The sequence below is a fragment of the Nicotiana tomentosiformis genome, chromosome 3 (genome assembly GCF_000390325.3).
Source record: "Nicotiana tomentosiformis chromosome 3, ASM39032v3, whole genome shotgun sequence".
Classification (NCBI taxonomy): domain Eukaryota; kingdom Viridiplantae; phylum Streptophyta; class Magnoliopsida; order Solanales; family Solanaceae; genus Nicotiana; species Nicotiana tomentosiformis.
In genome coordinates this window covers 15,361,772-15,433,860 of record NC_090814.1, presented here as the reverse complement: position 1 = coordinate 15,433,860, position 72,089 = coordinate 15,361,772, and the positions used below count along the sequence as shown (strand labels likewise).

At 37.8% G+C, this 72,089-nt stretch overlaps 3 protein-coding genes across 4 annotated transcripts; 1 reads left to right on the top strand and 2 right to left on the bottom strand.

Annotated features, from left to right (window-relative positions):
• Nucleotides 1-22,418: 22,418 nt before the first annotated feature.
• On the bottom strand, nucleotides 22,419-27,209 carry LOC104093760 (uncharacterized). 2 transcript variants are annotated; one of them, XM_009599571.4, is made up of 3 exons: nucleotides 27,008-27,209; nucleotides 23,734-24,343; nucleotides 22,419-23,630 (listed from the first exon to the last, which is right to left on the bottom strand). In XM_009599571.4, exons 2-3 carry the CDS (start codon nucleotides 24,338-24,340, stop codon nucleotides 22,753-22,755), a joined length of 1,485 nt encoding a protein of 494 aa, XP_009597866.1. In that variant the 5' UTR covers nucleotides 24,341-24,343; nucleotides 27,008-27,209; the 3' UTR covers nucleotides 22,419-22,752. The 2 variants fall into 2 exon arrangements, with proteins under 2 accessions (XP_009597866.1, XP_070052840.1); XM_070196739.1 differs by lacking the exon at nucleotides 27,008-27,209 and adding an exon at nucleotides 26,111-26,238.
• An 8,456-nt stretch (nucleotides 27,210-35,665) lies between these two features.
• LOC138907403 (serine/threonine-protein phosphatase 7 long form homolog) lies at nucleotides 35,666-36,187 on the top strand. Its single transcript, XM_070198000.1, has 2 exons — nucleotides 35,666-36,028; nucleotides 36,140-36,187. Exons 1-2 carry the CDS (start codon nucleotides 35,666-35,668, stop codon nucleotides 36,185-36,187), a joined length of 411 nt encoding a protein of 136 aa, XP_070054101.1.
• Nucleotides 36,188-37,538: 1,351 nt separating this feature from the next.
• On the bottom strand, nucleotides 37,539-39,366 carry LOC138907402 (uncharacterized). The gene is made up of 4 exons (XM_070197999.1): nucleotides 39,256-39,366; nucleotides 38,620-38,767; nucleotides 38,170-38,509; nucleotides 37,539-38,028 (listed from the first exon to the last, which is right to left on the bottom strand). The coding sequence occupies exons 1-4, from the start codon at nucleotides 39,364-39,366 to the stop codon at nucleotides 37,539-37,541; spliced, it is 1,089 nt and encodes a 362-aa protein (XP_070054100.1).
• Between the last annotated feature and the right edge of the window lie 32,723 nt (nucleotides 39,367-72,089).

The window sequence follows — 72,089 nt, the reverse complement described above, 5'->3', positions numbered from 1 at the left end:
TATGGGGAGACATTTACTTCATGTTCATTAGAATGAGGAATCTTGTACTTTTGGAGTTTAGAAATTGGATTTCTAGAGGTGAAATTATATTTTTGGTTCTGATAAGTGAAAGTATGTAAATAATTAGATAGTTGATTGTAGGCTCTTTGTTGGATGACTTGAGAAGATTTGTTCTTGTTCGAGCTTGTGGATTATAGTATTTGAGTGTTATGATATGTTTAGGTGTAATAATGTATCATTATCGGAGATCTTAGTTCGGGGAGTATGGCTTAAGAAGTTGTTGGCATTATTTTTTGTGTGTTGGGGGTAATGGACAAGTTAAGTAAGGACTTTGGAGGCTCAAGAATTATTATATTAGATGCATTGGGTTCTACGAGGGTGTAGCTGATCACGAGTGGTGTAGTGGTAATTAGATTGATGACGGTTTGCATGTGTATATTCGCAATTGAGGCCGATGAGTTAGAGGTTTTTTGTGTCCACGAGTGGAAGCTAGAATGGGTTCTTATTGGCTGGTGGAAGGCTTATTACTATTTCAGAAGACTGTAAAATTAGTTTGAGTGTCCACTGGTAGGACGGTTGATGAGGTGTATTCTATGACAGGTCAGATTTGTCTATACAATGCAAGGTGTCATATGGGTGTCATCCGGAAGAGTTAGGGGTTATTTGGTAGTGTGTGTAAGAATAGTGTTGAATAAGGTGTATTAGTAATGCAGAGATTAGTAAAGCACAGGTTAGTAATACAAGAATTAGTTATGTAGAGATTATTTCTTATCCACTATTTGGTATGGTGTATTAAAAATTAAAATGCACTGCATAATTTTTAAGAAAATTAGTTATTTACAAAAATGCACTCCATATTCTTTAGCTTTAAGAGACTTTAAGGGCAATATTATCTTTAACCATGCTAATGCATGCATTAATAGCCTTGGTATTGCTAATACCATGGTTTGCTATGTATTAGTTATATATAGGATAATACTAAATAAGTTGTATAACTAATACTTGTATTAGTAATACATAGGTTGAAAAAGTGTACCACACACACACAAGGGATTAGTAATACCAAAAGCTAATACATGCATTATTTTCTTTATTGCATCCTACCAAATGACCCCTTATTTATATGGGATCTTTTCTACCATCGGATTTGTAGATTGACAGCTCATTATGTGATTGTGGCAGTTATGACAGGTGTTTTAGTTTGAACATAGTGGGCTGTGATAAATAATAAAAAGTGTATGTTATGAGTGTGTTTGTGTGTTAATTCTTGTGTGAGTTGCGGGAGCTCACACCGTTATTGAAGTGAAAATATGCTCATTACGTGTTTCTTATATATAGGAACAAACTTATGCGAAAAAAGGATCAAATTGATGAAAAAAGAGCTGAAGAGAAAAGTCCCGGACAGCGAAGTGAGGTTTACTTTGCCAGACCACAATCGGAGCAGAAGACAACAGAAATGTACTGGAGAGCGAAGCGAGGTTCACTTAGCCATACCGGGACAGGAGCAGAAAAAATCAGCTTTTCCAATCCGAATTAGGAGAAGACAAATTCGACCCATACAAACCCTAGTCGCTATAAATACATCATAAAATGTGCTTTTAAGAGAGAGACATCACTTTGGAGAGAGAGAAGACTTTAGGGAGGCAAGAACATGTTTGGAGCAAGGAGAAGGATTCAACTTCACGTTTTTCCTCCTTCTTCCTGTTTTTTCATTGTTATGAATTCTAGTGTTGTTGTCACGACCTAAAAACCAACCATCGTGATGGCGCCTATCATAGTACTAGGCAAGCCACTACTCAACTATCTTAACATATTAAAAGCTTTGAAATTATAGACGGAAGCAATTAATATTTAAGAAAAACCTTTTGGAATAGAAATAAACTCGCAACACAATACAATCTATCTTAAAACTGGGGTGTCATCGAGTACATGAGCAACTATACAAAGAACAGTCTAATACAATGTCTAAGGAATAAGAACTGAAATACGATAAAGATAATGAAGGAGAGGCATGGCCTGCGAATGCCATGCAACTATCTCTATAGTCTCCGGGATCAGCTGCTCAAATATCAACAGCTGCAATGACCGGGAATACATGGATCTGCACATGAAGTGCAGGGTGTAGCGTGAGTACAACCAACTCAATAAGTAACAATAATAAATAAGGAACTGAAAGATAGTGACGAGCTACACAGTTATACTTCATTTTTAGTAATCTCAACAAGAAAGTAGATGTGATTTTAAATTCGGCAGTTTAAGTCAAATCAATTTATAAATGCCAAGTTCAAGTAAAATCCTGATATAACATCCCTCAGAAGTTTCAAAACAATGACATAATAATTATGTGCAACAACAATAGAAGAAAATACCGCCTCTCAGGGCAACAGTCACTCAGTCTTTCTCAATAGCTCATCACTCGGCTCTCAGCCTTCAACACTCGGACTCAATTTTGTACCTGCGCTCACTTGGGGTGTACAGACTCCGGGGGAGCTCCTTCAGCCCAAGCGCTATATCGCTGCGGCGTGTAGCCCGATCCCATATAAATAGTCATAAGGCTCGTTGCGGCGTACAACCCGATCCATATATATATATATATATATATATATATATATATATATATGCAGCCCTAAGGCTCGTTGCAGCGTGCAACCCGATCCATAAACATACATCTCTCGGGCCCGTTGCGGCGTGCAACCCGATCCATATATATATACATATAGCTCACAGCTCGGTACTCCGGCCCTAACTCAGTCACCAACCTCTCCAGTCTCTCGGGCTCTCAGAAATCATAAAAATCAGCCCAAACAAAGATAATATAATATATCAACAAGAAACAAGAAGAGACTAAGATATGATGTGCAAGTAAACTGTGACTGAGTACAAAACAACAATTAGCAAATAATTCAACAAGTACAAAACCTCTGCGGGTCCCAACAGTGTAATCATATAGTCTAAGCATGACTCCTAACATAATTTGCAGTCAAATTTCTATAACACAGGGAGAGCATATAGCTAACAACAAGTTATTCGACTTTACAGTTCCACGGAATGGACCAAGTCACAATTCCTACTGTGCACGCCCACACGCCCGTCACCTAGCATGTGCGTCACCTCCAAAACAATTATATAACAACAAAATCCGGGGTTCCATACCCTCAGGACCAAATTTTAAACTATTTCTTAGCTCAATCCGAGCCAAAACTCTACTCCAAAATGCCTTTGCCTCGCAAATCGGCCTTCAAACATCCCGAATCTAGCCACAAGTAATACAATACAATCAATACGGCTAAAGGAATTAATTCCATAAGAAAAATACGAATTATAAGCCAAAAATCCAAAATTGGCTCAAACCCGCCCCCCGAGCCCACGTCTCTAAATCCGACAAAAGTCACAAAATCTGAAAGTCCATTCACTCACGAGTCTAACCATATCAAAGTTGCGAAAATCCGACACAAAATGGTCATCCAAATCCCCAAAATTCACTCTCCAAATCCCTAGCCTCAAACCCCCCAAATTATCACCTAAAAAATACACCAACTAGTGGGGAAACATCATTATTGAAGAAAAATGAACACAAGGAGCTTACCTTAGTAATCTCTTCAAAGACCCTCTCAAATTCCTCCAAAGTCCGAGCTCAAAATGATAAAAATGGTGAAAAACCTCGAAGTCTCGTATTTATAGTTTCTGCCCAGGGTTTTCGCACTTGCAGAAACTTAGCCGCTCATGCAGTCTCACAGGTGCGCCCCTAAGCCCGCTTCTGCGGCTAACTCCACACCTGCGTCCCTTTTTCCCCTCCAGCAGACTCGCTTCTGAGAGACAAATCTCCGTTTCCACGGAGTCAAGCTTCAAGGCCAAATCCGCTTCTGCGGCCCTTCTGCCGCATCTGCGGTCACGGAGGTGCGGGAAAACCATCGCACCTGCGACCTTCTGCTGCATCACTCCCTTGGCCGCTTCTACGGCTTACCTCCCGCTTCTGCGGGCACGCACGTTCCAACTCCGCAGGTGCGATTACACTAGCAGTGGAAAACCTTCAGCAAGCTTACAACTTCAAAACTTGATCCGTTTTATTAACCAAAATCAACCCGAGGCCCCCGGGACCTCAACCAAACATACCAACAAGTCTTATATCCCAATACAAACTTAGTTGAACCCTCAAATCACCTCAAACAACGTCAAAACTATGAATTACACACGGATTCAAGCCTAATAAACTTCAAAATTCCCAAATTCTACAAACGACGCCGAAACCTATCAGATCGCGTTCGATTGACCTCAAATTTTGCACACAAGTCACAAATGATCCCACAAACTTACTGCAACTTCCGGATTCGGAATCCGACCCCGTTATCAAAAATTTCACTCCCGGCCAAACTTTCCAAAATTCCAACTTTCGCAATTTCAAGCCTAATTCTACTACGGACCTCCAAATCACAATGCGGACATGCTCCCAAATCCAGAATTACCCAACGGAGCTAACGGAACCATCAAAATTCAAATCCGAGGTAGTTTGCACATAAGTCGATATCCGGTCGACTTTTCCAACTTAAGCATTCAATTAATAAACTAAGTGTCTCAACTCACTCTAAATTCTCACCGAACCCGAACCAACTAACCCGATAAGTGATAAAGCAACAGTGAAGTAAAAAATGAGTAGAAAAGGGGGAACAAGGCTACAACTCTCGAAACGATCGGCCGGGTCGTTATATCCTCCCTTCTTAAATAAACGTTCGTCCTCGAATGGGTCTAGAAACATACCTGGAGTCTCAAAGAGGTGTGGATATCTGCTCTGCATCTCCCGCTCAGTCTCCCAAGTAGCCTCCTCAACCGGTTGACCTCTTCACTACACCTTTACTGAAGCTATATCCTTTGACCTCAACTTTCAAACTTGCCGACCCAGAATAGCCACCGGCTCTACATCATAAGTCAAATCACCATCCAACTGAATCGTGCTGAAATCCAAAACATGAGACGTATCGCCAACATACTTCCGGAGTAGAGAAACATGAAATACTAGATGCACACTCGACAAGTTAGGTGGCATGGAAAGCTTGTAAGCCACCTCCCCAGTCCTTTGAAGTACCTCAAACAACCCAATGAACCGATGGCTCAACTTGCCCTTCTTCCCGAACTACATAACACCCTTCATGGGTGAAACCTTCAGTAGAACCTTCTCCCAACCATGGAAGACACATCACGGACTTTCCTGTCGGCATAGCTCTTCTGTCTAGATTGCGCCGTGTGAAGCCGCTCCTGAATCAATTTAACCTTGTTCAATGCATCCTGAGCCAAGTCTGTACCCAAAAGCCTAGCCTCACCGGGCTCAAACTAACCCACTGGAGATCTACACCGCCTCCCATACAAAGCCTCGTACGGGGCCATATGGATGCTCGACTGATAACTGTTGTTGTAGGCAAACTCCGCGAGTGGAAAAAACTGGTCCCATGAACCCCAAAATCATTGACACACGCACATAGCATATCCTCCAATATCTGAATAGTGTGCTCGGATTGCCCGTCCGTTTGAGGGTGAAAAGTTGTACTCAGCCCCACCTGAGTAACCAACTCTCGCTGCACGGCTCTCCAAAACTGCAATGTAAACTGCGTGCCTCTATCTGAAATGATGGAAACTAGCACACCGTGAAGGTGCACAATCTCTCGAATGTAAATCTCAGCCAACCGCTCTGAAGAATAAGTAGTACCTACTAGGATGAAGTACGCGGACTTGGTCAGCCGATCCACAATAACCCAAATAGCATCGAACTTCCTCAAAGTCCGTGGGAGCCCAAATACGAAATCCATGGTGATCCGCTCCCACTTCCACTCTAGAATCTCTAACCACTGAAGCGAGCCACCCGGTCTCTGATTCTCATATTTTACCTGCTGACAATTAAGGCACTGAGCTACAAATCCCACTATGTCCTTCTTCATCCTGCTCCACCAATAGTGCTGCCTCAAGTCCCGATACATCTTTGTGACACCCGGATGAATGGAATACCGCGAACTGTGGGCCTCCTCAAGAATCGATTCATGTAGCCCATCCACATTGGGCACACAAATCTGACCGTGCATCATCATTACCCCATCATCCCCAATAATCACATCCTTGGCATCACCGTGCTAAACCCTGTCCTTAAGGACAAGCAAATGAGGATCGTCATACTGGCACTCTCTGATGCGATCGAATAAGGAAGACCAAGAAACCACACTAGCAAGAACCCGACTGGGCTTCGAAATATCCAATCTCAAGAATCGGTTGGCAAAAGTCTGAACATCAACTGCAAGAGGTCTCTCTCTAACAGGAAGAAAAGCAAGACTACCCATACTCACCGGCTTCCTACTTAAGGCATCAGCCACCACATTGGCCTTCCCTGGATGATACAGAATAGTGATGTCATAGTCCTTTAGCAGCTCGAACCATCTCCGCTGCCTCAGATTGAGATCCTTTTATTTGAACAAGTGCTTGAGGCTCCGATGATCCGTAATCACCTCACAAGACACACCGTAGAGATAATGCCTCCAAATCTTCAGTGCATGAATGATGACAGCTAGCTCCAAATCATGAACATGGTAGTTCTTCTCATGAGGCTTCAACTAACGTGAAGCATAAGCAATTACTCTACCCTCCTACATCAAAACACACCCAATACCGATCCGAGAAGCATCACAATACATTGTATAAGAGCCTGAAGCTGATGACAAAACTAGAACTGGAGTTGTGGTCAAGGCAGTCTTGAGCTTCTGAAAGCTCTCCTCACACTCATCCGACCACCTGAAAGGAGCACCATTTTCAGTCAATTTGGTCAAGGGCAACGCAATAGACGATAAACCCTCCATAAAGCGATGATAATAACCGGCCAAGCTAAGAAAACTCCGAATCTCCGTAGTTGAGGACGGTATGGGCCAACTCTGAACCACCTCTATCTTCTTCAGATCCACCTGAATACTCTCACTAGGCACCACGTGCCCCAAGAATGCCACTAAACTGAGCCAAAACTCACACTTGGAGAGCTTGGCATAAAGCTTCTCTTCCCTCAATCGCTTCAACACAACCCTCAAATGTTGGGCGTGCTCTTCCTAGATACGAGAGTATACCAGGATATCGTCAATGAACACAATAACAGCAAAGGATACTTGTTCTTGATTGTAACCTTGTTCAACTACCTATAATCAATGCACATTCGCATAGTACCATCCTTCTTCTTCACAAATAAAACAGGTGCACCCCAAGGTGACACACTTGGCCTAATAAACCCCTTATTAAGGAGTTCCTGAAGTTGCTCCTTCAACTCCTTCAACTCAATCAGTTCCATACGATATAGAGGAATGTAAATGGGTTGAGTGCCTGGTACCAAGTCAATACTGAAATCAATATCCATGTAGGGAGGCATGCCCGACAGGTCTGTAGGAAACATATCCGGAAACTCCCGCACCACCGGAACAGAATCAATAGTAGGAGCATCAACACTAACATCCCTCACAAAGGCCAAATAAGATAAACAACCCTTCCCAACCATCCGCTGGGCCTTCAAATATGAAATCACTCTGCTGGGAACATAGTCTAAAGAAACTCTCCACTCAATCCTTAGCAGCCCCGGCATCGCCAACATCACAGTCTTAGCGTGACAATCTAGAACAGGATGATATGGAGACAACCAATCCATATCCAAAATCACATCAAAGTCCACCATAATATGCAGCAAAAGATCAACTCTGGTCTCCAATCCCTCCATAGTCACCACACACGACCGACATACACGATCCACAATGATAGTATTGCCCACCAGTAAAGACACATGAATAGATGAAACTAGAGACTTACGGGGCATATCTAGATAATGAGCAAAATACGATGGCACATATGAATAAGTGGAACCAGGGTCAAATAATACATAGGCATCCCTGTGGCAAACCGAGAAAATACCTGGATCACTACATCTAAAGTAATATCATCTGGTCTGGCGGGAAGAGCATAGAATCAAGCCTGACTGCCACCTGATCGACCTTCCCTTCTAAGGCGACCTCTAGTTGACTGGGCCCCACCCCGAGCTGGCTGAGCGGGTGGTGAAGTAACTGGTGCTGAAGCCGTAGTCTGACTCCTCTACTGAGCCGGACCTCTCATAAGGCGGGGACAATATCTCCTGATATGGCCAAACTCTCCACACTCATAGAAACCCCCTTGTACTGGTGGTGGGGACTGGAGGGAGCCCCGAGCACTGGGATAACTGGTAGAAGGACCTGGCACAGATGTGCCCTGGCCCGATGGAGCACAGGACGAACTCTGAACTGGAAGGGCACTGAGAGATGAGTGACCCTGCTAATAACTGTGTGAACTATGGCCATATGATGCACCACGGTGAACTGGGCGAGCCATCTTAGCATGCCTGTAAGGACGACCCCTACCATGGTTGAACTGACCCCCAGAAGGAACACCGCCGAATCCACCCTGTCAACGAGGCCTCTTGGCCTTCCTCTCAACCCGCTCCTGATTGTGGACCATCTCTATCTAACGGGCAATGTCGACAACCTCATCAAAAGTAGCACCATACACTCTCTCTCTAGTCATAAGCAACCGCAGCTGAAATGTGAGACTATCAATGAACCTCCTGATCCTCTCCCTATCTGTGGGAACCAACTATACTACATGACAGGCCAACTCAGAAAACCTCATCTCGTACTGCGTCACAGACATATCACCCTGACGAAGCTGTTCGAACTCCCTGCGCAGCCCCTCTCTGCGGTACTGAGGCACAAACTTCTACAGGAAGAGAACGGAGAACTCATGCCATGTAAGGGGTGCTGCACCGACCGGCCTACGCCTCTCATAAACTCCCACCAACTGAAGGCAGTCCTAGAGAACTGAAAAGTAGTGAACGAGACCCCACTGTTCTCCAGAATACCTGTTGTACGGAGATTTCTCTGACACTTTTCCAAGAAACCCTAGGCATCCTCCGCCTCTGTACCACTGAAAGATGGAGGCTGGAGTCTCCTAAACCTCTCCAATATCTGTTGCTCATCATCAGACATAACAGGAACCACATGGGCCTGAGTAGCTACAACCGGCTGGGCTGGTAGTGCCCCCGATATCTGAAGTCCCTGCATTGCCTGATCTGGAGTACGGGCAACAGGGGTATGAGTACCTCTCCCAGCTTGAGAAGTGTAAGGTGAGGCCTGAGACGAAATCACCTGAGCAAGGCTGATGCAAACTATCAGAATGTGAGCTAAGGCCTCCTGAAGGCCCGGAATCACAACGGGCACAGATGGTGCCTGAGTTGGTCCCACGGTCTCATCCATAACTGGAACCTGCTCCTAAATTGGGGCAACTGGTGTATCTGCAGGTGCTGCCCTAGCTGTTGTGCGAGCTGCACCTCTGCCCCTACCGCGGCCTCTACCGCGACCTTGGCCTCTCGCGGCCCTGACTGATGGTACTGGTGGATGTCCACCCTGCCCAGCAGTACGTATCCTTACCATCTGTGAGAGAATAGAACAAAAGAAGTTTAGTTACCAGAATCAACAGATCCACACGACAAGAATGTGAAGTTTCCTAAGGGCCCGGCAGCCTCTCGAAGATAAGTAAAGATGTCTCCATATCGATCCGCAAGACTCTACTAAACCTGCTCATGAGTCATGAGACCTATGTAACCTAGGCTCTGATACCAACTTATCACGACCCAAACACCAACCGTCATGATGGCACATATCGTGGTACTAGGCAAGCCACTACTCAACTATCTTAACACAGTAAAAGCCTTGAAATTATAGACTGAAGCAATTAATATTTAAGAAATACCTTTTGGAACAAAAATAAACTCGCAACACAATACAATCTATCCTAAAACCGGGGTGTCATCGAGTACATGAGTAACTATGCCAGGAACAGTCTAATACAATGTCCTAAGGAATAAGAACTGAAAAACGATAAAGATAATGATGGAGAGCCAAGGCATGCGAACGCCATGCAGCTACCTCGATAGTCTCCGGGATCAACTACTCAAATATCAACAACCGCTATGACCGGAAACAACTGGATCTGCACGCAAAGTGCAGGGTTTAGCGTGAGTACAACCAACTCAGTAAGTAACAATAATAAATAAGGAACTGAAAGATAGTGATGAGCTATGCAGTTATAGTTCATTTTCAGTAATCTCAACAAGAAAGTAGACCTGCTTTCAAATTCGGCAGTTTAAGTCAAATCAATTTATAAATGCCAAGTTCAAGTAAAATCCTGATATAATATCCCTCAGAAGTTTCAAAACAATGACATATAACAACTATGTGCAACAACAATGGAAGCAAATACCGCCTCTCAGGGAAACAATCACTCAGTCTTACTCAATAGCTCATCACTCGGCTCTCAGCCCTCAACACTCGCACTCAATAGGTACTTGTGCTCACTGGGGATATACAGACTCCGGAGGGGCTCCTTCAGCCCAAGCACTATATCAATGCGACGTGCAGCCCGATCCCATATAAATAGACATAAGGCTCGTTGCGGCGTGCAACTTGATCCATATATATATATATATATATATATATATATATATATATATATATATATATATATATATATATATATATATATGCACTCCTAAGGCTCGTTGCAGCGTGCAACGCGATCCATAAACATACAGCCCTCAGAACCGTTGCGGCGTGCAACTCGATCCATATATATACATATAGCTCGCAGCTCGACACTCCGTCCCTAACTCAGTCACCAACCTCTCCAGTCTCTCGGGCTCTCAGAAATCATAAAAATCAGCGCAAACAAAGATAATATAATGTATCAACAAGAAACAAGAAGAGACTGAGATATGATACGCAAGTAAACCGTGACTGAGTACAAAACAACAATTAGCAAATAATTCAACAAGTACACGACTTCTACAGGTCCCAACATTGTAATCACATAGCCTAAGCATGACTCCTAACATGATTTGCAGTCAAATTTCTATAACACAAGGAGAGCATATAGCTAAAAATAAGTTATTCGACTTTACAGTTCCACAGAATGGACCAAGTCACAATTCCTACGGTGCACGCCTACACGTCCGTCACCTAGCATGTGCGTCACCTCCAAAACAATTATATAACAACAAAATTCGGGGTTCCATACCTTCAGGACCAGATTTTAAATTGTTACTTACTTCAATCCGAGCCAAAACTCTACTCCAAAATGCCCTTGCCTCGCGAATCAGCCTCCAAATATTCCGAATCTAGCCACAAGCAATACAATACAATCAATACGGCTAAAGAAATTAATTCCATAAGCAAAATACGAATTATAAGCCAAAAATCTGAAATTGGCTCAAACCCGGCCCCTGGGCCCACTTCTCGAAATCTGACAAAAGTCATAAAACCCAAAATTCCATTCACTTACGAGTCTAACCATATAAAAGTTACCAAAATTCGACACCAAATGGTCATCCAAATCCCCAAAATTCACTCTCCAAATCCCTAGCCTCAAACCCCCCAAATTTTCACCTAAAAAACACACCAACCAGGTGGGAAATCAGTGGGGAAACATTATTATTGAAGAAAAATGAACACAAGGAGCTTACCTCAGTAATATCTTCAAAAACCCTCTCAAAAACCTCCAAAGTTCGAGCTCAAAATAATAAAAAAGGTGAAAAACCTCGAAGTCTTGTATTTATAGTTTCTGCCAAGGCTTTCCGCACCTGCGACAACTTAGCTGCTTCTGCGGTCTCGCAGGTGTGCCCCAGAGCCCGCTTCTGCTGCTAACTCCGCACCTGTGTCCCTTTTTCCGCTCCAGCGGACTCTCTTCTGCGAGACAAATCTCTGCTTCTGCGGAGTCAAGCTTCAAGGCCAAATCTTCTTCTGCGGTCCTCCTGCCGCATCTGCGGTCATGCAGGTGCGGGAAAACCATCGTACCTGCGACCTTCTGCTACATCACTCCCTTGGCTGCTTCTGCGGATTACCTCCCACTTCTGCGGGCACGCACCTGAGGTTCCCACTCCGCAAGTGTGATTACACCAGCAGTGGAAAACCTTCAGCAAGCTTACAACTTCAAAACTTGATCCGTTAATCCCCTGAAATCAACCCGAGGCCCCCGGGACCTCAACCAAACATACCAACAAGTCTTATTTTTCAATACGAACTTAGTTAAACCCTCAAATCACCTCAAACAACGTCAAAAGCACGAATTACACACGGATTCAAGCCTAATGAACTTCGAAATTCCCAAATTCTACAAACGACGCTGAAACCTATCAAATCGCGTCCGATTGACCTCAAATTTTGCACACAAGTCACAAATGACCCCACAAACCTACTGCAACTTCAGGAATCGGAATCCGACTCCAATATCAAAAAGTCCACTCCCGGCCAAACTTTCCAAAATTCTAACTTTCGCCATTTCAAGCCTAATTCTACTACGGACCTCCAAATCACAATCCAGACACGCTCCTACGTCTAGAATTACCCAACAGCGCTAACGGAACCATCAAAATTTAAATCCGAGGTCGTTTACACATAAGTCGACATCCGGTCGACTTTTCCAACTTAAGCTTTCAATTAAGAGACTAAGTGTCTCAACTCACTCTGAATTTTCTCCGGACCCAAATCAACTAATCCGATAAGTCATAAAGCAACAATGAAGTACAAATATGAGCAAAAAAGTGGGGAACGGGAGTACAACTCTCGAAACGGCCGTCCAAGTTGTTACAGTTATATTTTTACATGCTAGCATGAATATATAATTTCTTATCTAGGGTTTTGATGGAACCTTTTGGAAGATGAATTCTTGTTACGATTTTATATAATTGAGCCTTTGAATGTCTTTGCTTGTTTAACTACGTGCTTATTTCAGTTGATTGAAGAGCTCTCAATTGATTGTGCCTATTTATTATGTATTGCTTAGAAAAGGGTATATATTTAGGTAGTTGTTGAACAACATCACTCCTAACGTATACAATGAATCAATACAGAGAGTTTAAAGGTGGGATTAGGAATAACGAAGCCCTGGTGTGATCTTAGTGAGCGGCGAATTAGTGTCAGCTAGTGTAGTTCGGAAGAATATGTCTAGTAAATTGTGGTAATTGCTCGGAAGAGAATTACGACACCTGAAGTACTCATGATCAGTAGAGAATATTTAGACAAAAATTATAGGAGATGTAGTGGGAAGGATTCCGACGATTGGAAAATCGTAACCCTAGACCTTTCCAATCTTGTCTCCAACGCTTAGTCTTGTTAGTTGATAATTTTACTGCTTTCTGGTATAATTTTTATAATTAGAAAATTATTTGGACTTGTGTTTCTTAGCGATATTGAACAACTGTAGCTAAGCCTTAGTTATCTATGGGATTCGACTCCGAATTTTTAGACCGGATTATATTTATAGCGACCGCTTATCCTTTTTAGGACTAGAGTTGGGTGTGATCAAATTTTGGCGTCGTTGCTGGAGAACTTACGGTGTATCTATATATGTACATATTGCTAGTTTTCAAGTTTGAACTTTTATTATTGTTTTCTTGTATTTGATTTTTTAATTTTGTTTTACTTGTTGATTTTAGAAACATGGCATCTTGGAATTATGAGAGTTTTGATGTTGGTAATTCTACTTTTGATCCTCCTTATACATATTGTGGAGGAAATCACCCATGAAAAAATTGTCAAAATATTTCCGAGAGCGAGTTATGTGCACCAACTCAATCTTATGTGTGGAATGTGTGTGATATGTGTGGTGGTCAAGATGGTAACTTTCATAGTTGTGCTTATATTTCTTATCCTCCCCCAACCCCTTACTATGATGGTTCTACTTTTTCTGGTGAAGTTAATAGGAACAAAGAACCCAGGAAAGCTGACCTGAATGGGATTAAAGATATGTTAAATTGTTTCATGGAACAAAGTAATGAGAAACAACTGCAAATACAAAGGCTATGGGATACTATCCAAAGGCAAGGGGGAATTATTCATAACGTGGAGGCCCAAGTGAGTTAATTGGTTGAAGCATTTAATGCTCAACAAGCTAATATTGTGGATAGTCGCCAAAAAGAGCATACATTAGATGCAGAAATTGAGGTGATAATGGAAGAGGTCAGAGTAGAACACCAACAATCTATCAAACTAGAATTTGAGGATGTCAATGTTGTAAAAGAGATACTAGAGTCAACCAAGGACATTAAGGATACATATTTAGTTGACTCTAGTGTCATTGGTGTTGAGGATGTAGATAGTCCCAATGTTTATGTAGTTGAGTGCATTGGTCCACACTCCAAGCATATTTCCACATTGTGTTTGGATGATGATAGTCATCCGAGCTAATTGAGGAGTCAAGAAATGAAGAACAAGGTGACTACATTCTGAAATTCTTCTTGCCAGAAAGTCAGGATTGCACACCTCATCTAAAGGTCAAGAAGTGCAGAATACAACATTATTTCCTTAGGCCAGTTATATTCGTTCTACCACACCAGGAGCATAATCATAAGCTTGAAGTAAAACTTGAGGCTCAATTCATAAGCTCTAGGTAGAGGAAAAAAGTGATTCGCGTCTTGCCGCGACGTTAAATTAAGCGCTTGTTGGGAGGCAACCCAGCTTCACTGCTTTCTTTTTTTTTCTTTTTTTTTTCTTTTTTTGATTGTTGTATTATTATTGTAGTGTTATTTTTTATTTCTCTAGGAGCATGGGAATCAAGGCTATTGGAAGAAAGCAAAAGCAAGTGAGATGGTTAGAACAAAGTGTGGGGTGTCCGCACAAAGAACCAAGTATGGGAGAAGTCTTAGTACCCCATGAGCTGCTAATGCTTCGAACTTTGGCCTATCAGGGAGTTTCTTTTACCCTCTTATATTTATGGGTGTGCATTAGGGACACTGCATAATTTTAAGTGTGGGGTGAAGAGACTGTTTGGGGGTTCCAATGCTATTTTAGTTGTATTATTTTATGTGTGTTGAAAAAATTAGGTAGAAATATTCCCTCTTGATTTTTCTTATGGCCACGGTTCTTTTCCAAGGAATGACTTTTTGAACTAGGTAGTAATTTTTTCCTTGTAGGTAGAATTTTTAAAAAGTTTTGGACTTTTCCCGACGATGGACTTCCTAGACAGTTTTTTGAGGGTTTAAAGTCCAAAGGAAAACAAAGAAAAAAAAATTATTTTTTTTTTCATTTTGAACTGATAATGAAATGGTGAGAACTTGAGTATCTATGCTTTTTGACATATTTTATATCGGGGCTTAGAGGGGAAGCTTTTGAACTAAATACTTTCTTCATAATTTTTGTAATTACATCCCTTAAAAATATGTGTGGCTTTGTTTTGACACCGAGGCTCATCTTTTGACTCTTGTGATTAATTCTCATGTACTTCAATTTTATGATGACTGTGCTAGTTGCTTTAACTTGAGAGCCGGGCCTGAGCCGTCCTAAGTGAGTCATGTGCATTGTGTGAAGTGAGATTGTTGTATTCTGTGCCATCCTTGCTAGTCTAGAACTTGCCCCGTATGTGAGTCAAAGAGAAATGATTAAGTGTTGTAAGTTTGGAAAGTGATATAGGCTTTCTTTGATTTACCATTTAGCCTATTTGCCTACCGGTGCTAATACTATCCGTAGTTACCCCTTTTGAGCTTGTAGACATGTTCTTTGACAACCACATTACAAGACGAATCCCCTTTGTTCTTAATCAAATCTTGTTAAACCTTTACCTCCGAAAATACTTAAGTAGCTACAAGAGTAAAGAAAGAGATTGGGTAGGTTTTGGGTGGAACCATAGAAAGGCCGACAATGTACACTTATGTATAAACAAAAAAAGTTACTAGCCAAAATACCAAATTAAGAAGAGTGTCAAAAAAGGAGAAGAAGAAAACACAAAACAAAAGAGAAAAAAAAATGAATAACACCTATCATATCTTTGTCCAGGCTAGTAAATATCGATATATTTATGTGCTTAATGAAAAAGGGCTTAAATGTGCATGGTTTTATGGCAAGACATCGAATTGGTCATGACAAGAAGGTGCTTAAAAGTAAAGTGTATTGTATTAAAGTGCTTAGGAGGGTGAGTCACTATTTTCTCAAATATATTCTACCCATCCATTAGCCTACATTACAACCTATAAAGTCCTACTTGATCCTAGACTTTGCGAGCTTAAATTAGTAGATACTTACACTACAGGCAGGCCTATGGTACAAACTTGGGTGGCATAAGAGTTTCTTTGTGAGAGTGAGCAAATTCATCTGATTTGAGAGTCCTTAAAATATACTTGAACTTATATTGAGTATGTGGACTACTTTCTTTGAGGTTTGTTGGTGAGAGCACGTGATTTGTAAAGGATTGGTAGAGAACTTGATTTTTGAGTTGGCACAAGGAGCGAGTCATAGTGTGTAATGTATTGGAGTCAAGTTTTGAGGCAAGGATGTAGTCACATGAATATTTTAAATAATCTTGGCATGAGTTTAAAATTTGAGAAAATGTATGAAGAGTCCATATGTTGGGTTCTAAGCATTAATATAAACCATTATTATTGGTATGATGCTTGAGTATGTTTTAAAAGGTATTTCTTGCCTTTGAGCTTAATATTAAGTTGCTCAAGTACGAGCAAGATTTTAAGTATGGGGCGGTGGTAAATAATAAAAAGTGCATATTTTGAGTGTATTTGTGTGTTAATTCTTATGTGAGTTGCGGGAGTTCACACCATTTTTTAAGTGAAAATATGCTCATTACGTGTTTCTTATGTATAGGAATAAACTTATGCGGAAAATGATCAAATATGAGAAACATTGGTGAAAAAAGAGTTGAAGAGAAAAGTCTCGGACAGCGAAGCGAGTTTCACTTCGCCAGACCGGGATCGGAGCAGAAGAAACCAGAAATGTCCCTGACAGCGAAGCAAGGTTCACTTCGCCAGACCAGGACCGGAACAGAAAAAAAATTAGCTTTTCTAATCCGAATTAGGAGAAGAAAAATTCGCCCCATACAAATCTTAGTCGCTATAAATACATCTTAAAACGTGCTTTTAAGAGAGACACACCACTTTGGAGAGAGAGAAGACTTTAGGAGTCAAGAACACGCTTGGAGCAAAGAAGGATTCAACTTCAAGTTTTTTCCTCTTTCTTCCTATTTTTTCATTATTATGAATTCTAGTGTTGTATTTTTACATACTAGCATGAATAGATAATTTCCTTATCTAGAATTTTGATGGAACCTTTTGGAGGATGAATTCTTATCACGGTTTTATATAATTGAGCCTTTAAATTTCTTTACTTGTTTAACTACGTGCTTATTTCAGTTAATTAAAGAGTTCTCAATTGATTGTGCCTATTTATTATGTATTATTTAGAAAATGGTATATATTTAGGTAGTTATTGAATGACATCACTCCTAACGTATATCGGGAATAAATATAGAGGGTTTAAAGGTGATATTAGGAATAACGAAGCGATATTAGTGAGCGGTGAATTAGTGTCAGCTAGTGTAGTTCTGAAGAACATGTCTAGCAAATTATGATAATTTTCGGAAGAGAATTATGACACCCGAAGTACTCACGATCGGTAGAGAATACTTAGAAAAACTTATAGGAGATGTAGTGGGAATGATTCCGACGATTGGAAAAATCGTAACCCTAGACCTTTCCAATCGTGTCTCCAACCCTTAGTCTTATTAGTTGATAATTTTACTGCTTTCTAGTATTTGTTAGTTAATTAATTAGAAATAAATATTATAATATTTATAATTAGAAAATTATTTGGACTTGTGTTTCTTGGCGATATTGAACAACTATAGCTAAGCATTAGTTCTCTGTGGGATTCGACTCTAAATTTTCAGACCGGATTATATTTACAGTGAACGCTTATCCTTTTTAGAACTCGAGTTGGGCGTGATCAGACTGCCTCTCAAAACTGTTCAAATTGTACTTGTTTATGCGATGCTAGTAGATTTCGCAAGGTTTAGTTCTTTGATACGTCAAAGATTGATTATCCAACCCTTATTCTTCAATCTTAAGCAAGTTGAAGCCCTTATATGGGTCTTCACAATTTTTATTGCAGCGTTTAAGCTAATTTTAATTTACGGATAATTTCAGAGACCTCCCTCCAGGTTTTGCCCTATCATACTAACATCCCTTGTGGTTTATAATATTATGCCTACCTCCCTTATTTTAATTTTTTTATAATCATTCTTTAAACTCATTTAAAATAAATATAAATAAATATAAATAAAATACAATTTGACAGATTTTACCCTTTTAATGTTAATTTCTTTTAATTATTAATAAACATTATCAACATAACTTACTTAACAAATTCTTTAAAAATAAACCTACACCAATAAGTTAATTTAAATATAGATACATGTGTAAAGCTAACTATTTTGGATGCACGTGTCTTTCCCATTAAACCAAGTAAACTAGTTACTTGTGAAAGGTCTCAGGTAGCTTCTCTGTACCTTTATCAGTTCATCGACGACTTCATTTTTCGCGGCAACCTAACATTTTCCGGCGACCGACATCAAATTTTATAAGAACAACTCCCCAAAAGAGGAAGCTGATGGGAACGACCAGAAAAGATTTTAGTAAGGATATCCACGAACTGAGAAGAAAAAGGATTCAATAAATAGAGAAAAATCATCCAAAATTGTTGGTTAACGACGTCAAATTTGAGTAATATATGCTTCTCATTCATGAAAGACGGGTATGTACAAGGAAAATGAGCTTTTCAACTATTGGACAACGAAATCTAGTGGAATGTGGAAGAGAAATTAGATCTAAGTTTGAATGAATGGTCAATAGGGGAGATGGCTGATGAATTTGCATTTATGAATTGAGAGGAACAAGAATAAGAACGTGGAGGACTTCCCGCTCAAGGAAATGCGTTTTTATTTTTAAGGAAATTAATTGAAAGAAATTAACATTAAAAGGGGCAAATCTGTCAAATTATATTTTATTTATATTTATTTTAAATGAGTTCAACGAATGGTTACAAGAAAATCAAAATAAGGAAGTTAGGCGTAATATTGTAAACCACAAGGTGTGATAGGGCGAAACGTGAAGGGAGATCTCGAAATTATCCGTTTAATTTAATATTATGCAATTAAAAATGAAAAAGTAAAAAAGCAATAGAAGATCTCTATAAACTTGTCATGTTATTTTTTTCTATTGGGTTAGTGGTGGAAGTTTCGTTGAAGATCGGATCCTATGCATCGGTCAGATCCGAGAATCAGACATGAAATATAGTTCAGATTTGTTAAATCGAAAAAATCACAGATGCTGTCGGTGTACTAATAAAGACAAGCAAGCAAATGGCTTTATTGAAATTTTGGATTAGTGTATTAATTATTCGTTAATCATGGAATTGGAATGCTCAAGAGTTAGCCAAAGCAATGATTAATGTGGCACTATTTTGAGACAGCCAAAATCCTACTTTAAGAGAGCTTTTTACTACATTAGGTATTTATTTGGATATAAATATAAATTTGACTCCACGGCATTGGTCTATTGAGGCCCAACTAATTTTTAAGTATTTTGTAGCATGTGATAAAGGATTCGATGTTCAATAATTTATGAAATGTCAAAATTTGAATCATACTATTACGAGTTTAATAAGATTATTGATACATAAAATGTTTCTCTTTCATGGATATTATTTATTATTAATTCTTTTAATATTCTTTCAGAATTATCTTTTATTTCTCTTCAAAAGTTTCACTTAAATAAATTTACATTATCTCTAAATATAAGCTTGTTCCTTTCAATGACAGATATACATCCCAAAACTGATCATATTATATTTCCATATCAACTTTCATTCGAAAACTCTTTTTATATATACATATAGGGTGTGTTTAAAGAAGTAGTCAGCGTAATGATACTTCAAACTGATAGCTTCAAATTCTGCATCCACATAATATGGTTCATTTTTTTCATTTTTTATTTCATCAGTCACTACTATATGCTCAATTAAAAGGTAAAAAATATTTTCTTAAACTAACTGCTTCAAATTCTCAGTGTTTGGATCAGAAGCGGATCTGTGATTTGATGGTTGCGGGTGTCACTGTATTTAATGTAAACTTACTAGTAGTCAAAGAGGTTGAATTTGGGTATACCTGCATTTGGCTGGTTCTCTATATTTTAAATTAATTCAGTTCGGTTTGATTCGATCCATTTTGAGTTAATTTGGTTTGCTTTTACAAGATCTTTTGGTGCATAAATAAACACATGATAACGAAACTGAATATATTTGGTCCTTTCAAGGAAAAAATAATATTAACTAGATAAAAAAAGAAAATTGATTAAAAATTCAAATAAAAAAAATTTGAGATATAGAACAAGAAAACATAGGCAAGTATACTTTTATAATCTAAAGAACTAATTAAAATGAGATTGTATATAGAGAGAAAATATAAAAATGAAGGTAAAAGAAATTAAGAAAAAGAGGAGAAAAGAAATCAATCTAGATAGAAGGAACACAGAAAAGTAAAATTGGATCAATATGAGTGAATGGAGGGAATCGATCTTGAGTATTGGGCTTGGGAAGGTGCCACTAATTATTTATATACGTTTTCTATGTAAAATACTAGTGAAACACCGGTGCATACATGAAATTCTGCCGGACGACCGGGTGGCGTACCACCCTGTCACCTCTACATAGATCCGTCCCTGGTTTGGATGGAGGGTGAATAATATTTTTTGGAAAATAAATATTCATAAAAATTGAAAATATGAGTATTAGTTAGAGTAGTTATATGAAGTTAAAAGCAAAAATATTTCTGAAGAAGACCGGGAATTAAGTTATTTTCTCTCACTCGGTGAAAATTTTTCTAACAATGAAGTATACTAATTGTTACATAATTCATTTCTTTTTGGAGGTGATTATTTAACTGACTACTATTAAATTTCATAAGAGAGACGAGCAACTCTTGGTGCAGTACCACTTGTGATATTAAACAGGTGATTAAAATAAGAGCTTTGGAAATGCTCATGTGACGGCCAATTCTCGGGGACAATGATGAAATGATATAATAAATGTAAAATACTACTCTCAGATATTTAATTTGTACACTGTAAATTTTCAAGGAAAATTTGGATTTGGAGACAAAATACTTTCCAAAAAAACTGGCTTCTTTTCTTTAGAATAATTTTTTAAGTAAATCTTTTCGATATTTATTTGGAGAATAAAATTAGATTTAAATTCACTTTACCCCTTAACCTGTAAGGGTTGGGAAACAGTACCTCCTTCACGTTTTGAATAAGAAAGAGAACCCCCTTGTGTAATAGCTTTTCAGTGAAACAATGTTTTTTAATAAAATCTTTTTTTTTTCAATAGATAATTTTTAGAATAACCAAGTTCTTTTATTATAGCCAAAAGCTCAAGATATGACAAACAATTAGTATCTATATAATTTATGGAGTTTCCCTTTAGCCTTCTTCCCGCATAGTTTAAGATATGATGTAATGCAAAAACGCCTCCATAATAAATTTTTAAATGTGACATTATCAACTATAATTACTGTTTAATAAAGATATTTTATTTTTGATCGAAATAAGTAAAGTTTAATAATAAAGATATTTTTAAAATAGGTAAAGTTTAATAATGGTTTTAGTATAGTAATTTTAATATACAAAGAAAATACATAAATAAATTAACACTCATAGCAACAATTTTTCGTATTATATATATGTCAGAGAATTAACTATTTCAGTGTATCTTTTTCTCTTCAAATTGAAATGCTAAAGCATCCACGGTGAATGTGCGTTCAACATATTTCTTGAATTTTGTATGCAAGATTTTTTCTTTATTGCAAAATTTTTAACAATAGCCTCAATATAATAGAAAATATCTTAAATTTTAGAAGCAAGAAAGACGAAATTCAAGTATTGGTTTGGATGAAAAATATTATACTTCACCTTTGAAAGGATAGAGAAAAAAAAAATCTTTACCTTAAAAAAGAAACTCTCACCAAAACAATATTGCATAAGAGGGTTCCCTTTCCCATTCAAAATGTGAGGGGGTATTGTTTTCCAACCCTTAAAGGTTAAGGGGTAAAATATTATTTTCAAAGACTTTTAAATACTAAAGATTGATAACAATGAGTATTGATTAGTTATACGAAGTTAATAATTGAAATACATGTTATTTGGTTGAACATATCTTCTTTGAAGTGTATTGTGCTTCATTTGGTTACTATTATGTTTATTTGTAGTCTAAGCTTGTAACTTATGCAGAGTTCTTTTAAGAAGAATCACGATTCTTTCCAAAGGTTCTTTTACTAAATACATCAATATGCACAATTACAGTCTTCTTTTAAAACTTTGAAGCTTTTTAATCTGAGCTGTTTTAAACCTGGTTCCTGAATGTCCTCATAACATGTGCGAGCCTTATGGGCACGACTTGATATTCTTTTCGAAAGAAAGAACTGATTACATAAAAAATATACACAAGTAATTGAGAGAGTAGGGATAAAACTCGAGCTATAGCCTACAAAAGAGGTATCAAAGTTACTTTTTCACCAGAAACATGATCTTAGCAGGCAAAATTTATTTGCAGTGATAGGAAAGATCTGTAAACCTATAGAGACAACATAAATACTAACACCTAAACTCTAGGCATACGATCTTTTGGTTGTACATTGGCTAGTAATACACAGAAATAAATTAAGAATCCTCCAGTAAGACATTTTGAATTGATTTTTCTTTCTTCTTTAAGTAGGTAACATAACATAAGATGAAGTCATGCATTGTACCTCTTATGGCACGTTCCTGAACATGTGAATCAGTTTGCCAACTCCCGTGTTTAACTATTCTCACTTTCATCTCTTAACATATCACGCGACATTTACTAGCTTTGCACGTCTAGTTTTGGGGTCAACTTCTACTTGAAGTCCAAGTCGAGCAAGTTCCGGAACATCTGCAGTTCCTTGAAGCTCTAAATCAGCAACAACTCCTTGGTTTTCTGCATTTCCTTCCAATAGGTTCCGCACACACCAGATTCCCCACTCCCTTAAGAAAGGATTATCATCATCTGTAACACACTGTTGTAGCAGTAAAAGGATCCCATTTTTATCTCTAATCTCATCTTGGATGTGCCTTCTCCTATAAGCACAGTTTCCAAGGATGGCAACAATATCTCTCCGGAAACCTTTGTATGGACAACACCTCAATGACGAAGATGCTGCCGCCTCCTTGATCTGATCCTGTGTCATTGCTTTCCTAATTGTCGTTGGAGGTTCAAGACTTCGAAGCAAGTCCAAAAGAAGTTCAATAAGCCCAGAGGAAACTAATATATCCACAACATCCTTTGGACCTTCCTCCTTAGAACTTGTCAGGTGACCACAAGCGCAAATATCTCTCAAGATCACGAGTGAGTATCCTAGAACATCATTAGGAGCAGACCCCGTCGGAAGATCATCTTTCCCTCTGGTTGAAAAGTCAACAACCACTGCAGCACTCTTCAATATCCCAAAGATACTTAAAGCAAAAACATGTGAAACAACAATATGCTCTAATTGCTCATTCAAGATTTCTGAAAGGATACTCAACAGATGAGCTTGCTCACTAACAAACTGGTAAGCTAAATGTGTAATAATATCATTGTTCTCAACATAAGGATGTGAATGTAACTTGAAGAAAATTGATGAAAAGTAGGAGCCTTCGATGCAAATTTTTGAAAGAAGCAACTTCAACCAATCTTCTCTGAGACCAACTGCAAAATGGTATGAAACCATAAGCTAACCATGATTACCAAATAAATAAAAAATGAAAAATACTTTGGATACATTAGAACGACAATATTCACTGGCATTTACCGACTGATGAAGTACATATGATTTCATTAAGAATCGGCAACCCTTGCTCCGAACTTAACTCTGTTAGCAGTCCATCAGTACCTTCACAGCAAGTATAAATGACCATACACAGAGGATCACATATTTCTCTGCTTCTAACTCCAGCAATCTTCAAGAACCTATGAGGAAACAATTGGTACCACACATCACACTGATGTTCTCTCCCAGCTACTGAGTAGTTTCCCAGAAGTTGCAGCCCAATTCGGATAATCTCGCAATCAGGATCAATAGTAAGTCCTACAGAGGTAATAACATCCATGACTGTTTCAACTGCTCTTTGTTCAAGAAAGGCATTTTGATTTCTCATCTCCCCAGCACACATGTTTCTAAGTACCTTAAGAGACAATAAAAGGAGGTGACGCCAAGAGGGGGATAACAGAGACCGACAGAGTTGGAGGACAACAGTGACAACATTCTTAGTGGACAGATCAAACCTTCTATCAGGAACTTTGGCAATTTCTAACAGCTTCTCTAGTGCCTTTTCTAAAGAAGCTGAGTTTGACACCAGTAATAATGTTTTGGTAACATTTTCCGGGACAGAAAGCTCCGGTACAAATTTATCATCCATAACCTAACAAGGAGAGTAGAAAAATAATCAAATGAATGAAGAGTCAGTAAGTTCAAACAACTTTCTCAATTGCCTTCTCGAGGACTTTGGCAAAAAAAAAAGGACCATATTTAAGTCTTTATCCCAACAAAATACATATCATTTCATATCTGCCATAGGGGAAAAAACAAGACTACAAAATTAGTATAAACAGAATCAAATGAATAAGACCACAAAACCCACACAATGCATAAATAGAATTAGCTAAATGCCTGCGAGAAAAAAAAAAGAAAAAAAAAAGGATTTTATCATTGAAAAGGTAAGCCATTGGAATATGAAATGAAAAATGATGAAGGTTTAGCTGCATTTCTTCTTCTAGATATGAAGAAAGTCATATCTAGAAGCAATGCTATTTCTAAGGGTATTCCGGAATGTATTGTGCAAGTACAATCAAAATAAGAATGTTTTACAAGATTGAACTTTGGAAAATTCAGTTCTTCAGGACGAACCATTACTTTATGTAAAAAGTAAAACATCTTCTCCAGAATTGGATAAAAGCATGAAGAAAATCACTTTACCTCATTCTGAGGAAAGAAAAAAAACATACTAAGTAACTTCTTCTCTTTTGTTTCTGAGCTAAAAATCTCAAGAGCTGATCAAGACAATCAAGCCTTATGGAGATCTTCACAATTTGTTTTCCGAATAAAACTTTTTTGCTTATGCCTGCAAGTTCTTTGTTTAAGGAGCTTATGTAATTAAAGAAAAGGAGGCATCTTTCTTGCTCATCCTTAATGCACCAACATATGTCACCTTTAATTGGTGAACTAACAAGACCCTTGCACTGAACACTTACAAAAAGCTCATAGATATGCTGAAGGAAAGATTTTCTATCTTAATGCTCATTTATTCTATTTGACATATTCAGAATTATACCTTAATTTCGAATGACATCTTTTCTTTAATTATTTTAATTATCTCAACTCATAATGCGGAGAAAATGTTTTTGACCAAGTCCAGTTTTACTTCAAAAGCCTAAGAGTTGCAAGAAAGGAATAACCCTTTTATTCATTCTCAAACTTGAGAAATTCTATCGAATGGAAGAAATGATTAGTTGGTTACAAAAGCTATACTTAGAATCTTAATGCAGCGAAAAACAGGCACCTAACATGGAAAAAAAAGAAGAGAAGATAAGATAAGTAGCAATGTAGAACCTTAAGTTTCAAGAACATATCAATTCGATGTAACAGAATACTCAACCACAACGAAGTGGTAGCAGTTATTGCGATAAATAAAAGTGAACCAGAAAGTTATGAAAAAAGAGAAAGTCATATTTCTGCAACAAAAGAACACATTCAAAGGTATTAGCAGTTTGCAATTTAAAGAGGGACAAATGATAAGGGCCCAGAAAGAAATCAAAATTCAAAACCATCCTTTAGATGTTCCAATTTCAAAAAAACAATCATATACCAAATAAAGATATCAGAAAAATCGAGCAGGAGATATTTTTCAGACCCTCTGCAGTTCATATGAATCTTATCACAACTCCTAACAGCTAAAACCCTAAAAGGGACTAGTACATTACCTCAATCAGTAGATAATAAAATAAACGATAGATGAATCTTGGCTTAAATAAATAAGTGTTAGAAATAATTCATAACACTTTCACTGAATGATATATCGTACTTAGGTTGATTTTGATTCTGATATTTTATGTTTGTTCAAGTTGAGTTGAGTTCCGCTCTACAATTAAGGTATTGAATATTCATAAATCCAGGTATTGCATGTTCATACCTCTCTTTACTTTGATTCACATGTCATCTACCTTATTCTGCAACTTCATATTTTATGCCAGGTTGAGAGGGCTGAACTTGAAACTTTTGAGAAGGTGACCATGAAATTGGGATAACTTGAAGTTCTTTCTGCCAAACAAGTAAGCCATGTAAAAAAGCCATCGATGTACATTCTTTTGAATTCATGCTTTATGTGTTATTTAAAATTCAACTGGAATATGTGGTTAGATATTTTGCCTCAGTTAACAACCCTTTCTTTTTTCTTGTTCAAGTTGTAAGAACTTCGTAGTGAGCTTCATTGAATTATATTTTTTTCTAATTATTTAACCTTCCACCCGGCATGACGATTTAGCAACCATATTGCTCTTTAAATTCAGGTCACCTGTTTGTATATTTTTCATTAATCATATTTTATGGCATACGTTCTGTTACTGAGATTTTTCATTAATCATATTTTGTAGCATACAGTCAAGGGACGCTTGAAAGAGAATATAGCCCCACTACACATATATCATAGGAAACCACTGTATGCTGCACTTGGTTTACTGAAGCTAAATGTTTTAGGTTTAAAGTCTAACCAAAAAAATACACCAGTCAGAACTTAAGTTCACACAACCCCAGCTTAATTGAACTCGGCCAAGCATTTTCTCAAACATAATATGTGCGCACTTCAAAAATCCTAGCTCTCACAAATTCCCCTAGAAGTAGCATTCAACAGCTCATCTCAGAAAAAAAACAATCATAAGCACCAACAACAAGGCAAAATATCGGGAAGAAATTCAAACATTGAGCAGAACGGGAAAAGAGAGTTCGGGAAATAGCAAGAGGAGAAGAAAGTTGCAATGAGTGAATAAAATTACAGAGCAAGGGCCAAGAAGAGAGAGTAGTTGTTGCATACCTGAGAATGTTAGGAACGCCAGAGAAGTTGCCGCTTTCTTGAAGAATCCACAGTCATAGAGAGACGGAGAGAGCAGAGTGAGAAAGTTTCGGGAGAACCCTAGCGAGCAGCGGCTAGCGTTAGAAAGTTTCCAACTGGGGAAGCCGGGAAGGGAGGAGAAGTGGAGAACCTTAGCACGCGGCTGCTAGAAACAATGGGAAGTGGCGAACTGCCGAACTTGGAAAGGGATGATATGGAAATATTGAAAAAATCAGGGCGTTTGGACATAAGAATTGTAAAATTCCAAAAAAAAATGAAATTTTTTTCGAGTGAAAATGTTATTTAAAAATTAGAGTTATCTTTGGACATAAATATAATTTTTGAATTTTTTTTTTGGAATTTTTATGAGTGAATTGAACGAAAATTTTGAAAAATAACTTTTTAGATTTTTTAAATATTTGAAAATTTTCAAAATTTATTTTCAAGTAAAAATTAAAAATTTTATAACCAAACACTTATTTCGGAAAAAAGTGAAAAAATTATTATGTCCAATCGGGGTCTTAGTATTAACACCAAAATACGGAATTAATTTCGATCCGGTCCGTTTTTTCATATTTCGGATTTAATGCTCAACTAAATTTTATGTTTATAGAGATTTGGTTCGTCAAAATTATAGCTTATCTCAGTTCCCACACTTAACTTATCAATATTATCATATTTAGCCTATGATGTTGCTTCAAGTCCTAAGGAGAATTTAGTAATTCTCGTTAAGGTTGATGAAAATGCATGTGATTTATTTCGATTTGTTTTAACATTATTTCTGTAGCGACCCGACCGATCGTTTTGCTTTCTAGATCACCATTCTCCTAACTAAGACTCCCCGTATGTTCTTTTACTATTTTATGACTTGCGGGGATGGTTAATTCGGATTTGGATGGGTTCGGGTTGAAATCGGAACATTTAGTTCCTTAATAGTGGCTTAAAATGGTTAAGTTTGACTTAAGTCAATAATTTTAGTAAACGACCTCGGAATCAGGATTTGACGGTCCCAATAGGTTTGTATGATGATTTTGGACTTGGGCGTATGTTTGGATCGGGTTTCGAATGACCCGGGAGCGTTTCGGCGCTTAATATTGAAAGTTGGCGCATTGAAGGTTTGCAAGTTCTTTATGTTTGGTTTGGAATAGGTTTTGGTGTTATCGAGGTCCGTTTGAGATTCCGAGCTTGGGAATAATTCCGTATGGTGATTTAAGGCTTGCACGCAAAGTTTGGTGTCATTCCGAGTAGTCTAAGTATGATTCGGCGCGTTTGGGGGTGCGATTCTTAGTTTTGATGTTGTTTTACGCGTTTCGAGAGTTCAAGCAGGTCCGTATTATGATTATGGACTTGTTAGTGTATTTGGACGGGGTCTTGGGTGGCTCGGGTGAGTTTCGGACCGCCCAGAGCTAAGTCCCAAAAATCTGGTGTGCTGGTTCTAGTTTCCTTCTTCGCGATCGCGAGGACTGTGTCGCGTTCGCGGAGAAGAAAATTTAAGGGGCTTAGATTTGCTCTATGCGTTCGCTACCCCTTGCCCGCATTCGCGAAGGTATGGGACCTTTGGCCTTCGCGTTCGCGTGAAGGGGGCCGCGTTTGGGGAAAGGCAGTACAGCAGGTTCATCCGCCTATGATTACAACACGAGTTGCCGCACCAGCTGTCCGTCTGCCAGAGGTTGAGGGCAGGTGGGTAGGGGCCGTCCAAGAGATGGAGGCCAGTCAGGTGGCGCTCCAGCTAGGTTTTATGCCTTTCTAGCTAGACTAGATGTAGTAGCCTCAGATGCAGTGATCACAAATATTATTTTGTCTACAGTATGGATGCTTCGGTACTATTTGATCCAGGGTCTATGTATTCATATATTTCATCTTTGTTTGCTCATTTTTCGGGTGTTCCTCGCGAGTCCTTGTGTACTCCTATATATGTGTCCACTCCAGTGGGCGATTCTGTTATTGTGGATCAGATCTACCGGTCATTTATCGTGACTTTCTGTGGTTATGAACTAGAACAGATCTTCTGCTTCTCGATATGACCGACTTTGAGGTCATCTTGGGCATGGATTGGTTATCTCCATATCATGTCGTCAAGACTGTTACATTGGCGATACTAGAGTTGCCTAGATTGGAATGAAAGGGTTCATCTGCCAGTGCATCTAGCCGGGTTATCTCTTTCCTGAAGGCTCGACATATGGTCGAGAAGGGTTGTTTGTCTTATCTAGCTTATGTTCGGGATACTGCTGCAGAGACTCAGGTGATTGATTCAGTACCTGTAGTTCGGGAGTTCTCCGTTGTGTTTCCTTCTGATCTACTATGCATGCCACCAGATCGTGATATCAATTTCTGTATTGATTTGGCTCCAGGTACCCAGCCTATCTCTATTCCACCGTACCGCATGGCTCCGAAAGAGTTGAAGGAGTTGAAAGAGCAGCTTGAGGAGTTCCTAGCAAGGGGGTTCGTCAGACCCAATATGTCGCCTTGGGGTGCACCGGTGTTGTTCGTGAAGAAGAAGGATGGGACTGTGCGGATATACATTGATTACCACCAGTTGAACAAAGTTACCATTAAGAACAAGTACCCGTTGCTGTGTATTGATGATTTGTTTGACCAGTTGCAGGGGGCAGGGTGTTCTCTAAGACCGAATTGAGATCGGGGGAATCATCCGTTGAAGATTCGTGATTCGGATGTTCCGAAGACGGCTTTCCGTACTAGATATAGCCACTATGAGTTTTTAGTGATGTCCTTCAACTTGACCAACGCCCCGGCGGCGTTTATGGATTTAATGAATCGGGTGTTCAGGCTATATATTGACTCGTTTGTCATTGTCTTCATTGATGACACATTGATCTACTCGTGTAGCATGGAGGAGCACGAGCAGCCTTTGAGAGTGGTGCTTCAGACCTTACGGGAACATAAGTTATATGCTAAGTTCTCCAAATGCGAGTTCTAGTTAGATTCTGTGGCATTCATGGGCATATTGTATCAGGCGAGGGTATTAAGGTAGATCCCAGGAAGATCGATGCAGTTCAGGGTTGGCCTCGTCCTACCACAACGACCGAGATCAGGAGCTTCTTGGGGTTAGCAAGTTATTATCGCCGATTTTTGTGGAGGGTTTCTCATCTATTACAACACCTTTAACTAGATTAACCCAGAAAGATGCTCTGTTCCGATGGTCCGATGATTGCAAGGCGAGCTTTCAGAAGCTCAAGACCGCATTGACTATATCACCGGTATTAGTGTTGCCTTACAGTTCAAGGATGTATACTGTGTATTGCGACGCTTCACGCGTTGGCGTGGGTTGTGTATTGATGCAGGAGGAGCGAGTTATTGCATATGCTTCACATCAGCTGAAGCCCCACGAGAAAAATTATCCCGTACATGATTTGGAGTTGGCTACGATAGTTCATGCTCTCAAGATCTGGAGGCATTATCTTTATGGGGAGTCCTGTGAGGTTTACACCGATCATCGCAGCTTGAAGCATTTGTTCAAGCAGAGGGATCTCAATTTGAGGCAACGTAGGTGGCTCGAGTTACTAAAGGACTATGATATTACCATCCTTTATCATCCGGGCAAGGCGAATGTTGACGGTTCCAATAGGTTCGTATGATGATTTTGGACTTGGGCGTTTGTTCAGATCAGTTTCAGATGACCCGGGAGCATTTTGGCGCTTAATATTGAAAGTTGGCGCATTAAAGGTTTTCAAGTTCTTTAAGTTTGGTTTGGAGTAAGTTTTGGTATTATCGAGGTCCGTTTGGGATTTCGAGCTTGGGAACAGTTTCGTATGGTGATTTAAGACTTGCACGCAAAGTTTGGTGTCATTCCGAGTAGTCTAAGTATGATTCGGTACATTCGGAGCAAGTTGAAAACTTAAAGTTCAAAATTTGATTCAATTTGATTTTAGGGTGTGATTCTTAGTTTTGATGTTATTTTACGTGTTTCGAGAGTTCAAGCAGGTCTGTATTACGGTTATGGACTTGTTGGTGCATTTGGACGGGGTCCCAAATGGCTCTGGTGAGTTTCGGACCGCCCGGAGGTAACTCCCAAAAATCTGGTGTGCTGGTTTTGGTTTCCTTCTTCACGATCGCGAGGGCTGTATCACGTTAGCGGAGAAGAAAATATGAGGGGCTGAGATTTTCTCTATGCGTTCGCGACCCCTTGTCCGCGTTCGCGAAGGTCTGGGACCTGTGGCCTTCGCGTTAGCGTTAAGGGCCCCGTGTTCGCGTAGGGAGAAAGGCCTAGGGGTGTGAGCTCGTTCCTCTTCGTGTTCGCGAGCTGGACCACGCGTTCGAGAAGCTCAGGCTTGTTAGCCTCCGCGTTCGCCTATGGGTCCTCGCGTTCGCGATGACCTTTTTCCTGGGCCGGGGCATCTTGCCTTCGCGATCGCGATGGCTTTTCCACGACCGCGAAAAATAAATGTTTGGGCCGTGTGTTTTAAAAATCGGGGCTTAGGCTCATTTTCTTCATTTCTCTCACGTGTTGGTCGAATTTAGAGCTCTTTGAAGAGGGGTCTTCAACTATCACTTTGAGATAAGTAATTTCTATACAATATGAGTTTAAATCACGCATTATGGAAAGATTTTAACATAGAAATTGTGAAAAATTTAGGAGATTATTGAAAAATCTATATTTTGATAAAAATGGGATTAAACCACGAAAATAATTATGGAATTGGGTAAAAATTATATATTTGAGTTCGTGAAGTTATGGGTAACATTTATCTTCAAAAATTTCTGGAATCCGGGTACGTGGGCCTGGGGTGAATTTTAGGAATCTTCCAATTTGGGCTGGGTAATTACTCTAATAGCTAAATTATGAACTTTTTAGTGTATATTGATTAATTTATATAATATTTGGCTAGCTTCGGATTGTTCGGCACCAAGTTGAGGCTTTAGAGTGAATTTGTGGGCCGGAAAGTGAGTTTTGGGACGAGGTAAGTCTCTTGCCTAACCTTATAAGAGGGAATTTATCCCGTAGGTGTTTTAAATTACTATTTGCTCCTAATTGTGGGTGCTACGTAAGCACGAAGTGACGAGAGTCTGTGCATAGCTACAAATCATGCTTATGTCCGGGTAGTTTTAGGACCCTATCATGAAATTACTTGTATTGTTTGCACTCATTAATTTAAGTGCTTAAATTATATTGAGACTTGATAAAGGATTCGTAAGACAGAACTTCACTTACTTTAAGTTTTGGCGAGTTACTTGACCGTTGATAGAAATTGTGCCTCTTGTGTGTATTAGTCTTGTGATAACCGTTAAATCGAATATTCATAGAGTATTCTCTCTTCTTGTGGAGCGGGTCGAACACTTCGACAGTAGAATAGATGCATCTATGATTCACGTCGATCTACCCTCAGCAGTGTACACATTATTATGGATCGGGCCGTACTACCTCGGCATAAATCGTGCGTGATAATGCTCGGAGTCCGATTACACTTGATATTATTTTTATGACTTGAGAAATTATAATTTATTTGATGGCCCGTAATTGTTGAAGTTAGTATGTGTCAGTGGAGATTTTAGATTGACTGTTAGTTAAAGAATCACTTATTTGTTGTTTGTTATTGTGTTATTATTATTATTGATGTATTCCATGCCTATTTAGAATTTCTGTAATTAATTTATTGGCCCATAGTAAGTGTCGATGTCGACCCCTCGTTACTACTTCTTCGAGGTTAGACTGGATACTTACTGGGTACATATTGTTTATGTACTCATGCTACACTTCTGCACTAATCGTGGAGGATCTGAGGCAAGTGCATCTGGCAATCATTCAGGCGTGCACCCCCATTACCTCGAGGCCTAGTAGTGAGCTGCTCTCTGAGTCCGTTCTGCAGCACCCCTAGTCTCTCTTTTGTATTTACTTTCTGTCTATCTTATTTCAGACAATAGCATATGTGTTTTGTATATTCTACTAGTTGTTCATACACTTGTGACACCGAATTTTGGGAACATGCTAGTAGACACTTTATGGTTTTGAGTATTTATTTCACTATATTTACTCTCTCATTTGTTTATGTTTTACCTTACTATAATTTCTCACTATTCATTTACTTAATAAATAAAAATTAACTACTTTTAAATTATTAAAAAGGAACAAGTACATGAATAGTTCACTGTTGGCTTGCCTAGCAGCGACGTTGGACGCCATCACGGCCTATAGGAGAAATTGAGTCATGAAAATTTGGTACTACTCCTCCCTAAAATCTTAAATGTTGGACATTTAGTGGAAAATAATTTTTGAAAATATAACTTATGCTATACTCCCAAAAGAATTCTTAACAAGAGTTTAGACACGTGACAACTTAGGTTTATGTCAACTTATCACTGTTTTTTACGTATATTTTTAACATCTTTAAGTAAAATTGATAACGAATTCTTACTTAATTTACTAGATTTAAGGTTTATGAGCTTGAAAGAATAAGGAGAATGCAAAATGATAGAGAAAAAGTCAAGAAAAAGACATATTGCTGAGTAAAATAAAGCCAAGTAGATTGATGAAGAAACAAGGAAGAAGTACAGGAATGTGGATGGCACACATACATGAAATGAGTCTAGAACTAAATGTGGTTGTTTTGGACAAGTAGGACCAAAATAAGTGTAAAAAAGAAAGAGTGACATATCTATATATATCGCTCTTTTAAAGAGCGCTATACTTTAACGTCTGTTTTGGACATTAAGGTATAGCGCTCTTTCAAAGAGCGTTATATGTAAAAACGCCTTTAATAAAGGCAATATACCTGGAAGCTGATAAGACAGGTATGCATAACGCGATATATAAAAGCGCTATATGTATAACGCTTTTATATACCGCGCTATACATACATAAAAAATATTCCCCTTCCATTTCCCCCACGTTTTGAACCAGAAGCTCCCTCTCCCATTTTTAAAAAATGTTCCAGCGCCCCCCCCCCCCCTCCCCCATTAACTAGATAAAAAAATCGAGTGGACCCCACCCGTCCCACAAAAAGTAAAGAGTATTGATCCCACATCCTAGTTAAGTCTTCTCTTGTTGTGGGTTGCTTGTTCCGGACTCAAATCTTCAATTCTTCAACTTTTCGAAAAACATAAATCGAGGTATTCCGATTTAGTTTATGTCGAAACTCGTATAAATAATACATATTAGTTATTTTGAATGTGTTCCATATTGTTTTGTATTTTTTTGCGATTAAACTGCTATATTATTTTTATCCGGACTAAGATATTAGTGTTCTAAAACAACATGTAAAAATTGAGAAATTATTATTATTTATTAATAAAAATGTTAATAAATTACTTTTACTGTTTTATATGTATTTTCGTGAATATTTTGTGATTAAAATGTATTTGTTGTTTTTATCTAGTTTAGATTATTTATTTGCTTAAAGACTAGTAATATAGTGCCCTTTTAGCGTAGTAAAATGTAGAGCCTTTTAGTATCCCTGTTGTTTAAGTATCTCTTATACTGATATATCAAAGACAAACTCTGTCCAATTTACAAAAGTTAATTATTTAATTTACAAACAAACATATATAATTATAAAACTAACATGTAAAAATAATAAAACTAACACATACAAGAATTCAAGATAGTTTGGTACTACTGGGCCTCAAATATCGAGCCTGGAACCCATATGTGAATATTATATCCAATTAAATATTGTATAATTATAAAAATTAATTATTTAATTTACAATACAAACATATAAAATTATGAAACTAACATGTAAAATAATAAACACTAACACATACAAGAATTCAGGATAGCTTGGTGCTACTGGGTCTCAAATATCGAGCCTGGAACCCATAAGTGAATACTCTATCCAATTAAATATTGTATAATTATAAAAATTAATTATTTAATTTACAAAATAAACATATAAAATTATGAAACTAACATGTAAAATAATAAAACTAACACATACATAAATTCAGGATAGCTTGGTGCTACGGGGCCTCAAATATCGAGCCTGAAACCCATATGTGAATACTTTATCCAATAAATATTATATAATTATAAAAAAATAATTATTTAATTTACAAAACAAACATACAAAATTATGAAACTAACATGTAAAATAATAAAATTTGACACATAAAAGAATTTAGGATACCTTGGTGCTATTGGGCCTCAAAAATCGAGCCTGGAACCCATATGTTAATACTTTGTCCAATTAAATATTGTATAATTAAAAAAATTAATTATTTAATTTACAGAACAAACATACAAAATTATGAAACTAACATGTAAAATAATAAAATTGACCCATACAAGAATTTATGATAGTTTGGTGCTACTGGGCCTCAAATATTGAGTCTAGAACCCATAGATATATACTCTGTCCAATTAAATATTGTATAACTATAAAAATTAATTATTTAATTTATAGAACAAACATACAATTAATGTTGTTTAATTTACAGTAGACGACATGGACGTGCCGCCTATGCATCCCGAACTTTTCTGCGATGAGCTATTAGTGTTACAGGGCGATCATAGGTCCGTCCACACATGGGAGGGAGAGTTACTGGCCCAGATTCTCCGCGCCAGGAGAGTGGACGACATTCAACCTGCCCATTGGCGAGGCCACCATCACACTGCAGGATGTGGACGTTTTATATGGGCTGCCCATTAATGGACTGCCTGTTGCACTGCCTCAGGCCATAAGAGAGATGACGCGTGGGCAATATTTGGACATGCTGCAGCAGCTCACTGGTTTCAGGCCACAGGATGAGACTGCACACTCAGGGGCCAGTCGCATGAGTTTGACAGCTATTCGACAACATATGGAGATATTGCACCCCAACATCACTGGCGAGACAGATGATCTGTATATTCGCTGGTATACGAGGTTGCTGCTGCTCCTTATGTTTGGAGGGGTCTTGTTCCCTAACACTTCGGGGAACCTAGTCAGCTTGAGATTTCTTCATCATCTTCAGCGGCTAGATGATTTATCCCAGTACAGCTGGGGTGCTGCTGTTCTTGCCTACTTGTACGGGCAGATGTGTCGGGCGAGCATGGGCACCCAACATGACGTATGTGGATTTTTGTCGCTGCTATAGGTGATAACATATTCGAATACTCTATTCATTATAACATATCTAGTAAAAATTTATCTTAAATTTTACGTCAACTTTGTATGTTAGGTTTGGGCCTGGGAGCGGTTCCTGCAGTTGCAACCACCTCTACCATAATTACCTCCGGATGTACCACCTCTGTTTCTCCCTCTAGCTAGGAGGTGGGTTCTCCGGCGGGGATATATACATATCTATGAGGCTCAGCATAATCTCCCCATTTGCAGCGATTTGTTGGATATGTTGGAGAAGACAACACACATAACATAGTATTTAACCGCGCTATGCTAACACATAACGTAGTATTTAACCGCGCTATATATATTCACATATTTATCAAAAATCTTCCTCCTCTGACAGTATAGTTTTCTAATAATAATTTTAGCGTGAAATTCGAAGGTCTACTAAAAAAAATTTTATTTTTTAATCCAATACTATTTTTGATTACATGAACGGGAGGGAGAAATTCATTAATTTACTCAACTGAAAAAAGACCATTATCAATAAGATTTAACAATAATGGAAACATAATTTTATTTGATACATCTTGCAACATAAACAAGTACATACACTTATTACAACTACATTACGAAACCCAGTTACTACGTGTATCCTTGATATTTGGGTACATTAGAAGAACTCCCACCAGGAGATGGATTACCACCGCCACCCAAACCAGCCGAAGGACATTTTCGACGGTCATGTCCTGTTTGCGAGCATATACCACATTTGCGCGCATAAATGGTATCGCTAACATCCATTTGGTTCTGAATACGCGTTCTCTTCTGCACCTGTATTCGACACAAAAACTCCTTGTTACACACCATTTTAAATGGTTCCGACGGTCAATAATGCTCAGCACCCACTGGCCACTATAGGTGTTTAAGTATGCAGCAACACTATATTGTTTATCAACGTAGCTGGTTGGCCCTAAACCAACATGTTGAAAGTACCTATTGGCATGTGAGAATGTCATGTGGTAGATGGACCATTTCCCACAAGAGCATAACCTTGTAGATTCATTTATGGTATGTACATTATTCCCCCGGTTTTGATGGATAGCGGTGCAAACTTCAAAAATATTTCTGTCCTGATCATACTGTAAAAATAAATGCCAATGTGCACGCCGCTTGTATTTCTCAAATCTCTTCATCGGCAGTGGTATAAATTTAACACCTCTTTCCATCAATGATGTTGCAGCTGCAGCCCTTTCAACAAACCTCTCTGCCATATGCTTGAACGACATGTGCACCATGGTAGTGACAGGCAATCCTCTTGCCGACTTCAATAACCCGTTGAAAGACTCTGACACATTTGTAGTCAGAATTCCCCATCTTCTTCCACCATCCACATGCAAAGTCCACATGTCAAGCTCATATCGCATCAACCAACGATAGGCTCTCTCGTCTTCCTGCCTGATAGATTCCATGTGCCTCCGGAATTTATGCTCTTGGTGGTATGTTGCTGCCATTCACATCAAATCATGCAGATTCTTGTTGGGATGTGCCTTATGAAAATTGGCCTTCAGGTGCCTCACACAGTAACAGTGGTAGGCATAAGGTTCTTGCCATGCAGGCCAATTCTCTACAGAACTTAAGATACCACCATGCCGATCAGATATTAGACAAATACTGGAACGCTGTTTGACAACATGCTCTTTCAAATGATTCAAAAACAGCGTCCACGTCTCTTGGCTTTCATTGGCATAAATAGCAAAAGCTAGAGGAAATATTTGTCCATTAGCATCTACTGCAACGACGATCAACAACTTGATATCATACTTTCCATAGACATGAGTGTTGTTTATGGATATTACCGGTCGGCAATGCAAAAAACCATCAATTGCTGGTTTAAATGCCCAGAACACGTAATTGAATATATATTCTGGTCTTCTCGGACTCCGCTCAAGCTTCCATTCAACAACCATCCCGGGGTTAAAGTGTTGCAGTGCGGCTATGTACCTGGGTAGAGCTGCAAATGACTTATCCCAGTTACCATAAATAATTTCAAACGCACGTTTGCGCCCGAGAAATGCCTTTCTTTTGGTAATGATATGGCCATATTCCTAGTGGACTGATGTAATGCACTCTTTGATTTTATACCTTATGGACGCTTCAAGGTGTGGAATAAGGACAAAAGAAATCAAGTCAATATCCAAGTTGTAGTGATTCCCATTGAATGTGTCCATTTCACATCTGTGGGTGGGAATATATTTACCCACTTTCCATAGACCTGTGTTCTTCTTGCTCACACGCAGAATCCAATGACTACCCGTAAACCATCTGCAGGAAACAGCCTTGTATACATCCGGAATTGACTCCCATACCGTCATCTCACGACACTCTTTTATGCTGTATATTTTTGCCTCCCTGCTTAGGCGCGCTTTATCAGGAAAAAACATGCCCTTTGCCAGCACCGTTGGTCTAGAATCATCCCACATTGCTGTCCGAATTTCATCAAAATCCCTTGTGAGAGCATCCACATCCGGCATACTTGGCAAATGATCAAGGTAGGGAATCTTCCTTGAATGAAACGGCACTTGGGACTCGTACACTCTTGGTCTAACGGGGGTGGAGCATACTCCTTCATCAAATCAAGTCCTTCATTCTCTTCCTCCTCATCACCATCCTCACGAGGGAAGGGTGTGTCATCTCCGGAATCATCGGCATTATTATCATAATCACTGTTCTCTTCCTCACTCTGTGCATCTGCCAGATCCCGATTTAATATGTCGTCTTCGGGCAATTAAGTCAGGACAGGTGGTTCAACTTGCTCGTTTTCACTGCACAAACAACAAAATAATAACCTACTCAAATTAATAAATACTTTCCATATAGTTGTATCACTTCACTTGCAAGTCGTAATGTGTTGACATTCCTTGATGGACATTATCCTATTGGTGATGACTCCCGAATGGACCGCCATGATCCAACACACCAAAATTACGCATATTCTAACTAGGCGTGGGTTCATAACTTGTAAAAGTCATATCTGGCCGGTACCCCCTGTGGAATATATGAGTGGTAATACAAATTCAATACAACAAAAATATACATCGTAACACTAAGGAAAATTAAAGTTTACCACTCGTCTTGTGGATTATGTAAAGCAGGAGAGAAATTATTTCCTCGCTCCTCATTCGCCTGTGTTGATAAGTTTAAATCAGGCTAAACTCTTTCAGCCGAAACCTGTCCGGCAAAAACTGCTCCAGAATAACCACCCGACGACTGAGGGTTATCCCTACTATGTTCAACCTCATTATTGCGAATGTCTTCGACCTTGACGTACATTTCCAACATTTTTATCACAAGAAATTCCCGGTATTCATCCGAAGTCCTCAAAAAATCCCTCAAAGTTTCATCATCGTCGATGTTAAACTCAGCATAACAAGTAACCCCTTGCGGAGTGATGAAATACGGATATCTTCCGGTTACTTAAGGTTCACCGAACGTTTCCTCACACTCATTTTTTTTACATAACAACGATATCAATGTATCGTACTCCATTGTAAGTGACAACTTAACATGACACTGTGGAGATAAACTATAGTTCACAGTGTTATTCGCTACCACAACCTCACCCCCCCTCTCCCCCAATATAATGAAACCCTTACTTTTCGCTCTTCAGACATTATGAAAAAATGCTTGAGAATTTAACAAGGAAAAAAATTTTAACAGGAGTTACGAATATTTCTGAATGGATTTTTGTAAAATCCTAACGCCTTTAAATAAGGCAATGCCTAGCTCGGGGGGGCTGAAAAATAGGTATAGCGCTCTTTATAACTGCGTTATACATATATAGCGCTGTTTCGAAAGGCGTTATATGTATAACGCTCTTTTAAAGAGCACTATACTTTAACGTCCAAAACGTCCGTTAAAGTATAACTCTCTTTAAAAGAGCGTTATATATAGTTAGGTAACTCTTTTTTACACACATTTTCGTTTTTTTTTGTCAAAAAGAACCACAAATGGGTTCTGGACTCTACATGAAATACGGATCAAGCCAAGCATAAAGGAGAAAATTAGACCGGGAAACTGTATATGGTAAAATATGATATGACACGTGGTCATCTAAAGGAATGACACAGGGAACCCAAAATGGGGATGGCCGAAGACCGAACGCAGCTATTCCGCTTGTCACCGGAAGAGATAACGTTCACAAAGGTTTATTAAATGTTCTGCGCCCGGTAGAATTTAATAAAGAATATTCTGCAGTATTAAGGACGACGACCCGTTACAGAGAATTTGGTATTTATGTTCACCGTTACATCTTCATCAATGACCCTCATAATTGACATTAAAGGAGGACACGATCCTAGGACCTCCTTCCCTAGATACAACTATAAATAGTGAACCCAGTTATCATTGTAAAGGACACAAATTTTTTGGCTAACTTATACTACATTCTATACAAAGCTTAATATAATTTTACTTTCTCGCTTTTTGATCTCATCATTGTTCTGCCCAAAAATCTTGTTCCCGAAAATATCATTTCTGCCATTTCATCTACATTCTGAGGCTAAGTATTGTATAATTCTTCAATTATTTTATTATTTCAGGATCAAATTAGTTCACTTGTCTAGAAATTACGTATAAATTCAAATATACTGTATTACGGGTAAACAGTTTGGCGCCCACTGTGGGGCCTAGACAGTCGTGTAATTAAGTTGATCCTTGCCTTTTTTTTACTAACGTTCTTAGATTATTTTGTCTTAGAAAAAATCATAAGAAATGGCAGATATTACCGTTAACAACGCACATAACCCTGAGATTCGAGGAGATCAGTCTCACTTCGAGGACTCAATCAGTGACATCCATAATAGGGGGAATGACGCCACACCGATGCATGACAGGCAGTATCCTCGACAGGGTCAGGAGGCAACTCCCGATGATGCTGATGAGGAATACGTCGTTGACACGGTAGGGGTCTTGCAAGAGCAACAGGCGATCCTCCTAGGCCATCTCACGCGGCAGGACAATGTTATTATGGAGTTGAAGCAGGCACTGTCGAGGGCTTCGAATAATGAAAACAAACGAGATCCAATTCCTCCCAGTGTCCCCGCAAATCAAACCACGCAGAAGGTCGACAACAACACTCCCAGGGGTGAAGTTGGCTCCGACGGAGCTGGGGGAGAGCGGATCCGGTCTCAATAACGGGAATGATCCTTTCAAAAAAGGATCCATGTACACTGCCTGAATAGCAGTTTCTAATCAATTCATTCTATGAGATTTTATCCAACTTTTTAGCTTCTTGAATAGCAGTGACTTTCATCTCCCATGAAGCAGGAAAGATCCATAACACTTTGCTAATAAGTTCTTCAAAGATAAACACTTTTCCAAGTGACTTAAATTTGTTTGTGATAATGGTGAACCTTGTAATCATTTCCTGAATAGCCTCGAAATCTTTTACTGAGAACTCATAGTTTCTTATCATCATTTCAATTTGTGACTTCTTCACCTGAGTCTGTTTGAAGAGCATATCAAATTTCTTCAGCATTTGAGCATGCAAATATTCTGTTGTACTCATCATCACCAAGGGCGCATATGAAAAATTTCTTGGCTTTTGTATTCTTTTTTATTATTTGGGAACATCCACTTTCTACTAATTTTGTTTAGTGGGAACAAGTTTAGTGGGAACAAGAGGACCTCAATTGACTATGATCTAAAGTTTATAGTCTTCAGTTTTTAGGAAATCCTCGATCGATGGCTTTCACCAATTGTAGTATTGGCCATTGATCAGTGATAGTCTAGTAGTAGACCATACTACATCAATTTCGGGTAATACACTCATCTTTCATGATCTCTCAAGATATTAGCCTGATATGGGAGAATCTGCTCAGCTACTAATTGTTAATTTGGGTGCTTCCTAGAATTTTCCTGATTCCTTGATCTTATACATAGTTTTTTTTAAGTGCATTGAAAACTAAAGTAAGAATACGTAAAGGACACAAAATTTAACGTGAAAAATTACCTAGCTCAAAAGGTGCAAAAATCACGACGTATCTCGTAGGATTTAACTTTATAATTCCATTAGAATAAATGAGCCAAAAATATTCAAATTACAACTCTTGCAATCTAAACTTAACACAATTCCAGACTCTTAACAGCTTCACGACTGTCTCACATTTGCAAGTCACTCTAACTTGTAATTGTGAAAGTAAAATAACTAAGACAAATATACTTTTTAATAGAAGATAAAATTACAACTGAATAGCCTAATATAGATGAACTAGATTGGTTCAAGTTGCATACATAATTGCAAAGATCAAGTACTATAGTTGTTCTTCACACACTCGAAGAGTGGACTGGGATTAAGCACTTCAAGAGTATTGCTTGAAATCTGCTTGTTCTCAACATTGCACGAGCTTTCGGCGTATGTGAATCACTTTCCTGCAAGACCAAGGAAAAGCATATATAGTCACATGTTAGTCAATCAAATGAATCTGGTAACCAAGAATCTCTAAGTCCTAAATATGGTAGGACTCTAATTCCGCATGAGGATCTTTTCAAGATATATATGCTACAAGCTGTCCCTGAGATAATAAAAAATATTAGCACAATATACTTAAATATCTCAGTTGATCAGAATAGTGACAGTCTATTGTATATAAATTGTGTAGTGGCAGTCTATTTAATATATATTTTGTATAATGACATTTGAAAAATTAGATCAATGGACTAAAATGCGCTGATATGGTATATTTTTTTACAGTTATATATACTGGAGATCTTTTCCTAAAATATCATCAGTCCAAAGGAGTTACCTACTCAACTTGTGAGACCTTGATTCTTAGCACATGTTCATTGCATATTTTATTAATCATCAAAACACATATAACTCAAACAAATACAAAAGATAAGAGGCTCCAATTTTTTAGCAAACTTCATTTGTAACCATCAGGGAAACACCAATTGCAATAGGTAGCCACAAAATAAACCATACAATTAATAGCCCAAAACCAATTACAAGGGCTAGCCCAAAACCATCCTTACTCCGTTTATCTCTTGAGCGTATGATTTTCATGGTAAGAAAATATTTTCTCCAACTAAAAGGAATTTTCTAGTAATTTTTTGGGATGCTTGATTTATCATTGCCAAATTGGTACTGATCCAGAAAGATTTTTTTAGTTAACCATGATTTAAGGGGTGATTTTACTTAAAACAAATATTGAACCCTTAGATCTGGAAATGAACAGGTGTGATAAACATAAACGTGTACTTGGCAAACTGGAGGACGCTGTAATGGAGGGAGCCTAACAAATGGGTTAATTTTCTCATTGATTTAACTTGATTAACATGTTTATTAACATCATATCATCCTACCTATTGGACACCCACAATAGCGGGTTAATTTGCAAGTAAGCTAGCGTTCAACCCAACCTAACATGTAGTTGGGGGGCATAGGGAGGCCTAGAATTTGGAAGAGAACAGTGGTAAATCAGACTTGAGCTTCTGAGTATCTGATTACACATTATTTAACTTATATATACTGTAAAACAATATAGCATATCAGCGCATTTTAGTCCATTGATCTAATTTTTCAAGTATCACTATACAAAATATATACTAAATAGACTGCCACTACACAATTTATATATAATAGACTGTCACTATACAAAATATATACAAAATAGACTGTCACTATACAAAATATATACTAAATAAACTGTCACTATACAAAAAATATATAAACTAGACTGTCACTATACAAAAAATATACAAAATAGACTGTCACTATACAAAAATATATAAAATAGACTATTACTATATAAAAATATACTAAATAGACGGTCACTATACAATTTATATACAATAGACTGTCACTATACAAAATATATACAAAATAGACAATTCGGGCTACTAGATGTAATATGTTTGGGTCGGAGGGCCATTTCGTGTCAATAAAAAAAATATGGGCTATTAAAATTTTGATGGGCTATAGAGGGTAGTTTTCTTAATTTTTCAACTAAGAAAATATCCGGTTGGGTATAAAATAATATAATTCATGTGAAACCCCCATTTTCATTTTTCATGTGATTTTTTAATTAAATTTTCAATTAGAACCAAGAATTATTCGTTGTAACGACCCGGTCGGTCATTTTGAGAATTAACATCCCGTTCTGTGGCATAAGGTCTCGAGCAGTTTCATATTTTGTGTTATAACTTGCATGTATGGCCGAGTTCAGTTTTCGGATGATTTAGGATCAATTTGGGAGGAGGATTCCTATTTTAGAATCTTAAGCGGTAAGAGTTGACTGGAGTTTTGACTTTTGTGTAGACGACTCCGAAATGGCATTTCGATGATTTCAGTGGCTTCGTATGGTGATTTTGGACTTAAGCGTGCATCCAGATTTGGATTTGGAGGTCCGTAGAGTAATTTGAAGCATTTCGGCAAAAATTGGAAAGTTAAAGTTTTGGAAGGTTGAGAGGTTTAACCGAGAGTTGACTTTGGTGATATCAGGGTCGAAATTCGATTCTGAGAGTTGGATTAGATCCGTTATGTTATTTGAGACTTGCATGCAAAATTTGACGTCATTCCGAATTGATTTGGTATGTTTCGACACGGGTTTTGGAAGTTAGAAGATTTGAAAGTTCATAAGTTCGATTCGTGATGTGATTTATGGTTTTGACATTGTTTGATGTGATTTGAGACCTCGAGTAGGTCCGCGTTATGTTATGAAACTTGTTGGTATGCTTGGACGGGGTCCCGGGGGGCCCCGGGTGTGTTTCGGACGAGCTTTGGATCTTTTTCATGTTTTGGGACAAGTCTGGTTCTGGTGCTTCACACCTGCGACATTTTGGAGCGCAGGTTCAGCTCCGCTTTTGCGTGAGCCTGGTCTTTTCTGCGATCATAGTGGCCCGGGAGAGAGCTCACTTCTCCGGAGATTGGCACGCAGGTGCGATGGCCGTTTTTGCGGCCCAACGATCGTATATGCGAAGTTGTTCGCTTCTGCGATTCTTTTGGCGCTTCTGCGATGTCGCTAGTGCGACTTTATTTCCGCAGATGCGGATCCTGTCTTGGTAAGTTGAGTTCACAGATGTGAACTTTTTCTCGCAAATGCGAGGCCGTAGGTGCAGCTTTTCCGTTCGCAAATGCAAAGGGTACTAGGTAGAACACATATATGTTGAGAGTTTGATATTTTAAATATATTTTGAGTTGTAGACCTCGGTTTTGGGAGATATTTCTTGGGTGTTTCAAGCAACTCATTGGGGATAAGTGTTCTTTACTCGAATCTTGTTATATTTCATGGATCCATTGCTATTTTCATCATTTAATTAGTGAATTAAGTTGGAATTTGGAGAAAATTTATAAAAAATTTCAAAAATGTAAAATGAAGATTTGAAGGATGAATTTATGTCGGAATTTAATAATTTTGGTATGGTTGAACTCATATCGGAATGGGATTTCGGGTTTTATAAATTTTATCGGGTTCCGAGGTGCATGCCCAGGGTTGATTTTTGGGTTGACTTTTTAGTTCTTGTTAAAGATTGAAGCTTTATTATCCGGAATTATTTTTTATGAGTTTTATTTATGATTTGAAGTTATTTTGGCTAGATTTGAGCCGTCCGGAGGTTGTTTCACTCGAGAAGGTCATTTTAGAGTATCGGTCTAAATTCTTTGAGGTAAGTATCTTGCCTAACTTTGTGTGGGAGAAACTACCCCTTATGATTTGAGTCCTTGGTGCTAATTGTATCATGTGTAGGCCGAGTACGCGAGGTGACGAGTACGTGCTCGGACTTATTTGTGAAAATTTGACCGTTTAGTGCTCTTAGGTTCTTATGTCCATTAAATATAAAGTTGTTTTGTCATGTTAAATTTCTCATTTACTAAATTCGCTCTTACGTGTCTTATTTAAAATTTATTTCTTCATGCTTTACCCTTATTGTCGATTAAACTCTTATGTGCCTTAACTGGAGTTGTTGCCTCTTTTATTGCCATGCTATCCTTTCCGTAATTATTTATCCTTGATTGAAGTTATTATTATCTTTTCTGTAATTGCCTATCATTCGTTGAAGTTGTTATTATCTTTTTCTATAATTTGCTTATCCTTAATTGAATTTGTTGTATCTCTTTCGTAATTGCTCAACCCTAAATGAAGTTTTGTTATCACATATCATTGTTAACTTATCTTTATTTGGAATCATTGATTCATGTTATCCCTCTTATCGTTGAATTGTACTTTTGTGAAATCATTACTACATATTATCTATTTCTTGTTGAGCTATTGCTATGTTGTACCATTATTTCTTGTTGTGTCTTTCTTTGTGAGTTCGTTCATCTATTTTCTTTGTATGCTGAAGTTACTGAGTTCTACTTGCCGTATTCTCATGTTATTGTTGTTGTCGTCGTCGTTGTTATTGTTGTTGTTGTTGTTGTTGTTGTTGTATTCAGTGTTATTGAGTCGAGGGCTATGTGTGGTTATGATATTGAAACTGTTTTGAGGAAATGTTGTGGCATGTGGGCATATATTGTGAAAGTCATTTATTTGAGTTGTTATGTTTTTGGCATACGTGTTTTGTTGAGAGAATTGTTATGTTGTTTGCACTAGGTTTCTATCATGAAGTTATTATTGTGTTTGTACGAGGTTTCTGTCGTGCTGTTGTTATTGTGTTTGCACGAGGTTTCTGTCGTTCGGTAGTTATTGTGTTGTACGAGGTTTCTGTCGTACTGTTGTTATTATTGATACGCATGCGGTGGTATAAGGTCTGGGTGTTGAAATGCATCCAGTGAGATAAGGTGGGCTTGAAACACGTGGCTAGTAGGGGAACTACTAGAAGCCTTACGGTGTGATAAGGTGGGCTAAAACGCGGGATGCTATTTCAGGAAAATAATTTTCAAAACTAAATATAAAGGCTCTCGCGGTGATATACGGAAACTTGTGATTCATTTTATGATTTAAGACTACGAGACGGTACCTTGGGAGGGCTCTTGTTGTCATTTCCCCTTTTCTATGCACTTGTCTTTGATTGTTGTTTTCCTTAGCATACAACTAATTGTTTTCCTCCGTGATGCACTTTTTGCTCAGTTCTATATAGCTAATCTTGTTTGTGTTGGTCAGTGCTTTAAACTTCATTGCTGCTTTTATTACACTGTACATTTTGTGGTGATAGTTTTTTATGTGCCATTCATTGTCTCTACTCCTATTTGTTGAATGGAATTGTGGTAGAACACTTGCACAAGCATACACGTAGTTAAATCACTCATATCGATTTCAAAAGTGTGAATCCTTACGTCATTAACCATTATACGTACTCTTGTCTACTTGCCTTCTGTGTGAGGAATGTTCTATTGGCATGTGAGTCGTCCGTGCAGATATGAGTTGTAATGTGGGTACAAAATGCCAAGTGATTAGGGTTCAAGAATTGGGACCCGTGAGCTGTGATTATGAGGTTCGGTACCTCGTAGAAATGCTTGAACAAATCTTGTGTAACAACGGTTGTTCTTATTGAGTTGTTGTTAGTTTTTCCTTTATTTTGATTTCACCGGACTTAGACTGTGTCCAGCTTACTCTACGACATTATTACTTGACTGCTTCTTGTTAACATTGTTGTTATTGGTGTCTCGTTGCAAGTATTATTTTTTATTCCTTATCCTGCTTAGTTGTATATTAATATTATTTTTCTCTATTAGTTCACCTTCACACTTGCTCAGGTTGTTTAGTCCGGTAGGTGTCTTGACTGTCCCTCGTCACTACTCCACCGAGGTTAGTCTTGATACTTACTGGGTATCGCTGTGGTATACTCATACTATGCTTCTGCATATTTTTTTACATATCCAGGTGCCACGATTGTTATTGATTATTAGCTAGCTGGTCGAGCTGTGAAGACTCAAGGTAAACAAGCCAACGCATTCGCAAGCCTTAGAGTCACATTCTGATATTTTCATTGTACTGCTTAATTCTATCCCGAACAGTTGCATTTAGGGATTTTTCTAGCAAACTCAGTAGAGATTATGACTTGTACTACCGGTTTTGGAAATTGTAATTGTGTATAAGATTTTTATCTCGTATTTATCATTCCGTGTTGTTATTATTATTGATATGTATGCGGTGGTATAAGGTCTAGTTGTTGAAACGCATGCGATGAGATAAGGTGGGCTTGAAACGCATGGCTAGTAGTGAAACTACTAGAAGCCATGTGGTGTGATAAGGTGGGCTAAAACGTGGTATGCTATTTCGGGAAAATAATTTTCAAAACTAAATATAAAGGCTCCCGCGGTGATATATGGAAAGTTGTGATTCATTTTACGATTTGAGAGTACGAGGCGGTACCTTGGGAGGGCTCTTGTTGTCATTTCCCATTTTCGGTGCACTTGTCTTTGATTGTTGTTTTCCTTAGTATACTACTAATTATTTTCCTCCGTGATGCACTTTTTGCTCAGTTCTATGTAGCTAATCTTGTTGTGTTGGTCAGTGCTTTAAACTTCATTGCTGCTTTTATTACACTGTACATTTTGTGGTGATAGTTTCTTATGTGCCATTCATTGTCTCTACCCCTATTTGTTGAATGAAATTGTGGTAGAATACTTGCACAAGCATACACGTAGTTAAATTACCCATATCGATTTCAAAAGGTGAATCCTGACGTCATTAACCATTATACGTACTCTTGTCTACTTGCCTTCTGTGTGAGGAATGTTCTATTGGCATGTGAGTCGTCCATGCAGATATGAGTTGTAATGTGGGCACAAGATGCCAAGTGATTAGAGTTCAAGAATTGGGACCCGTGAGCTGTGATTATGAGGTTCGGTACCTCGTGGAAATGCTTGAACAAATCTTGTGTAACAACGGTTGTTCTTATTGAGTTGTTGTTAGTTTTTCCTTTATTTTGATTTCACCGGACTTAGACTGTGTCCAGCTTACTCTACGACATTATTACTTGACTGCTTCCTGTTAACATTGTTGTTATTGGTGTCTCGTTGCAAGTATTATTTTTTATTCCTTATCCTGCTTAGTTGTATATTAATATTATTTTTCTCTGTTAGTTCACCTTCACACTTGCTCAGGTTGTATAGTCCGGTAGGTGTCTTGACTGTCCCTCGTCACTACTCCACCGAGGTTAGTCTTGATACTTACTGGGTATCGCTGTGGTGTACTCATATTGCGCTTCTGCATATTTTTTTTTGCAGATCCAGGTGCCACGATTGTTGTTGATTATTAGCTAGCTGGTCGAGCTGTGAACTCAAGGTAAACCAGCCAACGCATTCGCAAGCCTCAGAGTCACATTCTGATATTTTCATTGTACTGCTTAATTCTATCCCGAACAGTTGCATTTAGGGATTTTTCTAGCAAACTCAGTAGAGATTATGACTTGTACTACCGGTTTTGGGAATTGTAATTGTGTATAAGATTTTTATCTCATATTTATCATTCGATGGTTGAATTCTTCTATTTATTTAGTAAATGTTAGGCTTACCTAATTTTAGAGACTAGGTACCATCACGACATCCGACGGAGGAAAATTGGGATCATGACATTCGCGAAGCCCCATCGTCATTGCTCATGTGATGTTTTTATTTGTATTTTTTATGCTTGTATTCCCCTTTCCTGGAAAAAGGTCAAAAAGCAAGTATGGGAGGATAGATACGAATACATGATTTAGAATAAGTAGGTTTGAAATGAGTAATGATTTTAATATAGGTATACATTTTAAATATCTTTTTTGCATATGCACAATTCTGACCAAGAATAATGAAATTAGTTAAATTCATAGAACTTTTCCTAAATCCGCTCCTGAGAAGTGTATAGGGTAAAATATGATATGACACGTGGCTGACCAAAAAGAGGACATGTGGAATCCAAGATAGGATGGTTGAGGACCGAATGCAGCAACTACGCTTGTCACCGGAATGGATAACGTTCATAAAGGTGTATTAAAAGTTTTGCGCCCGGTAGCATTTACTAAGGAATATTCTACAGCATTAAGAGCGACGGTCCGTTACAAAGAATTTGGCATTTATTCTCAACGTTACATCTCAATCAATGACACTCAAAATTGGCATTAAAGGAGGGCATGATTCTAGGACCCTTTTCCCTAGGCGTAGCTATAAATAGTGAGCTCAGTTACCATTGTAAATGACATGAAATTTCTGGCAAGAGCATATATTATATTCTACACAAAGCTTTATACAATTTTACTCTCTTGCCTTTTAGTCTCATCATTGCTGTGTTCGGAAACTGTGTTCACGAAATCACTATCTTTGCTATTTCATCTACATTCCAAGGCTAAGTACTGTATATTTCTTCGATTATTATATTATTTTAGGATCAAATTAGTTCACTTGTCTAGAAATCACGTATAAATTTAACTGTACCATTTTACGGGCAAACAGTTTAGCGCCCACCGTGGGGCCTAGACAGCCGTGCAATTAAATTGATCTCTGCCTCTTTTACTAACGTGTTTTGACTATTTTTGTATTAGAAAGAATCACAAAAAAGGCAGATAACACTGTTAACGATGCGCGCAACCCTGAAATCTAAGAGGAACAACCTCATTTCGAGGACTCAATCAGTGACACCCGCAATTAAGGGAATGACGCCACGCCGGTGCATGACAGACGGTACCCTCGACAGGTTCGGGAAAGAACTCCCGATGATGTTGACGAGGAGCAAGTAGCGGATGCTGTGAGGATCCTGCAAGAGCAACATGCAATCATCCTAGGCCATCTCATGCGGCAGGATCAAGTTATGACGGAACTGAAGCAGGCGCTATCAGGTGCTTTGAATAATGCAAACATGCACGATCTGATTCCTCCCGTTGTTCCCGTAGACCAAACAACACTGAGAATCGATAACAGCACTCCCAGGGGCAAAGTTGGCTCTGATGGGGCTGGGGGGAGCAGAACAGGTCTTAATAACGAGAACGATTCATTCAAAGATGAGCTTTTACGGTTCACGAGGGAAGTGAACGCTGCATGGATCAAATCCCGGGCGCACCACCAGTATTGAAAGGCCCGAACTCGAAGAAGTATGTTCAATTATTGTACAAGCCAAGTGTGGAATCAGTACTGATCCCGAAGCCTTTCGAAATGGTTGAAGTTCCAAAGTATGATGGAACTTCAGACCCACAGGAACATATTACCACCTACACAACAACGGTGAAAGGAAATGATCTATCTCCTCACGAAATTAAATCTGTGTTGCTAAAGAAATTCGGCGAAACCCTCACGAGGGGAGCCCTAACGTGGTATTCGTTACTGCCCGAGCATTCCATAGATTCCATTAAGATTCTCGCGGATTCTTTCATTAAAGCTCATGTCGGGGCTAGAAAGGTGCAAGCCCGGAAGGCCGACATATTTAGAATTGCACAAGGAGAATCAGAATTATTACGGGAGTTTGTTACATGATTTCAGAAAGAAAGAATGTTGCTCCCGGCCGTCCTGGATGAATGGGCAGCTGAAGCATTCACCAAAGGATTGAATTTGAGAGGTTCAGACGCTTCCCGAAAGTTGAAGGAGAGCCTACTTGAGTTTCAAGCAACAATCTGGGTAGATGTTCACAACTAGTACGAGTTAAAAATAAGGATCGAGGATGACCAGGTCGGTTCTACATCATCGGCCAAAGGACGGGAGAAGAACAGAGAAAAACCAAAGGATGACTACAATACGGATAGGCGGATTTCGAGGGTCAGGTTTTACCCTACAAGCGTACCAAAGGCCGTGGCAGAATTTTCCGAGCAGCAAACAAGTTCACAGTTGATGGGGGGACTGATCGTGGTCGAAGCAATAGATCACTTCAAGATAAACAAACGTCAGGGTCTCGAGATCTTTCTTACCCCAGGTTATCAGAATATAACTTCAACGTCAGTGTAGTGGAACTAGTATCAGCCATGAGGAACATTAAAGAAGCACGATTCCCAAGACCTATGAGGTCCGATTCCAACCAGAGGGATCCTAATTTATGATGCGAATTCCACGGGACGAACGATGACCGGACAGGGGACTGCCAACATCTTCGGGAGGAGGTGGCAACGCTATTGAAGAATGGTCATCTCCAAGAATTCTTTAGTGATCGAGCTAAGAACAATTACGGTCTCAACAGAGACAACACAGAATCCTCGAAAGTAGGAGAAGAAACCCTACGCCAAACGATCAACATGATCTTTGGGGGGAACGAGATTAACGGGGTCACCTTTTCGTTGGTAAAGAAGACTAAAGTATCGATAACTCATAGCAAAAGTCTCCGAGAGGACGATATCACTTTCACAGAGAAAGACGCAGACGGATTGCTGTTACCACACAACGACGCACTAGTAATCTCTTTAAATGTGTTAAATTTTAAAATTAAGCGTGTTCTAGTGGATCCAGAAAGTTCGACTAATATCATATAATGGAGAGTATTGGAATAAGCTAAACTCACCGGAAGCATTATTCCGGCGACAAAACTCCTCACTAGATTCAACCTTGTGAGCGTGACGACCGGGGAGAGATTTTGCTGCTCATGAATGCTGAAGGAGTAATTAAAACAACTTTCTTCGAAGTAGTGGATGATGATATGGGATACAACATCATCTTAGGGAGGCCATGGTTCCACAAGATAAAAGTTGAACCTTCAACGTATCACCAATTGCTGAAGTTTCCGACGCCCGAAGGAATCAAGCAGATAAGAGGTGACCAACCGGTAGCGAGGGAGATGAACGCAATCTCAGTTTTCAGTAGAAAAGGGAAGGAGCGCACGACATAGAAATTACAGGAACTGGCGCCTACTCCCGAGTTAGAAGAGGTTATTCTAGGGGCAGAATCGTGAGAACAATATCAGGTGCCGAGATATTCCTAAGTTCTGGAAGAAACGGACGCAACAAAATCCACAGCAGAGGAAATAGAGCAAGTGGAATTGTTTGAAGAATTCTTAGAAAGAAAATTTCACTTGGGGACAGGACTGCATCCCGAGCTCAGGTCCGGTTTTATTGAATTACTTAAAATTAACGTTGATTGTTTTGCATGGTCGCACGAGGATATGACAGGTATCCGATGGATATAGATGTGCACAAGCTGAGTTTGGATCCCAACGTACCACCGGTACGGCAAAAGAAGCGCCCTATTGTCGAGGCCAGGAATAAATTCGTCAAAGAAGAGGTAACCCGCTTGCTTAAAATCGGTTCAGTCAGAGAGTAAGATATCCAGACTGGCTAGCCAATGTAGTACTAGTTCCTAAGAACATTAAATTTCGTATGTATGTAGACTATAAAGATCTTAATAAGGCATGCCCAAAAAATTGATTTCCACTGCCAAATATCGATCAAATGATTGATGCCACGGCCGGGCACGAACTGATGAGTTTCCTTGATGCTTATTCACGGTACAACCAAATTAAGATGAACCCGGAAGATCAGGAAAAGACTTCATTTATAATAAGTTTCAGTACATATTGTTACAATGTAATGCCTTTCGGATTGAAAAACGCCGGAGCCACTTATCAACAGCTCGTAAATAAGATGTTTGAAAAGAAAATAGGAAAAACCATGGAAGTTTATATAGACGATATACTCGTAAAGTCTTTGAATGCAGGTAACCACCTTAAGCATTTTCAAGAAACATTCGATATCCTGAGGAAGCATAACATGAAACTTAACCCCGAGAAGTGCGCGTTCGGGGTCAGCTCCGGTAAGTTCCTGGGGTTTCTGGTCTCAGAAAGGGGAATTGAAGTAAACCCCAACAAAATCAAGGCCATAGACAATATCCCAAATCAATTATCAAACGTTAAAAAGTTCAAAGACTCATAGGAAGGTTAGCAGCTTTGAGCAGGTTCATTTCTCGATCGTCAAAAAAATGCCATCGCTTCTTTACATTGCTCAAAAAGAAGAACAATTTCGAATGGATGCCTGAGTGCCAGCAGGCTTTGTGGGACATGAAGAAGTACTTATCAAGCCCTTCACTGCTCTCGAAACCGAAAGAAGGTGAAATATTTCTAGTCTACCTCACGGTTTCAGAAGTTGCGATAAGTGCGGTTTTAGTTCGGGAGGATGAAGGTACGCAGTTCCCTATTTATTATGTTAGCAAAATTTTAACAGGAGCAGAAACTCGCTACCCACATTTGGAAAAACTGGCTTTAGCTCTCGTAGTCACCGCTCGGAAGTTGAGGCCCTATTATCAATGCCACCCAATAGTTGTGGTGAGTACTTTTCCTTTGCATAAGATTCTTCATAAACTCGAACTCACGGGAAGATTGGCCAAATGGGCTATCGAAATGAGTGAATTCGACATAGAATATAAACCGAGGACTGCAATTAAATCACAAGTCTTGGCTGATTTTAGTCTGGGGATGCTGCCTCTGGCAACCAAGGAGGCAGTAATGGTGTCGGAATCGGCATCAGGGGTTTGGACCTTATTTACGGACGTAGCCTCAAACGTAAAAGTGTCCGGGCTCGGAATAGTTTTAATCATGCCTTCGGGGGAAACGTTATGGCAAGCCTTCAGCAGGATCCCTTTAACTAACAATGAAGCAGAGTATGAAGCTTTGATTGCAGGTCTCGAATTGGCCCGGGGACTTGATTCCGAGGTTATAGAAATCAAAGGTGACTCACAGCTGGTGGTAAATCAGGTTTACGGGATCTTTGATACCAAAGAAGAACATATGCAACAATACGTGGTAAAGGTCCAGGCTCTTTTGGCACGATTCCATGAGTGGTCAATAACTCATATCCCGAGAGAGGATAATGCAGAAGAGGATGCATTAGCAAACTTAGGTTCATCGACGGAAATAAAAGGATCGGAGTCCGGAACAATGGTACAACTGATGAGCTTAGTACTTGATATTGATTGTTACTATGAGGTGAATTCGGCTACTCTGATCTGGGACTGGAGGAACAAAATAATCAACTACCTCGAGCATGGAAAATTGCTCGAAGATCCCAAAGCATCACGGGCGTTACGCACCAAAGCTGCACGTTATAGCTTCAGGAAAGGCCAATTGTATAGAAAATCTTTCCCAGGCCCGCTAGCCTGGTGTTTAGGAGCGTTAGAAGCTGACTATGCAATGAGAGAAATCCACGAAGGGATATGCAGCAATCACTCAGGCGTAGAGTCTTTGGTGTTGAAATTGGTACGGATAAGATATTACTGGCCTCGCATGGAATAAAATGCCAAAGATTTCATATGAAAATGTGATAAGTGCCAACGCTACGCATCACTAGTACATCAACCAGTAGAACCCTTACATTTGGTTCTGTCCCCATGGTCATTCATGAAATAGGGGATAGATATCGTCAAACCACTGCCACTGGCTCCCGGAAAGGTAAGGTTTCTTTTAATTTTGATTGATTATTTTTCTAAATGGGTGGAAGCAGGTTCTTATTAGAAAATCGGAGAACGCAAAGTGGTCGATTTCCTATAGGAAAATTTAATTTGCAGGTTTGGAATACCAAAAAAGATAGCATGCGACAATGGGCCATAGTTTATCGGTGCAAAAGTTATAAAGTTCTTCGAAGACCTGAAAATAAAGAGAATAACATCCCCACCTTATGATCCGAGCGCAAACGGTCAAGCGGAGTCAACAAACAAAGTGATCATTCAAAACCTCAAGAAAAGGATGAAAGCAGCAAAAGGCAAATGACCCGAAGAGTTGCCCGGAGTCCTATGGGTCTACCGAATAACGACCAAATCAAGTACATGAGAAACTCCTTTTTCCCTCATGTACGGTGCTGAAGCCCTGATCCCGGTTGAAGTGGGCGAACCAACTTTGAGGTAATCTCAGACAAACGAAGAATCAAACGGCAAAGCAATGCTAATCAACTTGGAACTTCTCGAGGGATGCATGGACTTGGCGCATGTAAGGATGACAGCTCAAAAGCAGAGGATGGAGCGATATTACTGTCATGCCCCAAACTCGGGGAGCGCAACCGGCGCTCAACCGAGTGAACCCGATCAAGCAAGCATGTTGAATACTTTCTACCCAACTCACCCATGACTTAAAGAGTATACATAACTTTGTTAATTAACCAACAAGGAGATCATGTAGACAATACCAAATTCATTACCATTAATTACTTTATATAATAAGTCTCAAAACACACACACACCTCCATGGTTCAAAGTGGAACAAGTGATTCAATCACAACACAACTTGTTTAACATTCTCAACACCCATATACAACCCACACTATGTCTATAGAGCCTCTAAAGATACCAAAGAGTACAATGATAGTGTCGGCAATAAGGCTCCGGCTATACCTCAAAACATAGTAATACACACGAAACAAAGATACACAACCCCGGAATGAGATGGGGCTCACCACGTCAGTTGGGAAGAATGAGTACCGCTATCACTGGTCAATATCCTCCGCAGTAGAACCACCTGCATCCATTAAAGATGCAGCGCCCCCGGCAAAAAGGACATTAGTACATGTCGAATAGCACTAGTATGAAAACCAAAAACCAAATCAAGAACTTGGAAATACAACATGAATATGATGAATTAGGGTGACAATGGAATAACATAGATAGAAGTTTAAACCAAAGCAAATTTATCAAGAGCTCTCAATATTATATGTAAATTGTAAGACGAGATCCTCTGTAACCATCTTTACACAAAGTGGCCCCGCCGCCTCACCTTAATGTGTGTGAGTGGAGGTGCAAGCAAAATACTACAACTCTACTCAAGCGGCCCCGCCGCCTCACCCCAATGTATGCGGGCAAAACCTACACAAAGCGGTCATACCGCCTCACCCCCAATATATAGGTGGGTGGAGGTGCAGCAAAAATACCAAAAATCCTACACAAAGCGACCATACCGCCTCACCCCAATGTATATGCGGGTGGTGGTGTAACAACAATACCAATATCCTATACAAAGCGGCCATGTCGTCTCACCCCAATAAATGCGGGTGGATGTGTAATCCCAAGCACAATCTCTACACAATTTGGCATAATAACTTTTGTATGAAATATGTCATTAGAGTCACACCATGTAGATACTAATTCCATAGGTTGGTACACACCTCAATTAATAGTACACCATAATAAGAGCGCTTGAAATACGAATCGAACATATATCTTTGTCACAAGCTTATTCGGAATAATCGATTTATGATAAACATCTTGGAACTTACAAGGGTGATGTGGGGTTCAATTCTTAAAGAAGAGTTTAGCCAACATACCTCAATTGAGCTTCCTTAAACTCTAAAATATTCTGGAATTCTTAGCAACTTCAATCTATTTTAGAAATATAAAAAATTAAACCAATATTAGGAAGATGATCATGGTTCTAGCTCATTTGAGCATTTTATCAAACACTAGGTGTGCATTAAGGTTTCAAGGTCCTTTCATGGAGAATTCCATCATCACACAACCCATTCTTTAAAATTTTTAGCTCAACAATCTTCTTACATCCCTTGATAACACATGCATGCAAAATAGCCAACTTACATACCCAAGAATTATCTTACTAATTACCCATTTCTAGTTAAATTTCAAAATTGAAGGATTGGGGAAAGAAATTCTTACCTCTTTGAAGCCCTAGCAACCATTTGATGAAATTTCAAGGTTTGATTCAAGGTAGGGTAGTGAAATCCTTAGTCCTCCCTTTCCTCTCTCTAGAATCGCCCTTCCCTCTCTCTAAAACACCAGAAAATCCCCCAAAAACGAACCCTTAGGCTAGATAAATGAAATAGGGGTCGGGTTATAAAAACCCAAAAATTGCACAGCCGCACCGCGGCGTGCGGCAGTGACAAATATGCCCAAAAATGATTTTGCAAAGTGTTCTGGAAATCCCCACAGGCGCGCCACATGGGGCGGTGCAGTAGTGTTCCATTCTGCCAGCGTTTGGTAATTTGGTCATAACTTCTTATAGGAGTGTCCAAATGACGAATGATTTGAAGCGTTAGAAACTAGACTCGAAGATTCCCACCGAGAAGTTAAGTTTTCTACCGAACAGAGGTTGCCCGACCGTTCACGGACACAAACCGCCAGGGGACTGTTAGGTATTCTTTCGCTCGATAGTATGGATTACTAAGGGGAAACAAGATATGTTACCGAGTGAAGGATTACCTAGAAATTCATTGGTGGGACCTTCAAAGATACAAGACTTCCAGTGTTCCAATTTGCATTCTTTGCATTAAAACACTGGGGGGAATGATATGAGAATACAACAACAATGACTGCCACGTCAACCGGGAATGAAAATCCAAAAATAAATGCATCATCGGGCCTGGGGACTACGCATCCAGCCCCGTAGAAACAAGTTGTACAAGATATCCATATGTAATGGAAATTTCTTTTCTGCATAGCAAAATGCTTATGTAATTTCTGAAAATAGAAGGAAAAAAATGAAATCCTTTTGCTTTTATCTTGTTTCTTGTCTGAGCGATGAGCTGATTTTGTCATTTGTAAGTTAAACAAGTACTTCAAATGTTAGTACCGTAATGAATAGGAGACGTCCTCTTCAAGAGCACCATAAACATAAGAGGACTCTCTCTTATAAAAACCCTCATGTTAAAGGATCGGTTCCGGAAGAATCAATTCCCAGAACCCAAAATGCCATCGGGGAAAAATACGCTCGAAGCCGCATATGAAAAGGATGCAAAAACCAAACTTGTGCAAATATTCATAGAAACCCTCATGTAAAAGGGAAACTTGTGCAAATATTCATAAAAACCCTCACGTAAAAGGGATAATACTTGGAACCAAAATGATTCGAAGAAAAGGCATCCGAGACTACACATAGTAAAGCGCAAACTAAACAACATGCGCAAAATACTTGAGCAACATCAGACTGCGCCGGGATTCCATTTTTTGCAGCCAACTCAAGCTTTCGGGCCTTATTAATTTTGGCATCAACATCAATGATACCAGCTTTGGCCTCTTCCAAGGTTTTCCTCCACATGCTATACATGGAATAAGTTTTTTCAACAATGAGGGAAGTTTCTCGGCACTTAAGTTCTTCTTTTAGTTGAATAACCTCGGCCGAAAGGTTTTCTCGGGCGGATCTAGCAGATTTGAGACTGTCATCAAGCTCGCGGACAGTTGAACTAAAGAGCCTATTATGCTCGATAGTTTTCCTGTACTTCTCTTCTAGCTAGGCATGTTTCACCTCCACAGCAGAAAGTTCTTCATTTTTGGAGTTCAAGATTGCCTCCAAGTTAATCACTCTTTCAGCGGAGGCAGCCTCACGGTCGGCTGCAGCAAGAATGACGTTTTGGACTTCTGCCCATTTGGCGTTGGCCTTATCAAAATTAACCCTCAGCAGACCAATTTCTTGGCTAAGGGTTACCACGTGTTGCTCGCTTTGCTGCAAACGAGCCTCCAAAATAGCGGCATTAGTAGCTCTGGTTTCCAGGTCCGAGAGGCTGGTCCCGTTTCGCCAAAAGTTGATCCCGTTCAGAAATAAGTTCTTCCTTCTCATGAATCAACCTTTGAAGGCTCTCAGAGGCAAGAAAGTTAGCCTATAAAATAAGAAGAGGAAAAACATAGAATATATTTGTTCAAAAGTAGAAGAAATAACAGAGGAAAGAAGGAACGTACTGCCGCGGCGTTATTAATAGCATTGTTCAACAAACACTCGCCCGAGAGTGTCTGAATCCTTATCTTTGGCTTCAGGTAATTAGCAAGCTCCACCGGCCGTGATAGCAGGTTGCACCCGGTAGAGACCGAAAGAGTAATGTTCCTCCTCCTTTGTGGATCTTAAGAAGGAGCAGCATAATTTTTCCCCAAGTTCCCATGAAATGGGGACTGTGGAAGAGGAACACCTTCTTCATGGTCAGGTGCGGCCGATGGAGATGGTGTAGCAACTCCTGGTAGAAGAGTAGACGGAGATGAAAATGATGTAGCAGTTGCTGGTGTTGGTGAAGGTGGAGATGAAACTGATGAAGTTGAAGAGTGAGAAGCAGCTGCATCAAATGAAGTGATGGTTGTTTGATGCTCGCCAACCAAAGATGGCAAGGACCTGGTACTCAGCCCCGCAGCACTGGTTGCAGCAATTAGAGCCCGAAAACTGGAGTTGGCATATTCTACCAAATCAGACTCTCCCCAAAGTTTCGAGACATCGTCTTTAGTTGGTGTAACTATCTCAACAGGTCGAGCATCCTGTTGAGATGATGAGATCGTCGCTTTCTGTGTAAAGAAGCTCCCTCATCAACAGCTTCTTCATCATCATCAATCATCACGGTGTCTAAGACCGGCCCAGAAGGAGGACTAGTTATCATCGCCACCAGAGATGATTCGGGGGCATCAACCTTTGCCCTTTTATTCTTTTCCCCATCCACGGAGGAGCGTCTTCTCTTTATTTGTTTACTCTCCGGCCCGAAACAGGCCCGGAGATACCTATTCGAGTAAGTGCTTCCTAAAGCAGCCTCGCTGCATCAGCAGGATCAGCTAGAACATCCTCCTCAGGGATAGCAACAGAGCCCGCAGGTAGACCTAATTCCATAAACAAAGTCAGAAGGGTTCAACCAAGTTCTTCATATACAAAAATGGAAGCAAGGTAAATTAGAGTTACCATGATTTTTGGCCTTCCATCCGTATTTAAGGGCTAGTTCTTTCCACGAATGAGTTTCGGGCGTTGTGACGTCCAAAATCTTATGAACCCATCGGTTCAAACCTTCCGCCACCTGTGGGAGCCATCGAGTTGCTGAAAAATGCAAAGGGTGAAGAGATGATACGGCCATAGAAGAATATCCAGTAAGAGGAATATTATACAAAGAACTTATGAGTGCGGTTCCAAGCAACTGGAAAGGATGAAGCCGTTGTCGGAATCAGGTCGTTGGTGGAAACTGCAACGAGCACTCCATCCTCCCACGATCGTTGTCATCATCCATGCTAGACAACAAAGCATGGTGGACACGCTTGCAAAGGTTTATCATTCCCCCGCGAAAGATTTTGGGGCAATAAAGATTCATCACATAGGTTAAGGTTAGCTCCTCCCCAGTTTCTTAGCATAAGCGTCGGAGGCAGGCGATCGTCCTCCACACTGAAGGACTTACCTGTGCCAAACATACCTGGTAGCGAAGGCAAAACTCCGCAATCACGGAATCAAGATCTTCGCTCAAAGAAAACACACCCAAAGTAAAGGGATACATGAAAAAATATGTAAAACCTTCCTTGGGAAGGGTCACTCGCTCCGATAGATCAGGAGCGATGATTTTCAACTCATTGCAGCAGCAGTCCTCCTTCACAGCAGGAATACTGGAAGGACGAATGGGAGAAGGGTACCTACTAACAACCCATGTACGGGGGTTAGCAGTAAGAAATTTTTCTTCAAAATCCTTCGAAGTACTAAGCCTTCTTGGGATGATGGAATCCACTGTTGGAGGAACGGAATCCTTGGTTCTGTTCTTATTCTTTGAAGAATCACCACGTTTGGAATAAGAAGCCATTGGAAAAGAAGAAGGTAAAGAGTTTGTTTTTACCAACTTCCTGGTAACACAAAGTTATGTCACCGGAAAGCAGAGGGACTATCTGTATAGGGTAAAATATGATATGACACGTGTCTGCCTAAAAAGAGGACACATGGAATCCAAGATGGGATGGTTGAGGACCGAATGCAACCACTACACTTGTCACCGGAACGGATAACATTCATAAAAGTATATTAAAAGCTTTGCGCCCGGTAGCATTTACTAAGAAATATTTTGCAGCATTAAGAGCGGCGGTCCGTTACAGAGAATTTGGCATTTATGTTCAATGTTACATCTCAATCAATGACCCACATAATTGGCATTAAAGGAGGGCATGATCCTAAGACCTTTTTCCCTATGCGTAGTTATAAATAGTGAGCTCAGTTACCATTGTAAAGGACACGAAATTTCTAGCAAGAACATATATTATATTCTATACAAAACTTTATACAATTTCACTCTCTTGCTTTTTAATCCCATCATTGCTGTGTTCGGAAACCGTGTTTACGGAATTACTATCTTTGCTATTGCATCTACATTCCAAAGCTAAGTACTGCGTATTTTTTCGATTATTATATTATTTCAGGATCAAATTAGTTCAATTATCTAGAAATCACGTATAAATTCAACTGTATCATTTTACGGGTAAATAAGAAGTCTTCTGAAATATTTGGGATGATATGATTAAAGATAAAAGAAGGGAACTGATCCTAATGCACTCATCCAGCTATTTATAAAACCAGCTATTTTTGTTCGCTATGGATTGCGATGGACGAACTACCCAAAGCAAAATAGTCGCCAGTGGCACCTATGAGACAGTGGGGAGTAAAAAGAAAAACAGAAAATGGTCATATGATATCTCAAATTTGGCTCTTTTGATATATGTGATTGTATATATCTTTAAGCAAATGGATTTTCATTTAAACTAGCAAAAAGAAGTGGAAAAGTTGTTCAATGTTTGGATTACGATATGAATTATTTGTTAATTATGGGGTAGGAATGCTAAAGATGCCAAAGTAATGATGTTGAGTTGTGACACAAGATACCCTAATTCTAGGGTGGTTTTATGTATATGTTAAAAAATAAAAGATTAGGGTCGTTCACAAGAAAGGAAATTGAGTAAATGTCTTATCTTCTTTCTTTTTCCTTCTCAAAAGAAAGAAAAAAAAATTCCTTGTCACTATATAAAACTGTCCTTGTGTAGTCATGTTCATAAAGTGATTATTTTAGTGAGTATAATTCCAACAATGGTTTCACATGAAAGGACAAGTGAGTGGTGAATTTATGGTGGGACTCGCACAACTCACATAAGTTATCACTTGAATTATGGACCAAATCCTTGTTATATATTTTTTGAGAACAAAAATTACTTTACATACTCAATCTTTTTAAGTGTGTCTAAGACACACTTCTTTTGCAACGTGGCACACGCGTGCTTAACAAAAACATATAAGCGCGTTCAACTGTTAATTTTATAAGCACGTTCAACTGTTAATTTTTTATTTCAATCCCTAATTAGATGACAGGTGTCAAAATTTTAATTTTTTCTTTCTCTAGCATTATTTGGTTCCTCTTTGGACAACCCCTTCCCAACACACACCCGGTCTGCTTCCAATCCTCATCTCACACCATTTTCTTATCTTGAAAAATTATAGCTATTTATTATTTCCCATTCAATTTGAGATTGTTAAAACGATTTGAATTATTTCTCTGGTAGATCTAATTTTTTGGTTCTTTAGCTTCTGATTTTTTCCATTCACTTTTCTTTTTCAGTTTATTTTAAGATTTAATTTGTTGTCTTCTTCCCCCAATTATCTCTATTCACAACTTTCAAAAATTGATAAATAAAGCTAAATAATCGAAAAAAATTATAAAGCCCCATTTCTCCTTCTCGGAACACACCAACACAATACATAGATTCTCTTTTTCATTTTCCACCCAAATTCTCTTTATCCGACGCCACCATAAATAGCCGCCTATCAAAGGTCGGGTCGAGTTTCCAGTCAAATTTTCACGGTGAAGTGCAATGTGAAGTTCATGAATTTGTGAAGTTTTTATCTTGATTGTTTTTCATAGTTTTCTCCTATATTTATTTTGAAGTAATTTTTGTGAAACTTAAATGGGTCTTCAAATGAATTAGAAATAAGTTATTAGGTGAGTTCGAAGTAAAACAATCTGTTTGATTATTATAAAATGAGCGATTTGATTGTAAAAAATTGGCTTGGGATCCTAAAGTTTTGTTGAATCTGAAGGTAGCGCCGTTTGGTATTTTTTGTCAGCGACTAAGCAACATTCAATCTTTCTTAACACTTTGTACGTTTGAAGACCCCTCCTCTACGGAAGGGTACAGAGACGAGGCCTTTTATCCAACTTTTTTACTACATAAAGAGTTCCCTTTATTCCTGGAGGAGGGCCTCCTTCCTCTCTTCCAGGTTTTAGTATTCCTTCTCGAGCTTCTATTTCTTCCGTTAAAGGAGATTCGAGAAAATATGGAATAGGAAGACGTGTTTCCAGAACGAACAAGATACGAGAGATAATAACAGAATCCGAAGAAGTGGTCCTACAGACTTCTTCCCCGAAGGTCAAGCCGTAGCTACGTGTTTGGTGTACGGAGAACTGCCTTCGGTCCAAATCTCTACTCGTAATTTGAAGAAGAAAGAAAAGAAAATTCAATTAGAGATAAGCTGCCCATGAGCATCATGGCATAGGTAAAAGGGAACGAAGAGGTAGATTTTATCTGAGATGGTGAGAACTCTTTAGTAAAGGCATGGCTTAAACCAACTCGGGATTAACTCTCTTTAAAAGAGACTGCTTTCAAATTCACTTGCCCTAGAACCTGCTTTTTGTTGTTGTTGTTCCCGCACCACCCATCTCTTCCTTCCCCTTTGCCCAAATTCTCCTTTAGGTGCTTCAACTGCGGTATAGGTTGAAGGAGATGGTACAGAAAAACTCTTGCCTAGGAGGTAAAGATTTACCTTCGTGGAAAGGATGATTCATTCGGATCGACTCAATAGGCTAGGGTGGCCTCATTTCGCCTTACCAAATGTGAATTAAAAAGGCAAGCCCGAATTCTTTTTAATTAGGCTGTATAGACTACAACGCAGTAGGAGCGGACTGAGTCGGTATTCGTCTACGAGAGGCGCACTCGTATGCCTTTCGAGAATAAATAAAATGAAAACAAGATAAAATCTTATATCAAAACGACTTCTGGCATCACCGGAAGGATCAACTCGCTTCGGCGACTTTGCCCTTTAAGTGATGGGGGGGGGGGGGTGAGCCACTCTTCCCTTCTATAAAGAGATTGCCCCTTTCTCCCTAGATAGTTCACTCACTCTCAGTGCCTACCATTTCAGTGAATGTTGTCGAATCTCTCGTTTTATAGGAGTAATAAGCGAAAAAGGGGATTCTTTACAGGATAAACTCCTAAATTTGCTACTTGAAAAGGAAAATCTTTCTCAAATTTTAGAGAGATCTCCTTATTCGAACATTAAAAATTTTTCTTTTGTAATTGTGGAAGCAGTTTTGTTGTTGAAATCCTTTTTTTGTAGAAGATGCTTGCAAAAGAGAAATAGATGAGAATTGCTAAGGGGTATAAATGAAAATTTTAAGTGTTTTTTTTAAAAAAAAATTTACAACACGTGTCACGACCTTATTGGTGCGTGACATTACACACGTTCTGAAAAATGGTCAAGAAAAAAATGATGTGTCTTAGATACACTCTAGATAGGTTGAGTGTGCAAGGTAATTTTCGTCCTTAAAAAGTGTGTAACAGGAATTTCGTCCATAGTTCAGGTGGTAACTTATGTATTTTGCCGTGAGTATAATTCCAACTATAGTTTCACATGAAAGGACAAGTGACTCTTGATGCCGAGTGATTTTATGGTGTGCCTCATACAACTGACATTAGTTGTGTGAGACCTCTTTTTATCTCACATATTTGTGGACCCATATCTTACAAATTTGGGTCCACAAAATTTTGGGACCACAAAGTTATGAGACAAAAAAGAGATCTTATACAACTAGCTAAGTTGTGTGATGCACAGAATAAAAATTTTCCTTGATGCCATACTACTGTACTATATGTGATCCAAGCCACAAATAGAAGAGTTATATAGATTATTGGTACTTACACTTGATTTTTTGTTTTAAATTAATATTTGCGTTGTATTTGTTTCAACAATATCGATCTATTTTTTGTGTGTGCGTATGTATTGTTCTTTAGAAAAATATATGTATACACTTGAGCAAGAAATATTTATTTATGATACAACACCAAATGAAATTCCTACTATAAGAGTGTCTCCACAACTAGGCTCATACAATGCGGCCAATTCAATCGACAATGACACATATGGTTCAAACATAACGTATAGGAGTATTTTCTATAAATAATAATATTATTACTGAGGAAAAAGGTTAACTCCAACATTCTTTTGTTTTGGCAAAAGCAACTCCAACATTTGACCTTGCAAATTTGCAACTAACGAAGTATGAATCATGCTGCATATGAATTTTTCTCTATAATAGAAAACGAAGTGGCATTGTCACCATATCATGAGCTCTCATGCCCTGCTGATTCCTGCCTAGTGCCAACCATGCGTATATTATTTTGACTGGAAAAAACGTCCCCACTAGCCAGCTGGATATGACTAAACAAAGATATCAATCTTATATTATTTTAAAAAATGTAAGTTAGAAACCGAAATGACGGTGGACCAAAATTTTGGATTGACGTGACCTGCAGGGTTCTTTTGTACTCAAAGCCATAATATAATATGTATAGCGCGGTTATTTATCGCATTATATCTTAACGGCATGTATGTCCGTTAAGTTATAGCGCGATAAATAACCGCGCTATACTCAGTGGTTCCATTTTAATGCATAACGCATTAAAGATGTGCGCTATACATCTATACGGTGAAGCCTCTCCACTTTTTAATTATTTCTTTTCAATTTCCTTCTCACCTTTTATCCTTCTCTTGCTTTTGAGTCATTCCAGTTATTCAGAATAAATCTTTGTAAATAATTTTAGAAATAGAAAATATTGATTTTTATTAAAAATGGGGGAAAAAGTCAAAAATTAATTTTGCACTTTTGTAGACGAAGTACATTCGCTCTACGTTCGACCTTGGGTTCAAAAATGCATTCTTGGTTGAAAACATTGATCACTTTTGCTTTTTTGGCCTGTTTGGCAAAATTTCTCTTTTTTCCTCAAAAATAATTTTTTTTTAAGTTAAGATATTAGACCAAACTTTTACAGTTTGTTTGGATGGTTACTGCCTATTGTATTGTATCGTATTATTACTTTAAATACGATGTTTATTTTGATTGTTACTTAAATTTTGTTGTATTATATCGTTAAATCTGTCATTACGTAATGATGAAAATTGCCGCTTTACGTAATGATCAATTTGATGGGGTCGCGTTGCCTTGCCTTTTCACTTAGTTCACCCTTCATTATTATTAAATAATTTTATTTTATCATATACCCTATCTTTTTCTATAATAATTTTACCCCGTATCATAATTTTTCTTTATAATATTACAAATTTATTTTTCATATTGTTGGTGCGTGATATCATGAAACAACGACATACAATACTATTTATTCAAATATTGTATTCATCAAATGATACAGTACAATACAATACAATACAATACAATACAATGCATTATGAAATGATATGTAACAATCATCCAAACAAGCTGTTAGAAGGAACAAAAAAAATACTTTTGAGTAGAAGCAGAAGGAATTTTTGATAAGCAGAAAAAAGTAGCTTCTTCCCAAAAAATATATTTTTGAAAATCATTTTAAAAAAAATATACTTAGAAATAACTTTTAAAAACTTGGTCAAACACTAATTACTGCTCAAAAGTTATTTTAAATTAATTAGCACAAATTATTTATCATCAAACGTATTTTTTTGAAAAATATTTTTTAAAAAAATAATTTTTAAAGTAAGCAAATTTTAAAAGCTTGATCAAACGGATTATTTGTCTAACTAATTAAATAAAGTCATTTTTCGCATTTATCATCGTCCACATAAATTGACTCTTGATGCGATATGTAATTTAAGAGCCACGTTTCGGATGTCAATTGTTGTTGTCATCGACAGTATTGTCGTCATCGCTGTTGTTAGTATCATCATCATCATTATTATTATTATTATTATTATTATTATTATTATTATTATTATTAAATGAGTTGATTTTATATTTGTTTGAAAGAAAAAAGAAAATTTGCTTTCTTGATAAGTTGTACAGATGTATAGCGCACATCTTTAATGTGCTATGCATGTTAAGATATAGCGCGATAAATAATCGCACTATACATATTATGATGCCCAATTTTATTTTTCACACATTATGATTTTTTGAGTGCAAAAGAATCATACTTTGGTTCCGGACTCCCGAATTATCGTTCTTTTTTGGAGATAGCAATTTCACGAACATTTTCCCCTTAACAGTCCACTAATTTACATTTGTATTGCATTGCTAAAAAGATGCTGAAAGTTTTAGACGAATAGTCTGACCTTTTCTTTTAACCCAAAAAAAATGGGGTGGGGGTGGGGGAATATGCGGTGTTTATTTCATGCTCAAGTTTTCTCTAATACGTTACCTATCTATCTATATCTATATTTATATTAAAAATATGAAGGCCCTAAGCGAAATATTGTTCGCCTTTTTTATTTACCCTCTAAAAATAAAGTTTACACTAGATAAAACAGTCATTTAATTATTTCTCTAATAATTAAAAATATTTATTTAATAAATTTTCTAATATTTAGGGATACTCATTTAATTATTCTCCTACTATTTAGGACTTTAATTTTCTATTCCTTTTAATTGTACAAGTCGTGCCTTTTCAAATCCATGTAGATTTAGTAGTATTATATTTCATGAACTTTCAATTACCACTAGAAAAATTTCCGAAACTTTGCATTCCTTATATGTTTACTCCTTATATGTTTAAGATGACCTTTTAATAAAATTGTTGTCACTTTCAAACTCCATTTAGTTTTAGATTTAGGATGGTTTTTCACTTTCTACCTCCACTTAAATTTAGAAGTATTAAATTTTAAACACAATTTATCTTAGGAAAGTTTTCGACCACTTTGTAACTCCTTTTAGTTTTAGGAGGCTTTTTAAATAAAATTTTGACTCAATTAAATTTCGAGCACCTTCGTTTTATACTAGGAAAGTTTCAACCACTTTGTACTCATTTTAGGTTTAGATTCGTTTTTTATAAGTTATTAGGTAAAAAATAAGTACTTTAAACTCTTTTTTGTTTTAGGAGTCTTTATTTTTACCTTACATAAATCTTTTCATATTTCAATCATATATGTAATGCTTCTATAAAAGAAGCTTTACTATTCTATTGTTTTTATCATCAAAACTTGCATAGTTTTACTTTAGGAAGTGTCAAAAAATTTGCAATGAACAAAATAGTCATTTAATTATTTTTAAATATTTAGGACCATAATTATTTCTTAAATATTTAGGATGTCAAAATTAATTAAATTTTATGTTTTAAATTTTTTCCTATTCTTATTATGTACTATACCTTATTTGTAAAAGAAAATCACGTTTTCAGATTTAGAAGCTTAAAACCCATATATTACAAATTCATATTAGGCTAAGGCACGTAGGCCAAATGCCTTGAAATCATATTTTTAGTTTCGAACATCATTTTTAGGTTTAAGGGTCTTAATTACTATAGTTCTAAAACTTTTAAAACGGGTAGGCACAAAATATATTTTCACCTTTCAATCAAATGTTATTCCTATGATATTTTTGTATAATGAAGCAAGTATTTGAACAAATTAAAGGAAGAACGTCTAGAATAGATCAAATTCCTAAACATGGTTAATACAATTATTAGTTAAAACTTACAATTTTTATTAATTCTTATATTATAACGTAAACACATCTTTTGAATGATACTTATGTCGTTTTAAAAATATTATTCTCATTAATACGAGGTAACGCCCAACGAACGTACAATAAAATGCAACACACATACTTTGCATCTATCGATACTATATTAAAATCATGAAGCTCCTTAGCAAAATTTTATTCGTATTTTTTATTTTTTAAAATAACTTTCATATTAGAAAAAAGTTATAATTTAATTAATCTTCTATTATTTAAAATTTTAAAATCAAATAAAATTTTAATTATTAAATTTATTTTTTAAAATTATTTTAACTATAAAGAAACTCCTACTATTTAAAACTATACATAACCAACAAATTTACTTTCGCATATTTGACATAAAACTTTACTCTCCAGAATATTGCTATTACATATTTTTTATCTAACATTAAATGTACGTACAATATTTTAATCCTATGATTAATATTTTAGTAATTTACATGTATTTTTTTCCCACAATAGTATACATGCATACTTACTTTTAATATTCTTTATTTGCATCTACTTTAATGTCCATTACAATTTTACATAACTTGTTCTTTTACATAAATTTTAATTAAAGCGTTAGATTTTCTAAGACGTGAGCTTTCACTTGTGACCTGTTCTTCCGTTAACTGTAGCCAACGAAATATAATAAAGCATCAATGTTACCTAAATACTAAATAATCAAACCTAAACAAATAAAAAATGTGTCATCGTATTTAGTGTTAGAGTTGGACTCTCCTACCAAAAGAAAAAAAAGAGTTGCGCTCACACTGATCAACTACATCAAATCTAAACAAATAATATAAGAATATACAAACTATACAAAACTAAAAAAAATTGTATAGTTTAGCACACACTTAAAATTAACCAAAGGAACGATCAACAAATTAACTATGTACCTGTCCAACTTTCTTGAGAGTACATTTTGTATTAAAAGCATGAAAATCTTTAGCGAAATGTCGTTCATCTTTTTTACCCTCTAAAAATAAAGTTCACACTAGACAAAACAGTCATTTAACTATTTTCTAATAATTAAAAATATTTATTTAATAAATTTCCTAATATTTAGGAATACTCATTTAATTATTCTCCTACTATTTAGGACTTTAATTCTTCTATTCCTTTTAGATCTACAAGTTGTGCCTTTTCAAATCCATGTAGATTTAGTAGTATTAAATTTTATGAACTTTCAATTACCACTGGGAAAATTTTCGAAACTTTATACTCCTTATATGTTTAAGATGATCTTTTAATAAAATTGTCGTCACTTTCAAATTCCATTTAATTTTAGATTTAGGATGGGTTTTTCACTTTCTACCTCCACTTAAATTTAGAAGTATTAAATTTCAAACACATTTTATCCTAGGAAAGTGACCACTTTGTAACTCCTTTTAGTTTTAGGAGGCTGTTAAATAGAAGTTTGACTCAATTAAATTTCAAGCACTTTCGTTTTATACTAGAAAAATTTCGATCACTCTGTACTCATTTTAGATTTAAATTAAATTTTTAATAAGTTATTTGGTAAACAATAAGCACTTTGAACTCCTTTTTGTTTTAGGAGTCTTTATTTTTTAAAAATATTCTTTATTTATTTTAACTATATATAATTTTACCTTACATAAATCTTTTCATGTTTCAATTATATATGTAATGCTTCTATAAAAGAAGCTTTACTATTCTACTGTTTTTATCATCAAAACTTGCATAGTTTTACTTTAGGAAGTGTCAAAAAATTTGCACCGAACAAAATAGTCATTTAATTATTTTTTAAATATTTAGGACCTTAATTATTTCTTAAATATTTAGGGCATCAAAATTAATTAAATTTATGTATTAAATTTTTTCCTATTCTGATTATGTACTATACCTTATTTGTAATAGAAAATTACGTTTTTAGATTCAAAAGCTTAAAAACCATATATTACAAATTCATATTTGGACTTCTAAGGCACGTAGGCCATATGCATTAATTATTATAGTTTTAAAAATTTCAAAGCGGGTAGGCACAAAATATATTTTCACCTTTCAATCAAATGCTATTCCTATGATATTTTTGTATAATGAAGCAAGTATTAGAACAAACTAAAGGAAGAACTACTAGAATAGATCAAATTCCTAAGCATGATTAACACAATTATCATTTAAAACTTATATTTTTTTTGTTAATTCTTATATTATAACATAAACACATCTTTTGAATAATACTTATGTCGTTTTTAAAATAATTATTCTCATTAATACGAGGTAACGACCAATGAACGTACAATAAAATGCAACACATGTACTTTACATCTATCGATACTATATTAAAAACATGAATCTCCTTAGCAAAATTTTATTCACATTTTCTATCCTTTAAAATAGCTTTCATATTAGATAAAGTTATAATTTAATAAATATTCTATTATTTAAAAATTTAAAATCAAATAAAATTTAATTATTAAATTTTATTTATTTCTTATTTTAATTATGTATAAACTCCTAATATTTAGAACTATACATCGCCACCAAATTTTCTTTCGCATATTTGACATAAAACTTTACTCTCCAGAATATTGTTACTACATATTTTTTTTATCTAACAAATGTATTAAATTAAATCACATATCCTTTAAATCACGTACAAATTTAATTGTTATCCATTTTAAGGGATAAACAAACTTGTATACTAGATACGCCTCTATCCTTATGAACCACTGCATCTGTATGATAAAGGAAACATCCACTAAAATTGACAATAGAAAGTTAATTGGTTTATTTATTGACTCTAACGCCCC

Coding starts and splice junctions, on each gene's coding strand:
- LOC104093760 (XM_009599571.4), bottom strand. CDS start 24,340: ATGGATGATAAATTTGTACCGGAGCTTTCTGTCCCGGAAAATGTTACC. Junction 23,631..23,733: donor CATATGTACTTCATCAGTCG/GTAAATGCCAGT, acceptor ACCATTTTGCAG/TTGGTCTCAGAGAAGATTGG.
- LOC138907403 (XM_070198000.1), top strand. CDS start 35,666: ATGACGCGTGGGCAATATTTGGACATGCTGCAGCAGCTCACTGGTTTC. Junction 36,029..36,139: donor GCATGGGCACCCAACATGAC/GTATGTGGATTT, acceptor TTTGTATGTTAG/GTTTGGGCCTGGGAGCGGTT.
- LOC138907402 (XM_070197999.1), bottom strand. CDS start 39,366: ATGTTGGAAATGTACGTCAAGGTCGAAGACATTCGCAATAATGAGGTT. Junction 38,510..38,619: donor ACCCCCGTTAGACCAAGAGT/GTACGAGTCCCA, acceptor AAATTCGGACAG/CAATGTGGGATGATTCTAGA. Junction 38,029..38,169: donor CACCTTGAAGCGTCCATAAG/GTATAAAATCAA, acceptor AGCTCTACCCAG/GTACATAGCCGCACTGCAAC.